Source organism: Ambystoma mexicanum, chromosome 14, assembly GCF_040938575.1.
Source record: "Ambystoma mexicanum isolate Mex_15411 chromosome 14, UKY_AmexF1_1, whole genome shotgun sequence".
NCBI classification, from domain to species: Eukaryota; Metazoa; Chordata; class Amphibia; order Caudata; family Ambystomatidae; genus Ambystoma; species Ambystoma mexicanum.
The window spans coordinates 642,402,849-642,474,937 of record NC_090940.1 but is presented as its reverse complement, the minus strand read 5'-3'; positions in this window follow the sequence as shown (position 1 = coordinate 642,474,937).

Genomic DNA, 72,089 nt, shown 5'->3' with positions numbered 1-72,089 from the left:
GGCAGCCCGTTACCCCTGGCCATGTCCCGCAGGCAGCCCACACCACTGGGGACCACGCAACACAACTGGCCATGTCCCGAAGGCAGCCCGTCACCCCTGACCATGACCCACAGGCAGCCCGTCACCCCTGGCCATTCCCCGCAGGCAGCCCAAACCACAGGGCATCACCCAACACCCCTGGCCATGACCCACAGGAGCCCACACCACAGGGGAACACCCAACCCACCTGGCCATGCCTCGCAGGCAGCTCACACCACAGGGGACCACCCAACACCCCTGGCCATGCCCTGCAGGCAGCCCGTCACCCTTGGCCATGCCCCGCAGGCAGCCCAAACCACAGGGGACCACCCAACACCCCTGGCCATGCCCCACAGACAGCCCAAACCACAGGGGACAACCCAACACACCTGGCCATGCCATGCAGGCAGCCCATCACCCCTGGCCATGCCCAGAAGGCAGCCCGTCACCCCTAGCCATGACCCGCAGGCAGCCCAAACCACAGGGGACCACCCAACACACTTGGCCATGACCCGCAGGCAGCCGTCACCCCTGGCCATGCCCCGCAGGCAGCCCCTTACCCCTGGCCATGCCTTGCAGGCAGCCCAAACCACAGGAGACCACCCAACTCCCCTGGCCATGCCCCGCAGAAAGCCTGTCACCCCTGACCATGACCCACAGGCAGCCCAAACCACAGGGGAGCACCCAACACCTCTGGCCATGCCCCACAGGCAGCCTGTCACCCCTGACCATGACCTGCAGGCAGCCCATCACCACTGACCATGCCCCGCAGGCAGCCTACACCACAGAGGACCACCCAACACCCCTAGCCATGCCCCGCTGGCAGCCCGTCACCCCTGGCCATGCCGTGCAGGCAGCCCATTGCCCCTGGCCATGCCCCACAGGCAGCCCGTCACCCCTGGCCATGACCTGCAGGCTCCCCATCACCCCTGACCCGCAGACAGCCCACACCACAAGGGATCACCCAACACCCCTGGCCATGCTCCTTAGGCAGGCCACACCACAAGGGGTTCCCCCAACAACTGTCACCACACGCACAGCCCTTTCCATCCGTTTTGTCTGTCGCGTGCGGGGTATGCGTATTCAAGGGGGTGTGCAGGGATATTTACATCCATAAGCGGGGTACGTGTATTCAAGGGGTTGCGCTGGGATATTTTCACGCGTAAGCAGGGTACCCATATTCAAGGGGTTGCGCTGGGATATTTTCACGCGTTTTGGCTGGCGCGAGCGGGATATGCGTATTCAAGCGGGTGCGCTGGGATATTTTCACGCGTTTTGGCTGGCGCGAGAGGGATATGCGTATTCAAGCGGGTGCGCTGGGATATTTTCATGTGTTTTGGCTGCTGCGAGTGGGGTATACATATTCAAGGGGGTTCGCGGGGAGATTTTCATGCGTTTTGGCTGGCGTGAGCGGGGTATGCGTATTCAAGGGGGTGCACGAGTAGATTTCCATGTTTTTTTGCTGGCGGGAGCGGGGTACGTGTATTCAAGGGGATGCGCAAGTAGATTTTAATGCGTTTTTTTCATGTAATTACGGTGTAGGGTGCTGTAAGATGGCCCAGGGTTAGCACGGCCATTTGCACCGTATTGGGGATTTCTATGGCTTTTTCTGGCGCGAAAGGGTATTCTTGGGGGCGAACTGGCGCTGCTGGATGTTCGCTGCGCCACGGCTGCAAATGGCTTGGGAAATCCATAAATACGCGGTGCGCCTAAATGCTGTTTGGCGCACTCGGCTGGCGCACACTCCCTCTCTGCACCAGCCATGTGCGCTACATCGGCGCCACATTCTATGAATTGGCGCGTATGTCTTGCACTTGCTCCTCCTCTTTCCCTGGCACTTCTCCCCTCCCCTCTCCCATACACTTGCGCGATCTCGATTTCACTGGGCCTAGTAAGATCGTTGTCTTGTTTCCCTCCCTTTCCTCGTCGCGCCTTGAAACACTTCTGCATCAGCGCGATATAAATAAAATATATCATATCAACGTGACACGCTATTTTTGCGTTGATCTTTTTGTAATAACACATTTTTCTCTCAATATTTCAACTGGATACTTTTATGGCAGCCAGAAGCCTAAATATGATTTAGAATTGTTAATTATTTGCTGAGACACAGTGCGAAAACTATTGCAGAAATTAAAGTGCCGGAACAAATCTCACTGGCGGATTTTCCGCCTTTGAAATTGCACATGGAAACTGACAGTGTTCCAGAAAGGCAGCCATGCACAGTTGCCTTATCATGAAAACAGCACACATTCCCTGCCGCCTGCTGCCTCCTCCCATATCACATATTAATTACAAAGCGCACAGCATACATCGCTTTTATTAGACTCTGCTCCGCATCTGCTTTCTGTGAAAGAGGGCTCTGGGTGCCATGAAAGCGTTTTATCATGTTCAAGGCTGATATGGGATCACAATGAAATGAAGCGGGCTGGGTACCCATAACTGCATTCTCGTTTGGGCACAAGCTGTAGTGAAAAGAAAATGAGAAAGCGGCATATCAGGGGACTTCTATTTATAATATCATTATATCCACGACCCTCCTCCTCACCCCATTACTCACCCGTGAGGCGGTGTATAAGGGTATATATATATTCAGAGAAAAAACTTTAGTTAAGAGAGATTTAAGGTGATCAGATTTCACGAGAGAAAACATAGCAACAAAACCTTTGACTTTCAGTGAAAAAACCTTGGTTAAGAGAGAGTTATGGTGATCAGATTTAACGTGAAAAAACATAGCAACAAAACCTTTGACTTTCGGGGAAAAACCTTGGTTAAGAGAGAGTTAAGGTGATCAGATTTAACACAACAACCCCCCCTGAAATTCAGCACTCGCAAACACTGGCTAAATTATAGTGGGTTTCAAAAGGCTTAACAAAAAACCTTCGCCAGAACTGTGAAAGTGCCCTGTTCTCCCTTATGCCGCTTGGCTAGACAGAGGGAAGAGAGCATGGTATTGGAGAATAATCCCAGAGGAATGCTGAGCCTGGTACATAGGTTTGAGGCCTTCTGGAACATCATGACTTGGAAGCAGGCTGAGCAGCAGTGTTCGAGGTAGCCACCGGCGAGGCATGTGGTCTTGGCATGGGGAAGGATGTGCTCGCCCGGAGAGAGTTCATTGCTCATAAAGACGACCCTGTACTAGGAACAAGGGGGGCTGGATACAGAATATCCCCACCTACTGTGCTGAAATAAAGGAATTAGATAAGGAGTCTTGAGAGGATAGCTCAGGGACAGCGTGCTCGCCTTGGAAGCAAGACGACACAGAGCAACACGGGTTTGATCCCTGGGTCCACGCTGAGAAACCTCTGGGTATTAAGCGCGTTATAAATAACCTATCATATCATAACTGTGAACATGGATGCTAAGACTGTACAGTGAGTTGTGATATCTGATAACATGGTACTGGTCGCGTAGCCGTACCTTTTATGTCAACAGGAACTGCCCTATAACTTTGATGTTCTGGGTTTCCCACGTATTTCTGTAACACTAAATTAGTTAACTCCTTCTCTTCCCTATTATCCCTCATTCATTCCCAAATTGTGAAGTGGTCCTTTCGCATTGTTCTTTATACAGCCGGTCAGATAGCACAGCGAGTAGAGTGCTCGCTTTGACATCCGCACAGAGCCGTCTCGGCCGGGCCAAACTCAGCCTTTCATCCTTCCGAGGTTGATAGATGAGCACCACACACTATGAGTAATAATAAGCAGCGCTTAGATGCCTGAGGGTTTGTAGCGCTATATAAATGGTAAACATAATAATAATTATTATTTTTATTATTATTATACGGCCCCAGACTGTCACCCCAGAGGCATGTTGAAGGTAGATGTCAGCATTTGGGCACTATCACAGAGAAAGGGCTTGTCCCTTGGTTTTGGCAGCTCCAGCTAAGTTTGTGCATTCTCGGCATCACTAAGGGTTTGGGAGCCCCATGACATGGAATGTGGGGAGCTCCTGAAGGCCACCGCCAGGGCCAGTCACTCATTGAGCAGTGTGGTCCTGTCCTGTGTGGCTGCAGTCTCCTATGCTTTACAGAGGCGCCTGATCTCTCCTGTATTTAAGGGGCAAGAGATGACTCTGTCAGTTTCACTTTGGTGGTGTTGGGCCAGTATTCTTCTTACCTCTACCCGATTGCACAGGAGGTCCCTCAGGGCGCATGCGTGACCCCTCTTCTTTTCAATTTGTACATAAAACCCCTTCGCAGTCTCCTGATTAGCAATGAGTTCAAGTTTCAAAGCTGCCAGCTGTTGTTCATGCTAGGGCCCTTAATCATATCAATAGCATCTTCAACATCATTAGCTCAGGATGGGGTCAACATTCTGACTCCACTCCTAATACGTCCGGGGGCAGGGAGGGGGATGGTGAACAGAGGCAACTTGGGTTAGGTTACTCCATCCTGGGGAGGAGGGCTGTAGGAGCTAAATGGTAGAAGAAATGTGCACCGAGGGAGACCTGGGGACAGCACTGGACACTGATAGCTTCATCAGGGCAGACTGGCATATGGCATTGCATGCTGGGATACTTTCTGGAGGCAGGGAGCGCTGTCGTGCCTTAGTCAATGTGACTACCCCAATATTCTCTGGGCATATGTAGAACATGAGGGAAGTCCAGCAGTGGTATATATTGTGGGGACAGGCCTTGTGTGATGTCATGGTCATGGGCGCTAGCATATGGAAGGCCGGCTAACCCTGGCATATATTGTTCAGACAGGCCTCAATAGTTAAGCGGAATGAATACTTTATTGACTCGGATTTCGCCATAAACAAGTACAACAATTAATAAAATCAAGAGCATCACACATTGGAGAAATTGATTTAAACACATCACCCATTTAACAATCTTAAAATAAACCAAACCCCTTGCCTGAGCAATCAAAGCACAGCCGCCTGCCCCACCCCCTGTTCATATAACAATGTCAAAACAACAAAACCAGATCTAACTAAGTTGTCAAATGTCTTGTGCAGCGAAGCAAGGCTGCTCTCACATAGTTACACAGTTTGTAATAAAATCCATGTCAGAGCAATTCATGATAAAGAGCAAAGCTGCCTCACAGCCCCGTATGTTATTTTTGATGAAAAAAAAGGGCCTTACAGGTCCTCCTGCAGGTCCAAATGCCACTTGCAGATCGGCAAGAAGTGGCACAAGTCCTCAGGCGCAGCCAGACCACAAGGGCTCTCCCTTTCCCCGGTTGGTACGAGTCGTCAGAGGGAGGACATTTCAACAAACTAAAATAGGTCTTCCACAGTCAGCGTGAAGGGATTTTACCCACACCTCCCCCAACTTCTGTGCTACCTCTCAATGAGGCAAACATACTCAGTGCACCCAGTGAGCGATCTGAGCTCCCGTCCTGCTGGTCCTCACAGAGCACTCTCCTCCTGCTGGTCCTCACAGAGCGCTCTCCTGTCCTGCTGGTCCTCACAGAGGGCTCTCCTCCTGCTGGTCCTCACAGAGCGCTCTCCTCCTGCTGGTCCTCACAGAGCACTCTCCTCTCAGCACTCTCCTCTCCTGCTGGTCCTCACAGAGCGCTCGCCTCGTATGCTGGTCCTCACAGAGCGCTCTCCTGTCCTGCTGGTCCTCACAGAGCGCTCTCCTCCTGCTGGTCCTCACAGAGCACTCTCCTCCTGCTGGTCCTCACAGAGCACTCTCCTGTCCTGCTGGTCCTCACAGAGCTCTCTCCTCCTGCTGGACCTCACAGAGCGCTCTCCTCTTGCTGGTCCTCACAGAGCGCTCTCCTGTCATGCTGGTCCTCACAGAGCGTTCTCCTCCTGCTGGTCCTCAGAGAGCGCTCTCCTGTCCTGCTGGTCCTCACAGAGCGCTCTCCTCCTGCTGGTCCTCACAGAGCACTCTCCTCTCAGCACTCTCCTCTCCTGCTGGTCCTCACAGAGCGCTCGCCTCGTATGCTGGTCCTCACAGAGCGCTCTCCTGTCCTGCTGGTCCTCACAGAGCGCTCTCCTCCTGCTGGTCCTCACAGAGCACTCTCCTCCTGCTGGTCCTCACAGAGCACTCTCCTGTCCTGCTGGTCCTCACAGAGCTCTCTCCTCCTGCTGGACCTCACAGAGCGCTCTCCTCTTGCTGGTCCTCACAGAGCGCTCTCCTGTCATGCTGGTCCTCACAGAGCGTTCTCCTCCTGCTGGTCCTCAGAGAGCGCTCTCCTGTCCTGCTGGTCCTCACAGAGGGCTCTCCTCCTGCTGGTCCTCACAGAGCGCTCTCCTCCTGCTGGTCCTCACAGAGCACTCTCCTCTCAGCACTCTCCTATCCTGCTGGTCCTCACAGAGCGCTCGCCTTGTATGCTGGTCCTCACAGAGCGCTCTCCTCTCCTGCTGGTCCTCACAGAGCGCTCTCCTCCTGCTGGTCCTCACAGAGCGCTCTCCTCCTGCTGGTCTTCACAGAGCGCTCTCCTGTCCTGCTGTTCCTCACAGAGCGCTCGCCTCCTGCTGGTCCTCACAGAGCACTCTCCTGTCCTGCTGGTCCTCACAGAGCGCTCTCATCCTGCTGATCCTCACAGAGTGCTCTCCTACTGCTGGTCCTCACAGAGCATTCTCCTCTCCTGCTAGTCCTCACAGTGCGCTCACCTCGTTTGCTGGTCCTCACAGAGCGCTCTCCTCTCCTGCTGGTCCTCACAGAATGCTCTCCTCCTACTCATCCTCACAGAGCGCTCTACTCCTGCTGGTCCTCACAAAGAGCTCTCCTGTCCTGCTGGTTCTGACAGAGCGCTCTCCTCCTGCTGGTCCTCACAGAGCGCTCTCCACCTGCTGGTCCTCACAGAGCGCTCTCCTCTCCTGCTGGTCCTCACAGAGTGCTCTCCTCCTGCTGGTCCTCACAGAGCATTCTCCTCTCCTGCTAGTCCTCACAGTGCGCTCACCTCGTATGCTGGTCCTCACAGAGCGCTCTCCTCTCCTGCTGGTCCTCACAGAGTGCTCTCCTCCTGCTCATCCTCACAGAGCGCTCTACTCCTGCTGGTCCTCAGAAAGAGCTCTCCTGTCCTGCTGGTTCTGACAGAGCGCTCTCCTCCTGCTGGTCCTCACAGAGCGCTCTCCACCTGCTGGTCCTCACAGAGCGCTCTCCTCTCCTGCTGATCCTCACAGAGCGCTCGCCTCCTGCTGGTCCTCGCAGAGCTCTCTCCTCCTGCTGGTCCTCACAGTGCACTCGCCTCGTATGCTGGTCCTCACAGAGCGCTCTCCTCTCCTGCTGGACCTCACAGAGCGCTCTCCTCCTGCTGGTCCTCACAGAGCGCTCTCCTCCTTCTGGTCCTCACAGAGCGCTCTCCTGTCCTGCTGTACCTCACAGAGCGCTCTCCTCCTGCTGGTCTTCACAGACGCTCTCCTGTCCTGTTGGTCCTCACAGAGCGCTCTCCTCCTGCTGGTCCTCACAGAGCGCTCTCCTCCTGCTGGTCCTCACAGAGCGCTCTCCTCGTATGCTGGTCCTCACAGAGCGCTCTCCTCTCCTGCTGGACCTCACAGAGCGCTCTCCTCCTGCTGGTCCTCACAGAGCGCTCTCCTCCTTTTGGTCCTCACAGAGTGCTCTCCTGTCCTGCTGGTCCTCACAGAGCGCTCTCCTCCTGCTGGTCCTCACAGACGCTCTGCTGTCCTGTTGGTCCTCAAAGAGCGCTCTCCTCCTGCTGGTCCTCACACAGCGCTCTCCTCCTGCTGATTCTCACAGAGCGCTTGCCTCGTATGCTGGTCCTCACAGAGCGCTCTCCTCTCCTGCTGGTCCTCAAAGAGCGCTCTCCTCCTGCTGGTCCTCACAGAGCGCTCTTCTCCTGCTGGTCCTCACAGAGCACTCTCCTCCTGCTGGTCCTCAAAGAGCGCTCTCCTCCTGCTGGTCCTCACAGAGCGCTCTCCTCGTAAAAACAGATTTTAAAGCTATCAAAGCTTGAATGGTCCAGTGCACCCGCTACTATATGTATGTTGGACGCACGCATAAACATGGGTTTTGCGGTGCCAGGGCTTGCATATTATTTAATGGTGCACCGTTGCTTTTTTTGGGGTACAGTCATCATGAGACTGTGGTGCAAAATGCTCAGATGCACTGGGGGGAAGTGTTTTTTTCAGGTTCCCTACCAAAAAGATTCTCAATTCTCTTGCTTTCTACCTAGTTTCTCAGAAATGTGTGAACTAAAATACACCATTCTGGCCAATTATTTACAACTTGTTCCCAGAAGGAGAAACTTTCCGAGCTCCCTAGTTGGTTCAGGTGGACTTGCGCACTAGTGTATATTGGCGAAGGAGGTGTATGTCCCACCCATTGGTTGTAACCTGCTTCATTGTGGCATTTCACTTCCTCCTTCCCTGTAAAGGAGGGGTGTGGCTGTCCAGATGTTTGGACTACAACTCCCATCATCCCTAGCCAGCATAGTCAATGGTGCGGTATCATGGGAGTCATAGTTCATCACCATCTGTTTGTGTGCCAGCGCGCAGAAGAGATGAAGCCACATCACTGCCCACTTTCTGCCTGCATGTCCCATGAGGGCCCACCTGACTCACGCCAGTTTGGGTGGGCTTGGTCTACTCCACAGTCCTGCACCCTGTCAAAGGGTCCTTCAGAGCAAAAATGGTGTAACATTGCTGTGTGCTTTACAATGTGCATGGTATTCAAGGGACGAGTGTGTGCCTCGTGCAGCGGGGTGTTCCCCCACGGCAGACGAGGCATGCACCCTCATACAGCCTATGGTGAGGCAAGAATGCTGTTTCATTCACTGTTACGTGAGGGTCTCTCCAGCTCTTTGTGTCATACAAGGGGTCTGCAAACTTTGGATCTCCAGATGTTTTGCACTACAACTCCCATCAACCAGAGTCAGCATAGATCCCTGTGACGGGTGCACTAAAGACCAGTGCATAACTTCTGCAGGGAGCTTCTACACTGCTGCCTGGTGTTCTCTCTGCAGGCATCCATTCGATTCATGGCTGTGTCCTCGTGCAACTAGTCCCATAAAATAATGCTGAAAGCCACGACTAATTAAAGGCTAGTCAATGATGCTCCAGTAAAATGCTTGGTCACATAATAATCTTCTCGTCTCGGGAAGATAGCTCAGGGGCAACGCGCTCGCCTTGGCAACGAGACAAATGGAGCAGCACAGGTTCGATCCCTGGTCCGCGCTTCGAAACCTCTGGGTACTAAGCACGTTATAAATAACCAATTACAATCTAACAGGTCCGTTGTCAGAGAAAGCAGACCATCAGTTTATCACAAGCACTATAAAGGTATCGCGCACTTCTTAGGTCCACTCATCCAGTAAACACATTGGCCGTTGTAAAAACAGCTGTGAAAGAACACGTCTTTTCGCTGCAGTGAATGGGTTACGTTTTTTACTTTTTTTAAAGTCCTAAGGTTCTGCCATTTGTGCCCTGTTCATGTGCAGTTGTCACTATGCCCTGGAAAGGTCTGCAGGATTTTATTGATTTATTGTTCGCTTGTTAGGCGCTTATACAGGAAGTAAATACTGTTTCAAAGCGCCCACAGGGCAACCAGGAGGGGACAAGGGCATGGAAACAATTAAAATACATGAAATGCATTAAATAGAGAGGGGGCTGGGGGCCTAACCTACTATACCTTGTGAGTGTTGAGAACGTGCAAGTGCAGAAGGGAGAGGGAATGGGATCGGTGCTGGGGTGCTCATGGGCGAGCAACAGGTGAAGTGCAATGGAAGGTAAGTGCGACTGCAATGCGCGACTTTCAGCCTGACTCATGACAGCTAGGTGGCACACATTATAGAGTGATCAGCAGCACTCAGCTCACACGCCATTCCTCTCCCACCCTGGCAGTGCCATGGAGCTGTGCCACTGTCTCCTGCCTGCACACAGCAGGCAGGCGATTACAGTAACCCATTTCTTTTGGGAGGCTGGCGCCTGTAATGGGACAAGCCGGATGGTGTTCAAAGGGCTTCTTTCTGCAAAGTCCCCTCCCAGAGCTGCTCTTTCAAGTCCAATCTCCAAAGCAGAAGCGATTTAGTATTGAACACATCATTTTCTTCACAGCTCCATCGAGGCGAAGGCTTTGAAAAACAAGCTGGGGTGGGTGCACGGAACGCTGCTTGCCTAAACTAAAGCCTGGAAACCAATGCTGCTACAGAAATGACTGCACACCATCTTCTTGGCAACTCATTAGTGAAAGATGTTGCTCTGTTGAGCATCTTTCCTGCCACTGAAAGGTTGCAAAGCAGGAACCCTGGGGGACCGTGATTTTACCACATGAGCCGGCATAATAACTTTTTAAATGGGTCGGCTGTACTCTACCCGGCCCTTAGTACCTGCACTTCTCAAAACCTGGAACAGAGTACCAGTACCCAACTATGCTGCGAGGTGAAAATGAAAGCTTTTCATTTCATTTAATCGCAACTGAAAGGAGAAGCTCCGGCAGCCTTTGCTGGGGGAAAACAGCGGCCTCTCGCCAAAACCGGCAGTGCCCATAATGTTAAGTTCTGCGCCCACCCTGCAGAAGAAAGGGAGAGACAAGCATGTCGCTGCTGTGCTCTCAGCACATGGGGCGCCTAACACTGTGGGCCCGATTCATGGAATTACTTGCGTGGGAAATAGGGCACGTGCCTGCCAAACTACACGCAAATCCGCCTTGATTGATTCATGGAAGCGACTGCGCAGGACATTCTTGGGACTTGCGTGGACTTTGCGCAAGGCCCCGAACGTCTGTGCGAGCCGTCGAGTGCCTTGCGCAAGAGAACATGCAGAGCGAGGTCCTAATTTACGCAGAGGGCTGGAAAGGGGGCAGAAAAGTCGGGAAGAACATGCGAAAAAGAGGGCGTTACAAGGGATGGCCCACAGGCAGTCCCTCGCACGCCCACATTTGCGGCAAACAACACGTATTCATGAAACACACGTGCAGCCTCTCAGGATAGGAATGGCCACGCAAATCCCCTGATCACTATGCCACCCGAAGGCGTAAGTACACTTGCTCATAGGATTTGCAGTGCAGAGGTGGGTTTGCATGTCAGATTCAGGGGTGTGTGTACACAACCAGGGTTCCAATCTAACTTAGGGGTGTGCGTAAACAGTGTAACAGGGTGCAGGATCGGTTTACAGGGGTTTTGCATGCAGATTTACTGAGTTTAGACCAAGTTATTATTTTTCATACACATGTTGTCGGGGGGCCGGCAACAGTTACGGGGGACCCTGCGCAGGGTCCCCGAGATGCAGGCCTGCTTGCGGCGGACCCCACTCACTGTTTGGAGGGTACGTGTATTCGCGCCCGGGGGAGCGTGTATAAGTAGCTTTTCTGGCTGCTCATGCTTTGCGTGTGGGCGTGTCAGGGGCGTTTCCTTGCAAACACGTAACTTTGCACAGTAAATTCTATGACTATGTGGGTTGTGCATTTTTTATTCTGTCCGCATGCTCGCGCAGCGTCCTTCTTGGCGTTCAGCCCTTGCAGAATTTCTGTGCACATTACCACAAATCGGGCCTTCTTTCGCTAAGTGGGCTTCACCTGTTTCTATTGGTGTCCTTTGATGGAGCAGGGCTTGATTTGGAAAGCCTGGGAAATTACTATTTTAAGTTGCTTCTTTTTTATTAGCAGTGTGTAAATGTTTTAAGTAATTGGAGTTGTGATAGAACTGTTCAACTGAAAACTCGCACGCAGCTGCAGTACCCTACCGAATTTCTTAGTAGGCAATGAAAGAGAGCACTAATAAAACTCCCTTTCTAAGGCTTAGTTGTCTGCTACTGTGAAACGCAAAAAATAAAGTTTCTCTTAATATAGATATTCAAACTTTCTTAACACAATGCATAACAGCAAACTGGAACTTTGTGTGAAAGGATCTCAGATCCACTGCTTTACCAAGATGTGTGCTCCTTGGCACATCATTTAATCTCACTGGGCATTGCCTGCAAACAACTAGGTGTGACTAAAAGGGATTGTGCCCAAGGTGACGCGCTGAAAGCGCTCCGCCAGAATGTCTGGCTTCGTAGCTCGGTGAGTACTTGTGCTTCTTTTTTTCCATTTAAGGCACTGACTTTTCCCCATCCCTGTATGGCGACTGGAAGAAAACCTATAAAGCCTTTATGGGGGGATAAGAAGGGGTTGGTGCTCTGGAAGTGGGGGGAGGACTGACTCGCAGATTTGTTACTGATAGTAGCTCTGAGTAACACTTTAGTTACATAGACAGCTTGATTGCCAAATAAGCTACTGCCAGTGCTTTAAGTGGGCCCGGGCCAGCTGGTGCCAGGCCCCGGCAGTCTCCAAAAAGTGGGGCTGAGCCGGGGCCCTGCCGGGGCCCCCCAGTCCCACAACAACATTGCCGGGACACATTATCCCACCGCAGCTGCAACGGGAGATGGGCCCGCCATTAAGTAAAGCAAGATGACAGAATTGCCAGGCAGCCACAGCGACGGTGTGCCTGGCTGGCACTTCTGTCAGTCACTGTAAATTCCTCTGGTGACTTCTCACGCGGAAGTTACTTTCCTTTTGTTTACCCACCCCCTCTTCAGGTCACCGAGGCGTCTTTAAGCATCGACAAAACTGGGAACTCCTCGACAGGGACGTCATTTATGGGTCTCCAGAGGTCGCAACCTCTGAGGTCTCCCTTGTAACCTCTGTGGTCTCCTTTGCCACCTCTAAAAAAACCAAAATCTTTTTTTCTTTTTTTTTTTGTAATGCAAGCTCCTGGGCTGTGGCCAGCACCACGTGGCTCTTTAATTCTGGGGTGGCTGGCTTTCTTGTTCAGGCCCCTTAAGAAAAAGAAGAAAAATAAGAACAGGAGTGCCAGAAGTCTAACACTTTCAGCACTGACCCTAAATAAGAAAGACTAGGAATACCAAATAATGTGTCTTTCTGGAATTCTATACAATAATTGCTAGACTCATTACACGTTTATTTCAGGCACACTTCAGGGGGTGAGTCACTGATTTAGTCTTTTCTGATTCGCCTCAACTCAGCCTTTCATCCTTCTGAGGTCGATAAATGAGTACCAACACAGGTTGGGTGATATTGGGTGTATATATTTTCTATATAAAGCGCTTAAGCCTAAGTGCTATATAATAACACATCATTATCATTTGGTCATGGACGTCTGCTTGCATTCACAGTAATACGGGCCTATACACACTGATCTTAACAATACATTTAGCGATCCATTCTTGTATGAAATGTACATCACATTATAATGATATCGTAACCATATTTTTTGTAGTGTACAATGCTATCTGATGCCACTTCCTGTTTTGTCAATGGGTGAAAGGTCGTGTTCCATCACATCCTGCGATATCACTTTTTGGTGGGGTGAAATTACATCATTTCCTGTGATGTCATCAGGGGTCAAGGGTCGTTTGATGTCATTCCACTACCACAGGCATTTGATGAAATGACGTCTCTGTTCCTCCATATATTTCGAGGTTTATAAAAGATGGTTTGAAAAGTACACAATTCAAGCCATCTTTTATAAAGCTTTGCCGACTGAAAAATACCCCTAAGGCTTTGTCCGTTGGCAAAGCTTTATAAAAGATGGATTGAATTGTGCAATTGTCAAGTCATCTTTTATGAACATAGAAATATGTTACATATTTCTATGTTTATAAAAGATGGCTTGCATAGTACACAAACCATAGCAAGGTACGCACATAAATATATAACATTTATATATATTTGTGTACATACCTTACAATTTGCATACTTATTTAGGCCACCCCCATCCCACAAGCCATGCCCCCCAAATGAAGCCCCCACCCCCTAGATTTCTTACCTCACTTAAAGCCCTGGCTACTGCAATTAACTTCAACTTACTCCAAACTTAATCCTTGAAAGAGATGAGTGAGTCAGAAGTAATGCTGGGCAAACTGGCGTGAAGGGGGCTTAGGGGCGCATTGGTGGCTTAGATGTTCTTGTGCAGCCCACCCTTTCCACAAAGTGACCGGCAACATAGAACATTTGAATCAGTGACCCGCAAATAATTGCAGGTCACTTTTTGGGGGTTCTCCCGTGCTTAGCCAGGAGTAGGAATGGGTTACTACCAGTGACTTCTCTGTGAATTGAATACGCTCTCTCTCCTGGGTGACTCCTGAGGGCAGAGTAAGTCAGAGTTACTCCTGGTAACGTCTTTGTGAGTAGGCCGGTTTGCCACCCGCTTCCTGCAGCCGGCTAGGTGGGAGGAGTTATCAGGCCAGGCTGCCTTGAGCTTGAAATGGCTTCGGCTTTCTGTCAGAAGTGTGGCTGAGCCTCATCACCGGCTACAAAGGTGTAGAAACACTTCAGCTGAGCAAATGAAGGATTCTAGGTCCCCTGTTCTATTATCACAGCATGGGGAGGGCATTAGAGAACATTAAGGGCTTGCGATCGAACTAGGGCGCGCGGTGAGGCTGCCTGCGCTACCATCAATCTTCCTCATAGATCCCTTTCCCCAACCTGCAGCTCCTGAAAGTAGACATGAGAGCCCATGGCCGCATTGATTTCTATGAAAAGCTGTTCTTGTTAACATTTCTGACAGTCATGTTAATGCCATGTTATGTGTCCGCCCCAAAGAGACCATTGTGAGGTTCGTTGGTTGTTTGCAAACCCTTTGAGACATGTCACATGTACAGGTGCTTAACAGTACAATTATTCGGAAGAAAATAAAATGCGCGTTTTCCTAAAAGGAAACAATACTTTAATACAAGGAATGGCTCCTCCCTAACAGCTAGGGCCACGCGCCCCACACTCCCCACCCTACCTGCTCCCCACTGCAGGTAGTTGGCTTCCCAACTATGGAACGCCCTCCCATCCGACGTCAGAGCTATACAAGTTTTCGACAACTTCAGGAGAAGCGTTATCTCCTGGATTCTCAGCAATGAACTAACTACTGAGTGCCTCCAGCAGTTGGCTACCTGTGTATAGCCAAATAGCAATCAGCATTTGGCTGTTTTCACAGATGTACTTTATCCTTTGCCAAAACTTACTAATCTGTATGAATGTACGTTATCCTCTGCCAACTGTTTGCTCTGTTTATGTCACTGTATGCTAAAGCGCCCAGATACCGCTGAGTCAGGCGCGCTATATAAAAAAACCAACACCGTCTTCCCCCCATGCTGCTAATTGACCACCGTCGCCTGCTACTAATTGCGTACAAAATGGTTTTGTTGGATCTGACAACATATTATATATTTGAATAAAGGAAGGCTCGCTGTATCTGCATTTCCACCTGTCCCCACAGCACGTGCATTAATAAGTAGACAACCTTTAATTATGTACAGGCCCTCATCATGTAACTCAGTAGGAAACATAGCAAACAATGGGAAATGTGTTGTTATAAACAATCCCCTTTTTTATTTTATGTACACTTAACACCCTAGAGCAGTGGTCTTCAAACTCGGGGGCTGGCCCCCGTCCGAGGTCCCAAACGGACTTTGGAGGAGGAGCAGACTCTTTAGAAAGGGGTAAAGTTGACTGTTTTTAATATCAAATGTAAGCAGATTTTCTACTGCTTATATTTTCTATTAGTACCCGGCGAGGGCGCAATTAGAATGAAAGAGCCATTCTAATTGGCCCTCGCCGAGTCGTTACCAGGCCGGGAATCCCTCCGTCGGGATTGTCCCCGGCGGGGGGAGTGGCAGGCCCTCAGCCAATGAGGAGGCTCGAAGCAGGGCCATCCCCGCTCCGTGCCTCCCCAAGGCTGAGAGGCTAACTTCGCCCCCCGCCGGGGACAGAGGTAAGGGTTTTTTTTTCCTTCCCTCCCTCCTCCCACCTCCCTGCCCTCCCCACCCCACTTACCTTCTATGCCTTGGTCCCCGGGTGGGGACAATAAAAGCTTCCAGCCGTGTGAACACTCGGAGCGGGGCCATCCCCGCTCCGAGTGTTCACACGGCTGGAGACTTCCATCGTCCCCCGCCGGGGACCCAGTTACGTGTTTTTTTGGGGGGTTTTTTTCCCTTTCCCTTCCCTTCCACCCTCCCAACTCCACTTACCTTCTCTTTTTTTGGGAGCGGATGCGCTGGAAACGCTTCTGTTTCCAGCGCGTCCGCTCCCGATGGCCGCCATGGAAAGGGAAAACGGACTCCGTTTTCCCTTTCCATGGCGGCCATTTTCTTTGACGTCTTTTTTTTTTCCCCGAAACGCTGCAGCGTTTCGAGAAAAATTAAAGCTTTTAGTGCCCCGGTCATGCAGTTTTTGCGGGCCGGGCTACTAATAGCTATGCTATGTGCCCCTCGCGGCGGAGGCATTACCGACTCTGGTAATGCCCTGGGGCAATTCATTAAAGCCCTCGCTTCGCTCGGGGCCTATAACTATGGGCCCCGGGGCATTACCTGAGTCGGTAGTGCCCCCGCCGCTCTGGGCATATTGCTTAATTAAAAGAAGTCACCTTAATCATTTTTTAAATAGCCTGGGCCCTCTGGACCTCCTCCGGGGGGCCCCAAGGGGAGTGGGGGGGGGGACCCTTAGGTGGGACAGGAGAGGGGGGGTGGGCAGACACAATATTTTTACTCAAGGGTGCTCGGTATGAAATAGTTTGACTACCACTGCCCTAGAGTAACATCACCAGGAAACAGTTTTCAGAATATTGAGTTTGCTCTTAAATCGACAGCCACTAGGTAATGCGTTTTCAACAGAATGCCTTAATTAGAAGATGTACGCAGGATTATAGTGTAAACTGCTCCATAAAATCGCACAGTCATGAGGCTGTCTTTTGCTGGAGGCTGGCCGGTATGCGTGTGTTTTTACGTGTTTTACAGTCCACATTTCTACAGTTTTTACCATCGTCCAAAGTTTGTGCAGGGCTGATGTGAACTATATGTCACTGGCAGAGAACAAATGACCACAGCTGAGCCAGAAGAGGCAGCGAATAATGCAGGGTAATTCTGATGCAGTGGGTACCTTCTGCTTTCAACATCATCCTCGTATCGGGGCGGCGGATGCAGCCCGCTTCCCGGACTCACATTAATCTTAATCCCTCCTGCACCCCCCTAGAATGCGCCCCCCAGCCGTGCTGCCTCCTGGCCCTCTAAAAGCAGCGCTCAATATCCCGGGCCCACGACACATTTATCAGTCTTGTTCTGCAATGTCACCTGTCTGGGAATATTTCAATCTTCCCATCAGATCTCCTCTGGCGTTCAGACTGCGCCTGGCTTGTGTTTCGAGAGTGCCACAAGTGTTTCATTAATTACCCCGGGGGCCATGGCTGCGGTATAAATCTGAAGGCACGGGGCCCAGGCCCGGTTGGGGCTGAGAGAGATGCCTTGCCTCTGCACACACGGTGGCACAGGGCTATTCATCACCGTGCACTCATCCCGCTCAGTCGCTCCCCGCCGGCGCCGCTCATTTCTCAAGGCGCCCGCTAAGTCGCCACAAGCAGAGGCGCCCTCCTGATCCTGACAAACATTGACAGTTTCTGCGCTGGGTTGAGCTCATCCTGTAATTTGGGTACTACCACCGGGATACCGCTGGGACTAATAGCGTTACCACCAACCCCGCAGCGCTGTTACGCCGGATCACGGGTTTGGCAGAACAGCAATTCCCCATTCGGCCCAATGGTTAATTTCTTGCACAACTACCGTCAGCGGTATTACCACACACTAATTGTTCCAAAAATGGACAAATTGCAGGCCGGTTTACCCCCAGTTCATGTTGCCAAACCTGTGATTTGGCGGACCCTTTAATTTGGCGGTAATAGCGTTGCCACCACATTTAAGGGTTACTGCCAAACTCGTGAAGAGGCAGTTTGACTTTTCAATAAGGCTCCAATACCTTCCTTTATTTGCAATTTCACATCAGGGAAGTCAATGAAAATGCAAGATAGTGCAAACTCCTAAAGCTGGCACTGGAATCGTGCAAGCGGTACCGGGAGAGTCGGAGGCCAAAGTGACACGTCAGTAGGGTGACCAGATTTTCAAAATAAAAACCCAGGACAGGACAGGCCACCGACATAGAAGTAGGACTACAATTTCGCGGGTCACTGACACAAAAGTAGGACTACATATCGTAGCACTGATAAAGACAAAAAAGGGACTACAAACATAGCACTTATGACAGTGAAGTTTGGGGGCAGCCACAGCAGATCAAATGCTGGATTAGTGTACACATACCTGTGAAGCCACTATGTGGCACGGTTTTCTGTTTTTAGAGTGAATTCTTGGGGATCCACCTGTACAGGTAGAGCACTGCAGTGGACTGGGGTTATTGTCAACCCAACAATATTTCGCTGTGAGATTAAAGCAAGCATTTTCACAATTGTACACACTTTATGAAGACTGCTGGCCCCCTTGCATCATAGAATGGCACATAAGTAATGCACCCCACATGCGTATGGCAAACTTCATTGTGGAATTATTTCACCCAAAAAGGTTTTTGGTGATGAAAAGAACTATGCCTTTATTGCAAAGAATGAAAACAGTGAAGATTGAAAAGAGTGAAGATAAAAAGCAAGAGAATTGCTGTACACGTTTTATTACTATTATGAGTACTTTGCTGATGAATGTATTCTTTGTAGCACCGATTTGTCTTTCTGTAGCCTGCTATGGAACTCAGAGCAGCTCAGGCTGAAATTAACCCTAGTAACCAATATGGATTTCAAAGTCTCAATGTCCATTCGGTTTCGTTCATCGGTCCATGTATTGTTCATAATTGAAAAGATTCTTTCCACTGGCGCATTTGTGCCGGGCAAGCACAAGACAAACTGGACCATCATGCTCATGTTTTTCATTGTTATGTTCTGCTGTGAAAAATAGGTGAAAACCTCCACCCACCGTTCATCTGCAGACTTTTTTTGCTCGTTCCACTGGGCCAGCCTGCAAGCTGTGTAATTACGCACACAGCTCAGCTCATCAAAAAGCTCTGTGTCATCGTGTTTGAGCCTTCCTGATGTAGACTGCACAAATTGTAGGGAGCCCTCTACATCTCCCCAAACAGGGACACTGTTTAGGAGGACCCAGGAAAAAACGTTCAGTTCTGTGAAGTGAGCGCCCCATTCTTCTAGGTACTTTACACAGCAGTCATAAAAAGAGTACACATATTCGTTGAATTGGGTTTCATTTAGTTGCCCTTGTTCACGGAGGTCATTTAGGAGGCCTTTTACTTTGTTACTCAGAAAACATGCATCACGCCGCCCTATCATTTTCTCCTTCAGCCTCATCAACCTTTGGCCAACATCAATAGCATTTGAGTTTTGCTTTTCAAGAACCTTAATCGTATCATTAAACAGGACTAGCTGGTTCTGCAGGAAACAGAGCTACGCCTCACCAATAGGGTTCTGCAAAAACTTGGTAATGGCTGTAGGGGTTTTTTCCTGTGAGAAAAAGTATGACTTCAGGGCTGGGTACAGTTGGAGCACCCTGTCAAGAGCTGGCAATAGGGACAGCCAGCGTGTGTTACTGGTGCCAAGAAGGCTCTGGTAGTCTATCTCCACAAATTCACAAAATTCCTTTAACTGTTCTGTTCTAACAGTATAGATGTGGAAGTATTTATACACTTTCAATATGAAGGATTCTATATCCAAGGGGAGCCCATCAGCAGCAGTTTGCACTGCATTATGCACCATGTGTGCTGCACACCCCACACCAATTAGTTTATTTTCAGGGATTGCCTCCTTCAACTTACAAAAAACATTGTTTTTCCCTGCTCTTGCTTTCCCACCAAAGTTTGTGTTTGTGTTATCCGCACAAAAGGCTATTACCTTTTCCCTTAGATTGTTTTTCTCCAGGGCTTGAAGCAGTTCCCCAAATAATATTAATGAGGTTTCCCCAGGGACCGAGCTGAACTCCAAAATCTTAACTTTCACCCCCTCAAGGTCCTGGAAATATCTGATTACAATTGGGATGAGCTTCACCTCTTTCCTGTTCGAAGCATCAACCGAAACTGATAGACAGGTAACATTACTCAAATCACGCTGGAGATCCTCCATAGCTAAAGGCGCCAGCACTTTGGATACTAATGCTTCTGCTTTTGTACGGGCACAGGTAAATTTCTCATCATACAATTTCCTTATCAATGAGGATGTGCAGTCCATTGATCTAAAGCTGTGGTTGTGCTTTGCAAGGTGATAGGCAAAAGTGCCCTCAGCAGCAGCCCTACTGAGGTCTGTGTCCCCAGGAACAGCCTTCCCAAAAAAACTGTGTGATATTGCTGCTGCTGGCTGCAGATAACCACAATTTGTGCTTTTTGGTTTGCACGTGCTCCTTAATATCTCCTTTTCCACCATGGGCAATAGAAAAAGAGCATCTGCAGTGCTTGCAAAACACTTCACTGTCACTCCTTGCAACCTTACTCAGGAAAGGGAATGACGTTTGCATCTCCTCAGTGGCGGTACATCTCCTCTTGGGCATCTTTGGTAGCTACCTAGCTAGTGTTTCTAGATAAAGCTTGAAGAAAAAAGTAATGTCAGTCATCGTGATATGGTGAACTACGTCTCACGCAACAACAACAAAAATATCTTGATGACTGAACTACGGTTGTAGTAGTATACCTGGAAAGTCAATAAATCCTCAAATGTGTTTGTGACTTATACAGGTGCAACAAAGGGCACAGCATTGGCATTTGCCAAAAAAACAAAATGAGAGTAGAGTGGTGCCTGAATTGCAGGAGGGAACTGGGCAAGCATTTACAGGCAAGCATAAAGCCTACACAGGCTCTCTTCATAAACAAAAAATGTTGAGGACAGAAGGCAGGGGGTTTGTTCTGTCCCAGAGGCAGGAGCGGCTGAGTTTAGAAATAAAAGCCACGCCACCATTGAAAACATGTCCTTGCTGGCTGCACAATGCCCTCTGCCCCCCATATAAGAACACTCAGGTTGTAGTTGCCTCCTAACACCAGTAAAATGTTACATGTCAAGGAAAGCTTGCCTTGTGGGTTGCACAAATGCAACCCATGTAAGAACATTAATCATGTTGCCTTTGACACCTGTAAACAAATGTCATATGCCCCCCTCTGAGAACACACATGTTGGCTTTACTCTTAATGCGAGCACAACATTCCATGCCATAGTACAACCCAGCCAGCCCCATTGTAGTGCCCTCCATGTAATAACACTCAGCACATTGGCTTGCATAACAATTACATCACAGGTGTGCAAGTAACAGCGCTGCAATGGCCAAGGCCTGTCTGCGCGCTGTACAAATGTAAAAATAAATCATACAAATAAATAAGTAGGGTTGGCAAGTATTCTTAAAGAACATGTACAGAGGAACTGCTCCGCTACCAGATGGATGCAAAATGAGTAACCTGCAAGTCACATTTCATTTCCTTACCTGTTGGATATTGCAGGACGATGTGGGTGTGCTGCAGCAGGGATGAGGGTCACAAACGAGCTGGATGCAAGAGGATCGACTGATGTCAAGCTGGTGGCGTGAAGGGATGCGCTGCAGGCTGGAGCAGGAAGCAGGTCCACGAGAATAATGCTCTTCGAACGCTCAGGCGATGGAATCCAGACAGCAGCAGCAGTCACGAAGGAAAAGAAAACGAATGCTGCTAGAAACTCCAAGTCCCACTCACGGAAGAAGATGGAAGAATGATGCTGCGACAGCCACGGAAGAAAAAGAATGAACCGTTCGTGCCCGTGGTCGAGGCTTTTATGTGTTGCCAGCCAGGGGTCCCATAACTTCCCCCAAACACGTCGCAAGTCGCGCTTCCTGCAACGTCACAAGATGATGTTGCAGGAAGTCTCCAGGTCCTGGAGGGCGTCTATAGGCTGTGTGGCTGTGTTTCCGGCTTGGGCGGGGGCTTGGGCGCAGAGAAAGTGAAAGTATGAGCCTGCGCACTGCAGCGCAGGCTCATAGTGCAGCGTCGGAGCGGTGTCGTCCGAAAATCGGGACACCAGACACCCGCGCAGCAAAACCCCGGACGGGGTTTGGAAAAAAAAAAAACCCCGGGACCCCGGGACAGGGGGTGATTTCCCCGGACCTGTCCCGTGATTAATCTCAAAACTCGTTATTAATTGGGTAATACTGAGCTTCCAGTTAGACACGGTAAAAAATCAGTTTAGCTTTATTTATTTATTTGTTTGTAAATCTGCAAGCGCCGAGACCAAGGGAAAACGCCAGGGGCGGGGAATGAGTGTATCATGTGAATCAAAGCTTATGCCGAAGTGATGGACTCACTGAGACCCCTAGCTAGAATGCGTCATTTCATTCCTCTTTCCTATGAATGCCAAACCTTACAACAGCAGATCCCTTTCCCACTGGGGATTAAATAGGACCATTTAGTTCAGGGAACATCAGAGACCACTGGAACAGTGCTGTGGGGGGTCAACACCCCCACCAAACTGCCGAAGCATCACAGAAGTACCCTATAGATTAGATAGAGCTTTAATAATCATTTGTTTTCTATGTTACGCACTTCCATGTTGCTTTCCAAACACTCAGAGCAATGCTGCAGACTAGATGTTGAGACCGTCGGTGATGAGATGCGGTAAAGAGACTGGTTACAGAGACTGTCACATGCGTGCGTGTGTGTTTGTGTACGTGTGTACGTATATATGTGGAACTTCCATTAACATTAGTGCTATGAACTAGACTCAACTGAGTCTTGGGCATTCTCTAAAACACCCAAGAAAATGAACCAGAACGTGAAGGTAGTGCAGTTAATGAGCCGGTGACTGGCTCATGTTAGGGTGCTGAAGTAGTGGACCCACATAGACAAACAGAGATCCCTTTCCCTTCACAGTTCCACCTGCCGCCTAACCCATGATTGACAAGTCATAGAGCTAGTGCCAGTCTGGGGGTGCCTGGAGCAGCTTCGAGAGGCTCGTGTGCAAATGCGATTCAGAAATATGTGCTCAAGGGCACCTTGGCGAGCCGAAGGACTGCTGCATTTGCTCCACTTTTAGGCTTTATGACTCGAGTGCAAGGTTGCAGGTGCAAATATGGGATGTTCACGAGCACCCCCGTTGCAAAGGTTTTGAGTCAGGACCTGTGACAGGCCAGAGAAATGAACAGAAGTCTCAAGACCAGCTCGACAGGAGGTAATGGGCCTCATTATAACTCTGGCGGTCCCCGGTACCCGTGTCTGTAAAACAGGCACAGCTGCCGCCAGAGTTGCATTTTTTCCAGCACCCGTCAATGAGGAATTGCAAGGTAATTCTGACATTGCCGGACCCGGTAATTCCTGCAATGCCGGGTGCCGGTGCCTGTCAGTCCCCATTCCCATTTAAGCCCGGGAATGGGGACGTCAGACGCACTGACGGTGAAGTTGCATACAACATGCTGCGCTCGCAGGTGCCGCTCTGCCTGCCAAGCCAGACCTGGCGGGCTGACAGATGCCCACAAACACAGCTCTGAGTATGGCGGTTCAGGACCTACGGTACTGGCATGCTTACCGGTACCGTAGTTCCCGGACCGCCATGCTTATGATGAGGCCCAATGTCTTTTTTTGGTCACAAAAAGGTGGGGTCGGAGAAAGGCCTATAGGATCCTATAGGGTTTATCTGGAGAACACGTTCCCGTGAAGTCAAAATCACAGCCTGGACTTCCTGGACTCTCCTTTCTCCTTTTTCCGGCGGGATGCTCTGCCACTGCGTGACCCGGAGCGCAAGGTCACGTGACTGTGTCACCTATCTCATGTTCTTTATCTTCATCCTTCAAGGATGTCCTTGCCCTGGGCTTTCTCATTAAAGGGAGACATTTATGGGAGAGTACCCACGGCCCATGACAGAGGACTAAGCCATGGGGCTAAACAGAAGTGTCTTTTATTTTCCAGACAGACAGGGTTCATACAGGAAACACAAACATCTCCAGCAATCACAGCTCCTGAGCCTCTGTTACAAGCTTTTATTTAATAATGATGTCACAACCTCTAACCCTTCCCCAAAAACCTAAGAGCCAGCTCTATTGGGGAGCTTGGGTACTAGCACCTATAAGTACCCCCTATGTGAGTGCTCTAACTGGTCCTTTTATGCCAGGTGGGTTTGCCTGACACTTCCCCAAAAACTATCTATTACATTGTTGCAGGGTCGCAGGACTACCATTGACCCATGTCCCATTACACACCACCCCAGGATTTGAGCGTCCTGATTGGCTGGAGTGGGTCGCCCCAGGACTGGGACCCTGGTCTGTTCACAGCGGTCAGTGTACCTTTTCAAGGTAATGTCTCGGGAGGATAGCTCAGTGGCAACGTGCTCGCCTTGTAAGCAAGATGACATGGAGCACCACAGGTTCGATCCCCGGGTCCGTGCTTAGAAACCTCTGGGTATTAAGCGCATTATAAATAACCTATCATATCATAATGCGAAAGACTGTGTGTCCCCATCGTTGCCATTGTTGCCACTGGCATAGCCACCTAGCCTGGCAGAGTGCCTGCAGGTTGCAATGTTCGTTGGACAACACATGTATCAATTCTGTCTGTGTTTGCTGGGAACTGCTTCTCTTCCCACCATGAGTAAATGGCATTGTTTGGCTTGGCCGAGTCATGTGGGTGAGTATCGCAAAACTGAGATTTTCGGTCTGAAATTATTGAGGATTTTGTTCTGTAATTTCACAGGTGGCTCCCTGCCCCGGGAGCAAGGAATGTTCCGCCCGCCCCTTGTCCTTGGCTGCGAGCACCGGCCCTGCGCTTCGTGCTGCAGAGTCTACATCACTTTTCCCTTATTCTGAGGCCTGTTGCTTCGTGCAAATTCACTACAGTCTTTCTTTGGTTCCCATATATATATGTCGGGAGGATAGCTCAGGGGCAACATGCTCGCCTTGGAAGCAAGATGACACAGAGCAACACAGGTTCGGTCCCCGGGTCTGTGCTAGAAACCTCTGGGTATTAAGCACGTTATAAATAACCTATCATATCATATATTTTGTGGTATTCTCCTTAGGGGTTAGTAGTATTTGGCTCTTCCAGGTTCCTTATCCGTCTCTGTAGCTCCATATGATTATTTGCAGTGAAGCGGTTGCACGCTTGCTCTGTGTGACTTTTGGGTTTCTTGTGTTTCTGCGTTTGGCTAGTGGAAAGAAAAGGCTTCTGACCGTATGCACATGTATCTGTCCTCCATCTACAGAGCTGTGTATGCATGTGCTTCATGTGTGCACGTGTGTGTCTGCGTAACTTTGTGCACAGGTGCGAGTTTACTTTGTGACTAACGTTGCTATGTTGTAGTGTCACTAATGATGTCAGAACGGCTGGATATTTATCATTAGTCAACCTGGTCCCGTGATGAGGCACCTGTATCCGCAAAGATATCAGCTGGATTGAGTTTGATTGGTGGTCTGAGCAAATATCTGCTCACATGTGTGGGATGTACTGGCCCTGCTAGGGGTTGATGAAACAGCGACTGGCACCTCACGTTTCTCATTCTTCGGGCTGACATGCACATAGGGGACACAAGGGCCATTCCAGGGACCCTTCCTCTGCCTGCTTGTGAATGTTTGACCACTTCTGCAACAGCTCACATGTGCCTGGACTCTGACTCCTACTTAAACTGTGTGAGGCTCGCTCTTTCCCTCATCCTGGCTCTCTGGCATCGCTGTCTCCTCCTCCCACTGGCAGGGCTCGCTAACCTTTCTGGCACCTGGATGTACATTCATTGCTGCTGTTCTTCTCTTTCCTTCTCATAATCTTCGTTTTCATGCTCTCCTTGATCCCTCTTGACCTCTGGCACAGGCTCCCCCCTGCAGCCCCTCTTGCCCGCACTTTTGACCCATCTAATCTTTCCTTACCCCCCTCTTTCTATTTCTCTTCCCTGCCGGTCTCTGTCAGACCCTGCAATGCCCACTCTGTTTGCAACAAATATCATTCTTTTTTAAATGTTCTTTTTATTTGTCCATCTCATTCCATTCTTAATATGATTCTAAAGGTTAATCTGCAGGTCCTCTGCCTTATTAAGACTTGGCTCACCCCCCATATAATACTACTGTCCCAGTCTTCTTTTCTTCATCATCTACCAACTTAACTCACACTCTCTGCTTTACTAAAAAAAGGCTGCAGAGTTGGTACTCTCTACCATTCCTCCTGCTCTCACTCCCTCCCCCCTCTCCCAATTACCATTTCTGTTTCTTTGAGTACCATTTTTCTTCTTTTTCTAAGTCCCCTTCTCTAGCATTTCTCGCTGTTTATTGTCCTCCGAGTCCACTTCACTCTCGCTAGGAAGACCTGGACGCATTACTCTCATCTCACCTCCCTCTCAATTTTCCTTTTTCTTCTCCGAGGCTTCAATCTTCGCCTTACCTACACACACTCTTCTGTGCCATTCTTTTCTCTTCTTGGCTGATATGGTCTCTCCCAGCTCTTCTCTCCAGCCTCACACGTACCTGTCTCTTGCATGGATCTCATCTTCTCTTCTTTTGCTTCTGACATTAATGTCTCTGCTTCCCCAGTCCATCCTCTTACCATCTTCCTCCTTTCTCTCACCAGCTATCTTCCATTTCCCATCAATTCACCCTCCCTGTTGGTCTTTCTGCAACGTGACTTACGTTCTCTTAATACCTACTCCGGTATCCCTTTGGCACCGTTGATCACTGCATTCTTCCCTCTACTCTTTCTTCTCTTGGTTTTTCGGGTTTTGTCCTCCAATGGTTTCATACTTATCTCTCTAAGCAATTGTATTTCGCCTCTTGGTCTGGTCATATCACCCCTTCCTTATCGCTTCAGTTTGGTGTCCCTCTGGGTTTGGTCCTTGGTCTCCTTCTTTTGTTAGTATCCAGTCATTCCACTGAAAATAAAACAGAGTGTTAAGTTTCACTGAAAGCCAAAATACTGAAATAAATGCAGAACATGTTAATTAAATATATATATGGTGGTGTGGTAAGGGGTTAAAATGGGTGGTGGAGTGGTTACAAGGGGCTCACTCTGAAATGTACCACTCTGTTTTTACCTTTGATACCCATTTGTCCCTCTTCACTGTTCCCCTTTCTGCACTCATCACTTCATTTAACCTTTCATGCCCTTTCCCCGCTGTTAGCTCAGCATCCTTGTATTTATCCATTGAGATCTTCTTTCCTTGCCGTGTACTTCCCCCTATGACATGTAAAGCGCTCTCTTGGTATGCAAAACTTAGTCCCAGCTTAATAAATATCCTAATAATAATAATAAATGGTTAAATCCTATCACCCAGAATGGAATCTCAACCCCTGCAACCCCCCACCCCTCAAACTGACTCCCGCCTTCAGATCACTTGGGTTCTGAATCAAGAGTAAATTGTCTGTGAACCATCATGTTGGTAAAAGAAAACACAATATAACCTATAGCAAATGTGGCACCCTGACCCAAAGTATTAAAGGAGGGATATATAAATGAGAAAATTAATGAAACTAGAAATTAGCAAAACACCATTAAATTCAAAAAATTACATTTTGATACAGGATTGCAATTGGGAAAGGAGAATTGTAAAAGAAATGGAAAAACACAAGTGTTTTATAATCCTCATATAAGAACAGAACCTCAACTGGAACACATGCTTAATTTAGTCAAAATGAATCTACGGAAAGTTCCCATACAGTCAAAATGCATCATGCATGCTCGAGAAGTGATTCCTTTTAAGTTCACCAAAGCCTTCACCATTGTGAATGAGAACCCTATTATAAGTAGACATTAACAGTAAGGAGTTGGCCTCTTCTCCGCTTCCGTAAGAGGTAATGACTCATTAAAGGCTGGCGACATTGACCCTCAAACCAAATATAGTGTCAAGTGAACAGACATATATATATATATACATATATGGCCTGGATAGTTTTCTCTCTGCCTAGGGGGCAAGGGCTTGTGTGAATGTTTTCCATGAAGTTGTTCCAGCTATTGAGTAACGGGGTGTAATGTGGTGGCTTATATTCTGAAGAAAAGGCAATATCAACTCAATATCAGTATTTGTACTGCATCGTTTGTCGGGACTATATCACGTAACCCTGTACGCAAGAGGTTTCTGTGAGGGGTCAGAAATGAGGGACGGACTTACAGTTGTAGTTTTCTCAACATTTGCCATATTTATTAAAGTTAAATGAGAATGGGATAAATCCCCATTTTTCCCTATCCTAACAAAAATGTTCTTACCTAGCAAACTAAAAATAAAGAAAAGTGACCTTGTGTCCAAATGTATCTGACCCTCACACTATCATATACAACCAAAGTGCAAAAGGTAAATGTATCTGTTTTCAGTTCAACCAAAATGTGCAAAAGTTCAGCCGTATGATTCCCACGAAGCAATCATTGTGACCAGAGTTTGATTCCCTTCCACAGAACCAATTCATGAAGACTTTCGAAAGAGTTTTGTTTCAGCAGTGTTCCATTCAGTTCAATGGAAAATGTCTTTTTCATCCAACACGTCTATCTCTTTCACAAATGAAACGTGTTCAAAACCAAAGCAACAGTTTTTCACACAAAGTACTCTTCACAAGTTTCTCAGGACAGCAAAGCAGATGTGTCTAGTCCGTCAGGATGATAAAGTAGATTATTTTCTTTCCACAACAAGCTCTAACGCAACCAAGTCTCCTTCTTTAAAGCAACTATTCCTTTCCTTGTTTACTCGGCTGCAAAGATTAAATTCCCCTTCACACACCTGACCTCCTTGCTTGCCAGGAAGGATTGCAACTTCACACACCTGACCTCCTTGCTTGCCAGGAAGGATTGCAACTTCACACACCTGACCTCCTTGCTTGCCAGGAAGGATTGCAACTTCATACACCTGTCTCAGTTGTCTTCTGCTTGTGGAAATGCTTGCTCTACACCGATATAGCATACGAGGAGAATTGTAAAATGTTTGCCTGATTTGATAGTCTCTTGGCTGATGGGAATGTGGGTTCCATATTTCCCCAAACTGATATCTCACAGGAGGGGAATTGTATTCTATTTGTCCCTCTGGAAAGTACCACAATGGTAGGGAACGGCACACAACTTCTGGGAAGCGTTTTGTTCTGGCTCCACCTATCTTCCTTCCAGGGCAGTTAGAAAGAAGTTACTCTGACTTACCATGGACTCTGCCGACCCCTCCTGCCCAGCTAACTATCGCCCAATCTCCATCACTCTTCCTGGGCAAGCTCCTGGAGAAACTGGCCATCTCCCAGCTTAATCTCCACACTGAATCTGTTGGTTGTCTTCATGGTCATCAGTCTGGCTTCAGAGCTGCCAGGAGCATGGAAACTGCTCTCCTGAACATCCGTGAAGACCTGCTCTCCAACCTTGACGCAAACACCCCTTGCGTCCTCATCCTGCTTGATCTCTCTTCTGCCTTTGACACTGTCAACCATGCCATCCTGCTCAACTGTCTCTGTGATAACCTGGGTATCACTGGTCAGGCTCTGGCGTGGCTGACTTCTTTCCTCCCTGACCGACCCTCCCAGGTCTAACTTGGGTCATTCCTCTCTGCTATCTTTTTCTCTACCTGTGGTGTCCCCCAGGGGTCTAACCTCTCTCCCTGGCTGTTCAACCAATACCTGGCACTCCTTGCTCATTGCATCACCGCTCTCTGCCCCAACTTTCAGTGCTATGCGGATGACACCCAGCTCATTTTCAGGCTACCCTCGATCTCCTCCTCTCCTTTCCTCATCTTCCGACTGTCTGCCTGCTATCCAGGAGTGGTGTGCCGCCAATGACCTCTGCCTTAATGCCAGTAAGACTGAGATTCTCCTCATCGGCACACCCACTCCCTCCTTCCCTGTAGCTCTCTGGCCAGCCTCTCTTGGCCCTCCTCCTGCTCCCACCTGCGAGGCTACAAACCTCAGTGTCATCTTCCACGCCACACTCTCCTTCTCCCCTCACATCTCTGACGTCACTAAGAAGTCACACTACCATCTGCACCTCCTCAGAGGTATTCTTCCTTTCCACTCCTTCCCCCAGAAGCTCACTGTCTCCAGAGCTCTGGTTCTCTCTAGGCTGGACTATTGCAACAGCCTCTTTCTAAATCTGCCTGCTTCTACTCTCCGCCCTCTGCAACTTATCCATAACAGGACTGCGAGACTTGTCCTTGGCCTCAAGCCCAGGGATCGTATCTCTCCAGGACTGAAATCTCTGCACTGGCTCCCAGTGGCTGTGAGAATTAAGTTCAAAACTCTCTGCATCGTCCACAAGGCCTTCTGGGGCCTGGGGCTTCAATACCTTCAACTCTCTCTCCCTAAATATCTTCCTTCTCGAGCTGTCCGCTCCTCCGCCTCCAACTCCCTTAGGGTCAGTAGCTTCTCCAAGCAACGAGTTGGTGGTTGATCTCTTTCTTTGGCTGGTGCCTCCATCTGGAACAGCCTCCCTGCCTCCCTTTAACTTGAGGAGAACCATCTAGGGTTCCGGAAGCACCTCAAAACCTTTCTCTTTGCTTCTGCATTTTCTCCTCCTCTCCTCTGCTGACCTCCTGGCTCTAACCGGAACTGCACTGGCCACCTGGACACCCTCTGATGGAGGGCTCAGGTCCGACGCAGGTTAGTAGCCAGCGTCACACACCTGCACTACCCACCTGGCAACCCCCGCACTTGGGGATTGTTTCTGTATCCCTACAGTCCCCCCGTACCAGCCCTTAACACCTGATGTCTGCACTTACCCTGCACTTGCCACTAGCTGGCCATTACTTACTTATTGTTATCTTTCCCATGTACTGCACTGTCCCTGTCCCCCTCCCCGCACTTGCGTGGTCCGAATGTCACCTGGCCTAGTAGGATCTTTGCCTGTCCTCCCTTTTGTTCCCCTCCCTTGCCTCATCGCGCCTTGAAACACTTGTGTATAGGCGAGTTATAAATGCCATATCATATCATATCAAACCTGGAGAGGACTATTTGGATTCAGGAGGACATTACTATGAACACCTCTTAGATCTGAAGTCAGGATTAATTCAGAGTTTATCACAGTAACTGCTTTGGGAAGATGCAATTTGCTGACATTTGTTTTGGTAGCACTTGCATCGTTTGTGTCCAGCTCCCTGAAGACACTCCAATATAGTGTGGCCTCTTTTTAAAAAACAATACAATACACAAAGAAAGAACTACAAACTCTCGGGTAGTGTGTGTTAAACAGAGAACACATTACCCCCTTACATTAGTAGTATTGAGTCGCATTTCACCTCCAGAAAAGCAATAAAAACTATGCTGTTTGTTTAAATAAGTATCTCTGGTGCCATTGTCCCATGTAGACTGCACGTACCATTCTATTTATGATGTAACTTTTATTGTAACTGTATGACAAACCAAAACTATAACCACATCTGTATGTATTCCTTGATGTCGTATCATTGTTAGGTTACGCGCTCTCTGTAACCATGAGCTAAGTAACCCTCCTGTAACTAAGACAATCTCACGCAACAGCGCCTAAATGCTCTTGGGCTGCTAGTGTGCTTTACAAATCCAAATAAATAAATAATAAATAACGTTTGAATGAGGGTTGGTGGAGTGGCGTGAGTCGAAGGCAGTGGTGGTAACTCCCTGCCTGTGTTTGTGATCAGTAATGCGCCACTTGCTACCTTAGCAGAGAGAAATGAAGTCATAGGAGTCTTAAATCACTTTTAATGAGGGTACATTGGGTGGAAACCGAGCATAATTAACTGCTCGAGCCATAAAAGAAATGGAAAGAGGACAGCTGGCATTTGGGGATTGCACTAGCATCGCTCAGTAAAGATGTGCGCGGTTTGCCCCGCCTTCACATCAGAATAATATTTGATAAGAACGCGCCGCCATAGAAGCATTGAAACACGGCTTACATTTCAATGCAGTTTTATTCTCTTCGTCATTTGTAAAGGTCTGGAGATATGAAACTGGGAGTGTTGTCAGCAAGGGTTAGCGGGGCACAATCAATAACTAGTTTCCAGGCCCTTCTAGGCCCCACCATCTGTGTTTTTCTACCCTATGTTACCCATTTTCAATAACCTTCATCCTTAATGCTCCAAAATCAGTCTTTATTTAGTCATGGCGCTGGTCTGGCATAGCTCACTACCCTAGCGATGTACACGATTTGGAATAGAGCTCTAACCAGACTTGGGATCAATCTCTACCTAGCCTTGTACACGATCTGGAACCGTTCCCTACTAAGCCATGCACACACTCTGGAATTGTTCTCTGCCCGCCATGTACACCATCTGGAATCATTCCCAATTCCGCGAAGGATGCAATCTGGGGTCAGCCGCTATACAATCCGGATCCATTCTGTACGTCATTGCCACGTATATAATCTGCAGTCGTTCGCTACCTCACCTTGTATACTTTCTGCAAACATTCACTAATCCCCCACCTCAACCCACAGGAATGGTTCACTGTTCTCCCATATATGTCTTCTGGATCCGTACCGAACCATACCCACAATCAAGAGCCTTGCTCTTCCAACCCTGTTTGTGAACTGGACTCGTTCTCTACACATTGTGACGATTCACAAGGTGTTGTCACTTCTTGCCAAAGGGGAAGCCCTTTCTCACGAGGCTAGGGAGGTGTGGCTGCCACCCAGTACTCCCACTAGGGGTGGTTTCATGCAGGAGGCCCTCATACAGAAGGACTCAGCCTCTGGGGATAAGGACGACCATCTGGGGTGCAACCCTTTCAACAATGTCACCCCCTCACATTCCTTAGCCCCCCTCCATTTCAAACCACTATATTGAAAATAGATCAATGTATTTCTGTAGTAGGTGGGGTAATTGTAATTGTAATTTTTTATTTGTAAAGCACTTATACACGAGTGAGGTGCTTCAAAGCAAGACAGCCAAGACAGAAAATACTAAGACGAAGAAGAGCAGAGAAGGCATGAGGATTACTGACGGTGCTAGAACTGAGATGAGGTGGCTCACAGGAGGCATGAGGAATACCAAGGAACCATTGACAACAGGTATTGATGATACGCAGGGGCGGTGTAAGCCCTATAAAGTGGAAACAGAAGAAGGGCTGTGCATCTTCCTTCCCTGTCGGTGAACTGCCCTCGACCCAAAGAGAGGGCTCAGCAGAGGATGCCGGCTAGTGGCTGAGGGAGTCCATGACAGGTACTGTGTCGGTTGAAAGCATGCGAAGAAGTGGACTGCACGGTCCTCTAATGGTGCTGAGACTGCAAGGAGTGACAACATGCAGAATGGCCACAGAAGCCAAAACGAAGCAGATGGATTCAGGAAGGTGAGCAACCCCAGTACTTGGAGAGATGGGCGCCATACAAGCAAATTCCATAAGATAACGAGAAGCACGGGCGAACCAGTAGGGACGTGGGGGGAGTAGAGAGTTCCATGCTTCATGCCGGGGCAAGAGTAAAGCCTATCAATGGGACATCAAGGGTCGGTGCATCCAAGGAAATCTTCCTCGTGTCAGTGGCAGAAATAAGCCCACTGACCACCAGAAAGGTTCTGGGATCCCAACATAACTGAAACATGCACCAGAGGAAACGATGCTCACAGCAGTGGCAGAGATAAGCCCACTTATGATCAGAAAAGGAACCCGGGACCCTAACCCCACTGGAAAAGGCATCAGAGGCAATCTTCCTCGTCGCAGTGGCAAAGCAAAGTCCACTGGGATCCAGAGAAGGACTTGGGACTTTGCTGATTGATTTAGTGCAGGAGTGCAAAGAGAAACCTAAGTTGGAAAATAACTCTCAAACACCAGGAGAAGGGGGTCATTCTGGGGAAATGGAACCCTTTCAAGTACATTGAAGAGACTCCAGGGGAAGGGAGTCACTCCCCCTGGTCCTTGTTGTGAACTATATTGAAGAGTGCAGACCAGTACTAGGAGAAGCGAGCCATTCTCCTGGTCCAGAAAGTTGAGTACAAGGTGTTGGGACTACAAGCCAGGAGATTTGAGTCATTCCCCTTGGCATTCATTTGCAAGAGGAGATTTTGGGAACACCACCCGAAGGGAGTCATTCGCCTGGTGACGGAACCTTCTGTTAGATTGCTATGAGCCAGGGGAAGGCAGTCATTCTTCCTGGCACCTTTTTGGCAAGAGAATATTTTGGGAACGATACCCATAACCAGTAGGAGGGAGTCGTGCTCCTGGAGAAGGAGCTTTCTGTTGGATTATGTTATTCTATAGTTGTAGTGTAAGGGATAGAAGTAGGTTGTGACACAGGACGGTGGAGTTTGATTTTGACTGACATTCTGACCAATCCTTTAGTATTTGTTTGAGGCGGGGAAACCCCTCTTAGAGATAGGGATAGTGAGGTTCCTTTTTTTCCTCAAATAAACATCTATAGCAACAATTACGCCACCCTTGTGTCAGCATCCTTCTTCTACACCCTTTCAACAGCGACCCAACCATGCACTCGATCTAGAATCATTCTCTACCCGCCATGTACGTGATCTGGAATGCATCCCTACTCTGCCATGCGCAGGATCTTGAATTGTTGTCTACACTGTCATTTGCACACCCAGGAATATTGTTCTACCCTTGGTGTACATAACTTGGAGCCATTCTGCACCCTGCAATGTACACAATCTGCAATCGTTCTCTATCTTAACATGAATATGACCTGCAATCATTCACTACCATGTTTATGGTCAGGACTCATTCATATCAATTCTATTCTGCCACACACATGATCTGGATTGCCAATTACATGATCCGGATTCATTCTCGGCCTGATCATAGATGCAGTCAGGAATCCTTTTCTACCCCGTCATGATCAAGACAAGGAATTGTTCTTTACCCAGCCATAAGCAAGACAAGCAATCGTTCTCTACCCAGCCACTACCAAGACAAGGAATCATTCTGCACCCAGCCATGAGCAAGACAAGGAATCGTTCACTACCCAGCCATGAGCAAGACAAGGAATCGTTCACTACCCACCCATGAGCAAGACAAGGAATTGTTCTCTACCCAGCCATGAGCAAGACAAGGAAGTGTTCTCTACACAGCCATGAGCGAGACAAGGAATTGTTCTCTACCCAGGCATGAGCAAGATAAGGAATCGTTCTCTGCCGAGCCATGAGCAAGACAAGGAATTGCTCTCTACCCCACCATGACCAGGACAAGGAATCACTCTCTACCCAGCCATGAGCAAGACAAGAAACGTTTTCTACTCAGCATCTTTTTTTATAATTATTTTTGTTTCTCCTGATGAAGGCCTAATCAAATTGTGGGGTGAGAGAATCAAAACCACTGCAAGAAAGGCCGAAACACACGTTTGTTGACATTGTTCTGGTTTATGTAGACATAGTGCATTGAGGTCAAGAATTTGGGTCTGAGACAAAGCATGTGACTAAAATTATGTTGTCACAGTGACGCTAGTGATATTGGGCCATAGGGAGTCACCAATTGGTAACTTATCAATTTCAAATGGCCATATGAAAAATTGAAATTAGAGGCTATTCGTCAAGATACCTGACTGTGCCATAGAAAAGTGTGCTGTATTTTATTAACACTGTTGTGTGCTTTATTTGTAGCTATGAGTCACTATTTTTTACCAACTCCCAGCACGTTCATCTGTGTGAAATCTATTCACCTAGAGTGCATGGGAGATTGCTCTGTGGTTTGAGACAATTCTCTTTTTAATTATTTTTGATACAATTAAAAACAATCTCTGAAGCATGGATTGTAGTGTTTCCTTTTTCTACAAGTCTAAGATGCATTGAGGAGAGTGAGATGATGCATGCCTGAAGGATAAATGCAGACGGTTGGAATCATTTTAATGTGAAGTGTCTCACATAGAAGCTTTTTTGTATAGACTTGTTCATCCCGGTAGAGGGAGACATTAGTCCAGTCCCCACCTGTCCTCAGTGGTCTACACAGTCATTCACACAATCTGGAATTATTTTCTCCCCCTAGGCACATACACAATCTGGAATAATTCTCTACACAGCAGTGTACACAATCGAGAATATTTCTAAGTCAGTCAGTAAAACATTATTTCGGAACAACAATAGAAGTGCACATAAAACACATTAAGACAATCAACAATGTGTAAAAGCCAAATGAATCGGAAAAATCCCAAAACTTGCAGAAGAGGGATTAACAAGCAATCATTCATAAAATGATCACGGGGTCTTCATTATATAAAAACAAACAGCAACAATTTCATGAGTTAAAAACCACTAAAAATACAAAGGAACTCACACATATAAAGCACACAATGAAAGTACCAGTATTTACCTAAACAACTAATACCAATGAATATTTGCTGCGCCAGATCATGAACTATGTGCTTTATAAAACTAACAGCACTAGACACGATAACTGTTAACCACCTACTTTAGAGTTCCTGGCAATGTTGGCCTCAGAGTCCTGTGCCGGCACTGACAGAGCCTTCGTTCTTCAAACCCAGGCCCTATGAATATATGAGGACGATGCCAAAGTGATTGCTCTGCTTGAAGGAGATTTACATAGGGTCTGGGTGCCCATGAGATTACACACTCTGTGATTACAGCAAAGTCTTAAGGAAACATGCCCTCATAGAACGGGCATAGCCGAAGGAAGTGTGCTGGATTCTCCCTGTGCAACTGACACAAGGGGCATAGGTCTGAGCTACTCCTACGCCACACCAGCAGCCGATCTTGCAATGGACGAATTCCTAAACGGAATTTAATATTAAGGGCGTGGAGATACCTAGGAGTCATGAAATCTATGTACATTTCATAGCTGATATCCATCTTAATGGACCAATAATCATCGGATCGGAAAGATTGGACCCAAGACATGCTAAAGTGGCCTTCTCCCTCAGTACAGAATCAAATCTACGGGCAAGATTATGCTTAAAGCTGGCCTCAATCTGTTGATGGTTGTGCCAGAACTCTGCAAGGTCCAACACCTGTAAAATTGCAAGCACATGAGAACTCCATTTCAGCTCTTGTCCTCTAATTTGAGACAACGCATCCTCCATCTCCTCTCTATAGTTACTCAGGTAAGGTGTGGACCATACCGAAGTCAATAACGGACAGGAGTAATTGTAGTAATATAAGAGATCGACCAATGATTACCTTCCAGCCGTAGCATTACATTAGGGGTTGAAGGTGGTAGACACACAACCCTTTCTTAAGAAATTGGCTCTCAATTACAACCAACTAGGATGAAGAAAAGTGACCAACAATTTCTGCAGCCGCTCTAGCTTGTTGGTTAACGAGCTATAACGCTGGTTTGAAAACTCCATTACCGTGATCCTCCTAAACTTCAGGATAACATTGCTCTGTTTCTCAAGAGTGTGCATGGCCCTGCCCACCTGGCTTGTCCAACTACCATTACCAGAAAACCTAACGCACAGGTACACAAAAGAGTTTGCCTGCTCAACCGAGTGGCCTTCTGTCATAACTCTTAACCCACTAAGCCCCCTCTGTCCATGCTTATGGAAGACCATGTTTCTCGGCGCAGTCGTGTACGTCATCTGCGATAATTCTCTATGCAGCCATTTATATAGTTCCTTTTGCAGCCATTTCCTATATCTGGAATCATTGTTTATGCAGCAAGGTGCACACTCGGGAATTGTCTCTCGACTCTGCCATGTCCTCGATCTAGAATTGTTTTCTGCCCACCCATGTATCTGCAATCGCTCGACCTTCAGACATGAGCATGGTCTGCAATCGTTCTCTACTCCACACTCCACACCTTCTACATGACACATGTCTTCATAGTGTGGGTACTTGGAGGGGACTGGGTGACGTCACTGCCGCCTATAGACTTCTTTCCAGAGGACATCTGGCACCAAGAGAATTGCTAAACCCAAAATGGGGGATGCTGGTCTGCCCCATATGCAAAGCACGGGAAAGCCAACTTTACTTTATAAACCAGTCGGAGGTCTGGCCAAAGTAGAAAAGGAATTTGGCAAACAACCCATTATTTGCCACCCTCTGCCTTCTTCCCAGCATCAATGGAAATCCTGCTGCTCTCTGAAATTAGAAACATAGTCAATCAGTGAAAAACTTATTTTTTTAAAATGTTATAAATGGTACCGTTTTTTCCAAGTTTCTTGTGGGGAGAAGAGCTCCATCATTCGCCTTTGTTACCCAACCTCAGTGTTGGGGCGCACTCGCTCAATGCACCCACTTAATACAGTGATTGGACGGGAAAGATCCTCCAGGGCTGTTTATAGTTCCCTGTGAAGCACTGGAATTATGAGGAACAGCTGCACCCAATGGATCGTACTGCAACCTAGCTCTCTCTCTCTCTCTCTCTCCTCTCCATCTTACCCTCTCTCTCTCCCTCTTTCTCACTCGTCTCTCTCTCACGTCTCTCTCTCACTTCTCTCTCTCGCTCTTTCTCACTCGTTTCTCTTTCACTTCTCTCTCTTTCCCTCACTCAACTCTCCCTCTCTCTCCCTCGTCTCTCTCTCTCCATCTCACCCTCTCTCTCTCCCTCTTTCTCACTCGTCTCCCTCTCACTTCTCCCTCCCTCTCTCTCCCTCTCTCCATCATTCTCACTCGTCTCTCTCTCACGTCTCTCTCTCACTCCTCTCTCTCTCTCTCTCCCTCTTTCTCACTCGTTTCTCTTTCACTTCTCTCTCTCTTTCTCTCACTCAACTCTCCCTCTCTCTCCCTCGTCTCTCTCTCCCAACTCTCTCTCTCTCCCTCTGTCTTACTCGTCGCTCTCTCACACTTGTCTCTCTCTCTCTCATGTCTCTCTCTCACTTGGCACTCTCTTTCTCACTCCATGCTCTCTTTCTCTCTCACTCGGCTCCCTTTCTCTATCACTTGTCTCCCTCTCTCTCGCCTCTCTCTCTCTCTCTCTCTCTCTCTCTCTCACTCGGCTCCCGTTCTCTCTCACTCAGCTCTCTCTCTCACTCTGCTCCCTTTATTTCTCACTCCATGCTCTCTTTCTCTCTCACTCGTCTCCCTTTCTCTCTCACTCGGCTCCCTTTCTCTCTCACTCTGCACTCTCACTCCAGGCTCTCTTTCTCTCTCTCGTCTCCCTTTCTCTCCCACTCGGCTCACCTCCTCTCACGTTGTGTCTGTTGATCTCTCTACGTATGAGAGTAGAGTGTTCAGGTTTGCTAGAGCCACCCCAGCCATTGCTGACAGCGAACTGAAGAACAATACACAGCAATCTTGATGGAGGGGGCTGCGGGGGTGGAAAGTAGAATGGGAGTAGCCGCAACAGAGGCATCCATGAAAGTGGAAAAGTGGGACTTCCTTTCCCTACATTGATGAGGTGACCTGAGAAGAGGGGGCAGCCTGGAGAAGAAGGTTGATAGCATCATTTTGCTATCAATTGAATGTTGGGGTTCGGTTGAGAGGTTCACATGCTGCTGGCGTGAATGGAAGCATAGGGGTCTCAACAGTTGGGAGGTAATGGGAAAATCAGCTGTATTTGACCACCAGGCCCCCACATAGCGTTGCCTGCTAGACCTGCAGTCCAGTGGTGCAGTGCCATGCCCCCATGGGTCAGCTGCCACACTGGGGTAATTCTCATTTGCACGACCCCCTGCCACATGCAGATGCCCAGCGTTCACACACCTACCAGTGCACTTGCTACCATCACCCGCTGACCTCCTGAGACTCAAGGAGGCTCTTTGCTGCCTTAGGCACGGTGCCAAGCGCCGCTGTGCAGCACAGCACAGAACTTGCAACACACATGGCACCAGCTCCTCCTGTACTGGCACAGCAGAGACACACCTAGCTGGTGGGATGTGCCTCTATAAAACATTGATTAAACCAGGGCGCATAATTTGCACTAGCCACTAGCCATTGGCTAGTGCGATTTGACTCTTGGCGAGTAAGAAATGGTGTGCTGTCTGTATGTATAGAACTCAGGTGGACAGTGACTTTTTTATTGCTCGCAGTAGCTTGTAACTTCCATTTTTTCACCCTGGAATAAACAATAACTGTGTGTGGGTGGGGTGCTGTGGGTGGGGTGCTGTGGGGAGAGGGGATGCTTAGCCAGATCTCCCTTCTTACCCCATTTCTATTTATAGATGTACAGTATCCTGACACCCACATACTCCTGCGTTCCGTCCCCTTTCCTCCATACTATATGGGCGTCCCCGTATGGGAACAGGACCAGAGTTTTTTGCGCTGCAAAAATTCTGCACTTCCCCTTTCATTTGTTTTATTTTATATACACATACGTGCAAGGATAGGTGTGAATGTGCACGCTAACACGGCCCCCTGGCGCCAAACCCAACTCCCTTTTTCCATGGAATGGTAATGGACGTGTGTACTATGTCAGCACATTTTTGGGTCCGCACTTCCTCTGCTTTACGCGATTGTGGCGAACAATTTAACATTTTTAAATTTTCCCTGGCCTTCGGTACCACCAGCCCCATGGCACATGTCGAGTGCATCTGGCTTCGGTCGGCATGCATCATATGGCACTCCATTCCCCCCGTCGGATGCCCATTCACTCTGCCTAGTTGGGATTTGAGTGCGGCATGCAACGCGTTAACACCAAGATCTTTGAAGAACAGGCTCGTGAGGTGGAGAGAGATTTTTTTGAGGTATCTGCCCGAACACTTGAACGACTTTGCTCAGCACAAGTTTCGTGAAACGGTAAGTGAAGTTTCGAAAGTACCCCAGAAGGGGGCTTCGTCACTGGGAGTTCTCTGATTGGGCGGGGTCAAAAGGATCTTTTTACCGGTGCTACGACGGAGGCTTGAACAGCTACCGGGGTAATTACTGAGGGATCCTTCAATCGTACCAGGCCTAGCACTGAGGGGCTTGACAGCACTTGCACCAGACAACTGTCCGAGGAGCCCGCTGGTGCTGCGTCACTCATTTGGCCAGTATGCCATTACGCAGGACTACCGCTCGCTAGCCGAGGGCTCCAAGCCTACCAGGCGTGGTTCCAAGGTACATAATAGAACCAGTGCTTTCACAGAAGTCCCAGTATGGCCTCCTCTTAAGAGTGCTACGCCGGGCACCGCTACCCCACGCACTCAAATCCTCTCACAGCAGCCTGAAGGTCACAAAATGGCAGCAAGGCGGGAGTAGGAGCTGCCCTCTTCTGTGGACTCATCTCCCTCAGAAAGGGCTTTGGATCCTACCTCACACCTAAGCTTATCGGGAAAGGCTCCATTTTTGGAGTCTGGTGAACAAGTGGTGCAGGTGGAAGGGTCTAGCGGCCAAAACCCTGATACACTTCCTAGATACACTTCCTACCCTATGCCTTCTAATGTCGTGAGGTATTCTTAGCAGTATATGAATCAGGCCAAGCAAACCCCTTGTAGCCCAGTCACATGAGGGATAGCTCAGGGACAACTCGTTTGTCTTGGAAGAAAGACAATGCAGCGCAACACAGGTTTGAATCCCGTTTCCGCGCTTAGAAACTACTCACTGTTATTAAGCACGTTATAAAAGAACAATTATATTTCTATTCAACCTGGACTCCGGCGTTGACGACTCAGCTCGCCTCAGCCCAAGCCTCAACCGCATGTAAGGACAGGTTTTTTGAGAGGTTCCTTCTCTTAGTGAAATCTCCTCAGATGTCGGACATATTCAAGGAACTTATCAAGGAGATGCTGCCTCAAGAGTTACTGCAACTGCAAGGCAGGCCGCAGGTTCCGCAACCGCCACTTGTGCTTATTCTCCAGCATTGGACCTTACGTAGATTCACATGCTCATGTATATTGCCCGTCATCAGGCTGCGAAACCTCAGTAATATTGAAGCAGGTTTGCTTTAAAGCTAAAAACTGCTTGTTGCTCATATAGCCTTTTGCCGTCACTTTGAGTCATACTGCCCAAGCCAATGACAGCTCAGCAGGGTGACATGATCCTGCCATGAGTGAGAACTCCATCAGACACAAGTACTCTGCCGTTTCTCCAAGTGGGATCACCCTCGGATCAACCTCTTTGACACAGCAACCAAGGCCAAGTGGCCCCGCTTTGCCAGCCGGTACCCTCAACCAAGGAGTCTGGGGGACACCTTCTTGTTTCTCTGGGAGGACCGGTTTCTCTACACGTTCCCTCCAATCTGCAGCTTCTGCGAGTGCTAAGGCTGCTCACAGACTTGTTTCAAAATGATCCTCATTGCTCTGTATGGCCCAGGCAGATCTAGTACTTGGACCTTCTCCACCTGTCTGTGGCCCCTGGCATCAAACTGTCGCCTCTTCCAGACCTACTCTCCAGAGTGGGAGGGTCTGTCCTTCACCACGACCCGGCATCGTTAGAACAGGTGGCTTGGCTCCTGCAGCCCTGGAGGTTGGCCATTAACCACTGCCCTCAGAATGTAAAGATATTCTGGCTAGAGGTAGACCACCGACTTCCCTTGCGTTCTGTAAGCACAAATTGAATCGTTTCTCTGTGTGATGTGATTCACAAGGGATTTCTCCTCTGTGCATGAAAGCTCCTCAAATCCTGACACACCTACTCTCCTTGGCAAAAGTACGACTTGCTCACGCATCTTTAAAAATACACCTTGCAGCTATCTCTCGATACACTCGGAAGCCTGGCAAGTCTTCCCTGTGGTCTCACAGACTTGTTAAGGAATTCCTAAAAGGTCTCCTCAGAGCGGTCCCTCCTGGGAAAGCACCATCCCCTGTATGGGAGCTCAACTTAGTTCTGTTAAAACTCATGCACGTTTCTTTTGAACCCCTTCACCATGTTCCGTTGAGGTTTCTGTCTTGGAAGACTGCTTTTCTGGTGGCTATCACTTCTGCCAGACATGTTGAGGAGATACAAGCTCTCTCTTGCAAACCTCCATATTTGTCTTTCCATCAGCCCAAGGTGGTGTTGGGAACTCTTCCGTGTTTCATGCCAAAGGTTCAGTCTGACTTTCATTTGAGCGAGCCTGTAGTTCTGCTTGTTTTCTTTGCTAATCCCACCTCTACTCCAGAACGGGCTTTCGTTGGACCTAGCGTGTGCTTTAAAGTTCTATATCGCACGCACTGGCAATGTCCGAAAATGTCAAAAACAACAGAGTGTATGGTCTTTTTATTCTAATTTCCTCTGTACTAAAATTACATTTGTCCTAAAATTTTTGAAAATGCCCGTTAGAGGCGACTGTACAGTATGCACAATTTATTTAAAAAATGGATACCATAGATGATCGAACGTGCGAACATAAAAACAACAGTTTTAGTTATGACGAGAGCTAAACTTTCGCTTCATAAATAAAGCACTTGTTTTCGTTTTCGTGCATTCGAGTACCCTCTTTGATCGTCCATATTAAGTTTATTTTTACTTACATCGCGCGCATGTTTTCTGTTGTGATGTGGTGATACGTTCATTTGTATTATGTGTTACATGCTAGGCATGCTTCTGACGATCGAAGAGCAGACGCGAACGTGTAAAATTTAAAACAAGTTTTTTAGTTGTGATGCAAACCAAACATTCTCTTCACAAATGAAGCACTTGTTTTTATTTTTGCGTTTACGATTACTCTCTTCGATTGTCTATAGTAAGCTTTGTTTACATAATTTGCATGCTTGTTTTGTACCCACTTCATGGTGTGCTGTTCTCGTGCGATTGCTTACGAGATTACAGCCATGAAAATCAATCAAAACAACGATGCAAACAAAGTAAGTTACACTTTGCATTTCATTTTTAAATGTATTTTACCATAATCATATTGAAAAATAGCTTCATTTTGCTCTATATTATGTATTCATATAATAAATGCTGCATTCCATTTACTCGAACATTTCACATAGATCACACGCACTAAGGTTTTTCGTGACATTCGGATGTGGAACAAGGAAATGCCCTATTAAATGCTTCCATTCCAGGTGGCTCTTTGGCTGTATCACGTATTGCCACCGGCTTGCAAACAGGCCGTTGCCAGGAAGACCAAGAACTTATTCCACCAGAGCCGTGCCTGCTACTACAGCCTTCCTGTCTGGTGTTCCTCTGCTGGACATTTGCAGGGCTGCTTTTTACCCAGCAAGCACCGCCGGTAGGTGGAAGCCGTCGGAGGAAGGCCAGGAGAAAGGCCCTGTTTGCCTCCTCAGCCGCAGTCACAGTTATCTGCAGCATCCGTCAGGAGGAGTGGGCTGGAGCCCCTCTCCCTTCGTCAGGAGACTCATCCCCAGGTGACTCTTCAGGCATCCAAGGACACTCACCCCCTAGGTGCTCGATCTCCGCACCACCAGATGCTCCACGAGGCAAGCGACCGCTTCGTTTCCTCTCCGCACAGCTGATCGGACGAAGAACAGCTGTTCAGGAACATCCACGAAGCGCAGGCCAATCCAAAATGGCCGGCGCGACTCGGGCCCACAACGAGGCTCGACCCGGTTGCTAAGCAACCAACCCGCTTTTTACCCAGCAAGCACCGCCGGTAGGCGGAAGCCGTCGGAGGAAGGCCAGGAGAAAGGCCCTGTTTGCCTCCTCAGCCGCAGTCACAGTTATCTGCAGCATCCGTCAGGAGGAGTGGGCTGGAGCCCCTCTCCCTTCGTCAGGAGACTCATCCCCAGGTGACTCTTCAGGCATCCAAGGACACTCACCCCCTAGGTGCTCGATCTCCGCACCACCAGATGCTCCACGAGGCAAGCGACCGCTTCGTTTCCTCTCCGCACAGCTGATCGGACGAAGAACAGCTGTTCAGGAACATCCACGAAGCGCAGGCCAATCCAAAATGGCCGGCGCGACTCGGGCCCACAACGAGGCTCGACCCGGTTGCTAAGCAACCAACCCGCTTTTTACCCAGCAAGCACCGCCGGTAGGCGGAAGCCGTCGGAGGAAGGCCAGGAGAAAGGCCCTGTTTGCCTCCTCAGCCGCAGTCACAGTTATCTGCAGCATCCGTCAGGAGGAGTGGGCTGGAGCCCCTCTCCCTTCGTCAGGAGACTCATCCCCAGGTGACTCTTCAGGCATCCAAGGACACTCACCCCCTAGGTGCTCGATCTCCGCACCACCAGATGCTCCACGAGGCAAGCGACCGCTTCGTTTCCTCTCCGCACAGCTGATCGGACGAAGAACAGCTGTTCAGGAACATCCACGAAGCGCAGGCCAATCCAAAATGGCCGGCGCGACTCGGGCCCACAACGAGGCTCGACCCGGTTGCTAAGCAACCAACCCGCTTTTTACCCAGCAAGCACCGCCGGTAGGCGGAAGCCGTCGGAGGAAGGCCAGGAGAAAGGCCCTGTTTGCCTCCTGTTCGCCGATGGGCGCTCCAAGCTGCTGATTCCTACACACCCATATTCAAGGCCGCATAACGAGAGCTAAATGAGCTTGGGCCCTAGATCTACCTTCGGATGCACACCACTGGCACCAGGAGTCTTGTTGGGGTAAGTTCCCTACCACGCCTAGCTGATCCCGTTATCCGCGCACCATGTGCTGTTGACACTTCTGAACCTGCACGCGCTCTGCAAATGACTTTCCCGGCCGTACTTACTGAAATCTTTATATTCTTCCACGCTAATCTTGTTGTACTGTCCATGTGCTGCATTTACCGCTAACAAAATTTAATATTCCTCCATGGTCATCTAGTATGTATTGCTAGGCATCCACTATGTATTGCTAGATATTTATTGCCATTATGCCATACTCGATTGTTTGATTAGTCATCACCGATCCCTCTAGCATCTGCACGTACCTAATAGGCACTTTTAGACACTGTGCCTCCTGCGTTGCTGGGCTTCAAGGTTCTGGTAACCACCTGACACTCACTGCCACGATATGCCCAAACCACCATAAACCCAACACAAAGTTACACCCAGGACCTGCTGCCTGCACTATCACGCCTTGCTGTCAGCCGCCCCACTGCGTCACCCTCTACCCACTAGCTCCCCTCATCACATTGTGCGACAATTTTATTAACTATGTATTGCACATGGATTATCTACCTACTGTACTCCTTACCTAACCTCATCACCCCTAAGCACGCCCATCTGCACTCGCATCACCCCATTACATTGTTTACCTTTCTGGCCTCAATCTCACTACAACCTGTATCCACTATGGCCTCGCACCCTAGTCCAGCTACCACAACTAGTTCAACACTATCGTGCCTACCTCCATCCTGCAACACATTTTCGCACAATCCATACCTCAATGAACCAACCTTGTGGTTACAACACTTCACCACCAAGCCCACCCCGAACCAACCATGCCCTACGCGCATCAGGAATGCCAGGCTTTGCTCTCGTTTCGATTACTACTCAAACACACATCTCTCATCACGGAACGGCATCTCTCATCACGATTATACTTCATCCTTGCCTAACACTGCCAGGTCCAAAATCACCTCAGATGAACCCTCACCACTACGCTTACTCAGTTGCAGCAAACCTTGTGCCACTCCAGTCCGGAACCAAAGACTAGCAACTAGATGCCACCACTGGTCCTACCACCTGAACACAGACTCCAGGGACAATTCGGCCAACTTAACCCACACCCCAGATACCTCACTATCGGGTGAAGCCTCCATAGCCAACACTCCCAAGACCCAACCTAAACTCAAAGGGGCTCTCATTAACGCCCGCTCTGTTTCCGCTCACGCGCTTGACATCGCTGACTTCATTGTTACTGAAAACCTTGACTTTCTGGCTGTTACAGAAACCTGGCTACATGCGGCATCTGGCCCTGCCCTGACCCTCGCCATTCCCAATAACTACTCCATCATTAGATGTGATAGGGACACCAATCAAACTAAGGGGGGGGATTAGCGTTTATATTCAAGAGCTCTCTTAATCTAAGAGTCGCTAACAGTCATCAGCTACCTTCTGCTGAACTACTCTCAATCAAACTCCCTATCTCTCCCAATCATACTGCCTTAGTACACCTCATCTATCGGCCACCTGGGCCTACGTCCACTTTCGTAGAAGATATCTCTTCTATTCTAGCATCCAGCACCAAGCCTAAATCCCAAATTATCTTACTTGGTGACCTTAATCTAGGCTATTTGGACACGAATGACACTAAAGCCGGTGACCTAGCCAATGTCCTATCTGACTTTGGCTTCACTCAGCATGTCAACGTACCTACCCATATCAAAGGACGTACACTGGATTGGGTTTCTGACATGAATTGTGCCCTTAACTTAATCTCGGTGCTACCATGTGCATGGTCCGACCATCACAAAATAACATTCTCTATCAAATCTCTCCCATCTATGGATAAACCCTGTACGGCGCCACCCACACTTACTCGTAACAAGAAGGATATCACAACTGAGAAACTACTCCCACTCATCCTACCACTATTAAATTCGGTCTCCACAACCTGTGCTGACCCTACCGCCCTGGTGGATACCTACAATCGAGCTATGTTAAAAGCCTTGGATTCCATTGCCCCACTTAAACAGCGCAAAGAAAAATCACGCAACCATCTCAACCCCTGGTTCACCCCACTTCTACGAGAACTTCGCAAAGATAAACGCAAAGCTGAGTCTCGCTGGAGAAACTCACCCACACCAGAAAATAAAATTAACCTTCTATCCATCACCCTCTCTTACAAAGAAGCCATACTAGCGGCAAAAAAAGAAGTCTATAACAACAGGATCACACAAGCTCAATCCAATACTAAGGAACTCTTTAGAATTCTGAAGGAATTAGAGTCCCCAGCCGCCCCCATTGACACCTATACCCCTGACACAGATTGGTGCGCCAACATACAAAAAGCATTACTCAACAAAATCACGACACTCCAAGCTAAAATTAACACAAAAAAAACCCATCTCCGCGACTCAGCAGGAAACCCCCAACCCTCCAACATCTCTTCCCCCATTCATCCATTCAAACCTTTTAGCTTCGCACCGCTTACCACTAGGGAAGTGGAAAATATCATCAAGAAGCTAAAACCCTCTAACTGTCATGGCGACGCCTGCCCAGCACCAATCATAAAGGAAGCAGCACCTGAGCTCGCTCCCTTCATAACATCCTTCATCAACTCTTCGTTTAAATCTGGCATAGTACCTAACAACCTCAAGGATGCTTGGGTAATCCCCTTAATCAAAAAACCTAACTTAGACCCTAACAATCCCACCAACTATAGGCCCATCACCACGGTACCTTACCTCCTAAAAATCCTGGACCGTGCTGCATATCTCCAAATTCAAGATTATCTTGACAAAAATAATCTATTAGGACTCAGGCAATCTGGTTTCCGTCCGAGACACGGCACTGAGACAGCTCTATTAGATCTAAAAACACAAATTGAGGATCTAAAAGACAAGGGCAAACAAGCGCTCCTACTCCTCTTAGATCTATCCGCCGCCTTCGATCTGGTGGACCACCAAATCCTTTGCCAGCATCTCAAAACGGCTGCCCACTTCTCCGATGCAGCCACCTCTTGGATAAGCTCATTCCTCGCCAACAGATCCATGAGAGTCTTCTCACCTCTGGCCGCGGCTGACCCAGCGTATGTCCCTTGCGGAGTCCCACAAGGCTCATGCGTATCACCTACGCTCTACAATGTATTTACTAAACCACTCTTTGATATTCTTGACCATCTGGGTGTCACCTACACAAATTATGCGGATGACACCCAGATACTCATCCCTATCACTGGTGACTATGTAACTGACGTCAAAGCTCTTAACGCAGTCTACTCCGTCATTCAGGCGTGGATGGCCCACCACGGTCTCTGCCTAAATGATGAGAAAACCGAGCTACTCATCCTCGGTTCTCAATCCAAACTTGCAAAACTTGACAGCAAATATGATACCTTCATCATTGATGGTAACACTATCAAGGTCACTAAGGTTACTAAAACACTCGGTATTTATCTAGACTCGACCCTCTCTCTCACTAGACAAACCAACTCAGTAGTCTCAGCATCTGCGTACACGTGTAAACTAATCACTGCCTGCAGACCCTTCTTATCTACGGACAATTGCTTGATCCTTGCCAGAACTCTCATCTTATCCAAAATTGATTACTGCAATGCCCTTTACTTGGGAACCAGTCAAAAAAACATTGACAAACTTCAGGTAACCCAGAATAACGCCATCAGGGCTGCTCTTAACATACCTAGGCGCACACACATCTCCTCCACTAGACGCAACTTACGATGGCTCACCATTTCACGGCGCATTGCCCTCAAAACTCTGGTTCTTAGTTACAAAGCACAGAACAACGCTGCACCAGCCTACCTGTCAGAGCGCTTCACACAACACACAGCCCACAGACCCCTAAGATCTGCACAAGCTAATACACTCACCATTCCTAGCTTCAAGCTCCAGACTGCCAGTGGCTCGAGCTTCCCAGTCCTGGCAGCCAAGCTCTGGAACTCACTTCCCAATGATCTCAGGAATGTCCCTTCCCTTCAATCCTTCAAAAATAGAGCAAAACAATGGCTTTATGAGTTAGACGAAGCTTCAGCCTCCTTTTTGTAAACACTCACTGCACGCTGTACCAATCCTATCACCTCTGTATATATTGGGTCGACTAACAACCTTGTAAATATATGTATATTTCTTTGCCTTATGTATATTTATATTTTGCAATATGTAACTGCCTTCCTGTAACTGTCTCTCTGTAACTCCTCATTGTAACCCTTCCAAACATGCGCCCTGATGCCCTTGGGCAGGCTGCGCAATATAAATAAACAAATACAAATACAAATACAAATACAAATATACGTGGAGGTCAACTCATAGCTCCACGATTAACTACTGTATCGACCGGGATTCCAGGTTTGAGTCCTGTGTCGGTCAGGCAAGCACTTCATGACCTGTTGAATTGATGTGAGTGTGTTACTTACCTGTAACTCCTGTTCTCCAGTATTGGTATTTTACATGGATTGACATGAAACCATCCCTCCTACCCCGCTATGGCTCTTCTTGGTTCCTATTTGCACTTCATGTGCGCTACCAAATCTGAAGATGGCCACCTGGGATGGGGCTGAGGAGGATGACTGTCATTGGCTTAGGTAGTATAACCCAAAGTGAGAGCAACAGGCTATGTAAGTGACAAACAGTTTTTAGCTCTAAAGCGAAACTGATTTAATATGACAGAGGATTCCCAACCTGATGACGGGGAACATTCATGAGCATGTGAATCCTTGTAAGATACCAATGCTGGTGAACAGGAGTTACAGGTAAGTAACTTGTTCCTTCCTCAGCCGCCTCCTTCTACCACCACCACCACCTCCACCGCTGGCTCCCGTGGCGAAGGTCGTGGAGGAGCAACTGGAGGTTGGTGTGGACTGTACACCTGCAGAGGCTCTGAGGACACAGGAGGAGTAGGACCATTCTGGGCCTAGTTACGCAGACAGAGATGATGGCAATGAGGATTCAGATGTTCCTGTTTCTGCCAAAGCATTTCATGGAAGATTGTAAGGCTTGGTGGAATTTGTGGGGGGTCCTATGCCTCCTCAAGAGCAGAATCTTAGATCTCCTGTTTGAGGGAATGTATCTGTTCCATTCCTCAACAGATGAGGAGCTGGCAAAAAAGAAGTGGAGCACTCAAACAGCCAAGTTATTGGCCGTGCTCACCAACCAATGGCCAAGGGTTTATCACAAAGTCAAAGGAGACAGGAGGACAGATCAAGATCTTTCAGAGGCTTTAGAGGATTTCAGGAGAGAAAAACAAGGCAGTCAGAAAGGTTGCCCACTGCTCACAGCTGTAAGCAGCAAAGATCTAATCCAAAAAGGCTTAAATCTCCCCCTATCTCAGTATCTGCCTGAGAGCAAAGGAAACGTCCAGGTCCATCTGTCTCCTATTGGAGGCAGAGCTTCTCTCTGCAAGGAGCTATACAGTCTCAATTTTTCAGTCCTCTGGTTGATTTTGGTGTTCCAGGAGGCTTTCACTCCCTGTACTCGTTCCCTCTCCCTGTCCATCCCTCCTCTCATTCAGATCCCCAGCGCTGCTCAAGGAAGTGGAGAGCTTGGTGCAATCCCAAGCAGTGGAAAGAGTATCTGTGAAGCACAGGGGCACGGGATTTTACTCCAAGATCTACTCTATCCACAAGAAGAACCAGGAGGGCATGAGGGTGGTATTCGACCCGTCGGTCTGTTAAAGCAAAAGAAAATATCGAGGCTTAGTACCCCAAAAGGAAATACACCAAACACAGGTTTATAAAGATTCTCAGATCTTTATTCAAACAACTGTACAGTTTACAAAGAAACAAAGTATCAGATAGCTACCTGGCCCTCAGTACATCACAGCGAATACCAGCCCTTTCAGTGTGAGAAGTGAGAGGTACTGGACGTCTAAACATTTGCATCTTTTATACAGTTTCCAATCATAATGTCCAACCCCTCTGCCGGTTAATAATTATCAGTCTAGGGTTCGTGCCGAGTTCACCTCTAGTTTATCCAACTATATGCATGTGGATTATGTCCAGTTTGTACAACAACAAATCACAATGGCAACAGTGTATCTTTGAATTTAACATTTAAGCCTTAGTACACATCCTATACAATGTAGTTCAACAAGTGTTCACGTTTAGTATTTAAACAACATTATGTTTGATGTATGTCCACGGATCGGGTTGTTGGCGTAGGTAATCCTCGATCTACAGGTCAAACGTAGGGCAAGGTCTCATTACATGGTCCTAACACTTGGCCTACGGGCAGTTTGGACATTAACTCTGCGCGAATGTCAGGACGGCTAGGTTACAAGCGGGAAGCACTGTCCACAATTTTAGAAAAAAGAGTGACTTTAAAACAGAAATCAAAATGGCGGGTGGACCCAAAATGGCGGCTAGGTCGATCTAAGGTCGGAACCTTGCAACGCGGATTTCTTCGCAGAGCGGCTGCGCTTAGGCCAATATATACAATAAAGGAGGTACAATATGATATCCCGTTTAACAAACCCTCCTTTTGGCCTAAGTCAAGCGCTAAACTACTTCTCGTCACTTCACGAGTAACTCCACGTCTCAATGTCCATGCATCCTGAATCACTATCGGAGATATCAATTGCCATGAGGTCAGAAACTAAAATTTCCTTGAGCACGAATTTGTTAGATATTTTCTCTGGGGCACATACCTTGTGCCCTAATGCACCCATTGCTTGTGCACAACATCCTCCTACCATCAAACACATACCAGGAAAACATTGTGTACAACAGCAGAGAAACAGCAAAATACCTAAAATAATCAGCATGACCGAGAGCAGCTTCCAACCCCAAGATCGCAAGAAGTCCCAGAACCAAGCGCTCAGATCCCAATTTCCCTTGGGAACATGCACTTCTGAACTAAGGACGTGCAGATTTTGAATTGCTCTGAAAATCGTTGGGGAGGAATCTGGCACGAAAACGCAGCAAGCAGACCCCACTAATTTACATACCCCACCACGTTCAGCCAGAATGACATCTAATGCCATCCGGTTCTGACGTGCCACTAACCTTATTGCTTTCTGTTCTAACATCATATTATAGAGTATGTCAGTGGTCCGGTTGATGGTCCTCTGCAGTACTCTCGCTAGTCTCCTGATATCTTCTGAGTTCAGTATTTGTCCTCAAAATGGCACAACGGATTTAGCTACATCGCCCAGAATTTGTGCTGAAGTATCCCCATTCTTGTCCTGCCGTGGACAAGTCTTTGAAACTTCTATAGTGCTAGCAGTGAATACCCCGGGTAACAGAATCCCTAAATAACAAGTTCCCTGCCAATCCCTGGGTAACCATGGAAATGCTACATTACCGCAAACAAAGTAGACAGGTTCGCCTACATACAAAGGTCTGTCCTCAGTAGTCAAATTCACAACGTTGGCACAACACTTAAAATCACCCATTGACTGAGTACCATTCCTCTGTATGCAGAAAGAAACTGAATCGGGGCTGTGGTTAACAGTATAAGAAGGAGGTGTGGCGTCCCTATTGCCTATTGGAGCCATCTTAAAAGAGATCAAGGATTGAAAAGGATGGGACAGTCTGTCAGAAGGCCTAACAGAAGCAACATTTGGCTTGCTCCTATTCGCAAAGAGTGAGCATCCCAGGGGGGGTTAGAACATGTTTCACAAAATCATTTAAGTTAGTTCCATCAAAATTCCCTGAGATGCTATCATTCCATCAGCCAAAGAATAGTGCTCTTAGTGAAGCATAACAAGCAGTTGTCAAAGGTAAAGGATAAATATACCAACCCAGCCCCTTATCCCCATGTTGCAGTAAATGTGAACAAACCCAACAGTAAGACCTATTAAAAATGGCATGTGTAGCATTCATAATGAGTAGCAGAGTGTAGGTCTGGTAACTCTGTCTTTGGTGAGAGTCTCTAGGAGATAGAGTGTGCAGATGCACAAATGGAGTAGAAACAGTGGGTACATTTTCAAGCAGCTGTACTTCTTCCAGATACCAGAATCCTAAGGCAATGACTATTGTAAAACCAGTTTATATTATCACTAGACAACAATATGTTTTTGGAGCCCACACATTCAATCGTTCTTTTCCGTGGGTGGTCACACTGTCTCTTATCGGTTCCATAGGAGCCGGAGCGGTTGCAGGCATTGTACTCTTCAAACGGTTTGCACCAAAGTTCATTTGCTGGCGACCTCCAGGCCGAGCGTCTTCTTAGTCCTTTCACAAACCCTAGCCAACAGAATCCCCTTATATACAAATGATCAGGCCAAAAAGGCAACCCCTTTGCTGATTTTCTCGGTGGCACAGCCGAACCGTGCAGTAGATCTATTTCCTCAGACGCAGATTGTACCTTGTGACTCCTGGTACTGAGTGATCTGTGAACAATGTGTCGCCACTTCCCGTTGGAAGTGACAAATCCAAAACAGGATCTGATGCAAGATCCGGAGCAAATTCAAAAGATGGAACTGTTGGAGAGTGTGGGGGTGAAATGGCTGTTTCCCCAGGACCCACGGGCTCAGGGAGAGTCTCTGACACACTTTCGATGCTGTTTACTGCTTCGTGATCGTTGGTTGCAGTATGGATAAGGGGTTCTGTATCTTCTGTAGCAAGTGCCACGGGGCACGGAATTCTCTTGATGTGGGACGCGTGGATCCAATTCATCTTGCTTGCTACCCGTACCGCCGTCTGTGTGACCAGGAGGACCGGGTGGGGGCCCCTCCAATGAGGTACCAGGCAGGAAGATCGCTGAAATGCTTTTGTGAGGACCCAGTCTCCCGGCCGTATGCTGTGACCGGGGCCCTCGTATCTGACAGGTAAAGCCTCTTGCACCTGGTGATAAATCAAATACAGATTTTTATTTAACTGGCCACAGTAGTCAGAAAGAAGTACATGTTTGACATCTCGTAAAGAACGGGGCTTTGGGAGATTCCAAATGTTAGCTGGCCTACCCATGACCACCTCAAAGGCAGAGAGCCCAGTCTTAGTTTGAGGGGTCGTCCTCATGGACAATAATACGATCGGTAAGGCATCCAGCCATTTTAGTTTGGTGCCGGCACACGTCGTAGCGTGCTTGTTCTTAATGATGCCGTTGTGTCTCTCTACTAGTCCAGCACTCTGTGCATGTCTGGCCGAATGGAACCGTTTATCGATCTGTAATCCCACGCATATCTGCAGAATTACAGCAGTGATAAAATGTGGACCATTATCTGACCAGATGACTCTTGGCAGACCAAATCTTGGAAAAAATTCCTTCAGCATGGTCTTTGCCGTGGTCATAACGGTGGCATCTTTGATGGGAAAAGCTTCAACCGATTTGCTAAATTCACGAATGACGACCAATACATATTTAAAATGATGACAACGCTCCATTTCAATAAAGCCAAAATTAATCACTTCAAAGGGGACAGAAGGTGGACCAAAACTACCCCTAGGAGTTGATGTGCCCTTTCCCACATTGTGCTGTAAACAAATCATATACCCCTGAATGAAGCGTTCAGCTACTTTAGGGATTTTGTCATTTACCCACACTTTTAGCAACATTTAGGTGACCTTACGAGCACAAATATGCGTGGGACCGTGAGCCATAACAACCATCATCATAATATACGCGTCGGGCAATAACCATTTCGCTTCAACTTTGTCCACCCAACACCCGTAATCATCCAATTATGCCAAACCCTCAGCCCACTTCTTAGATTCCTCCAACGTGGCATCGGCTTGAATGTTCTTTATGGATTCGATACCCTCATCCAAAGTACAGGCATTTGTGGCTTCCCTTGAATTATACATTTCTGAAGAGAGATCAATGGCAGTCTGTTTGGCTATCTGGTCAGCGAAAGCGTTCCCCTTTCCTACATTATCTACAATCCTCTGATGGGCTTGTCATTTTATAATCACTAGCTGAGTAGGGAGTGCAAGCGCTGAAAGTAACTGTACTATCAAGGGGCTGTGTTGAATTTTTGTGCCATGTGAGGTCAAGAAACCTCTTTCTGCCCAAAGTCTGCCAAAGTTGTGAACCACCTCAAAGGCATACTGACTGTCAGTATATATGTTTATGATAAGCCCTTTGGAAAGTTCACAAGCTCGGGTCAATGCTATAATCTCTGCGGCCTGCGCGGAGTTATGCGTCATTCTTTTAGTCTCCACGACCGTGCTCAATGTGGTGATTGCATAAGCAGCTGTGGATGTACTATCCGGGAGTTTGAAACAGGAGCCATCACAAAACACCTCCCCTTGCGGTTTGTTCAAAGGAATGTCTCTTAGATCGATTCTGCCTTTGGTCTCTTGTTCTGTAGTGTAAAGGCAGTCGTGTAACTCTTCGTCGCTGCAAGCAGTACCTTGCGAGAAAGGTAAAAGTTCAGCCGGATTAAGAAGACAACACCTCTTGATTTGGATGTGCGGTGCAAACATGATTAATTTGTATCTCGTTAATCGTGCAGAGGTAAGGTGTTGCGTTTGTGTTCTGTTTAATAGAACATCTACAGAGTGAGGTACCATCAACGTTAAAGCATGGCCTAGGACCATTCCCTCACTCTGTTTTACGGACGCAGCAGCAGCAGCGACAGCTCTCAAACATCTTTACAAAGCGCATGAATCAGGATCAAGGGCGGAAGAAAAGTAGCCGCAAGGCCTATTCTTCCCTCCATGTTCCTGCGTTAATACAGCCAAAGCACATCCATCACATTCATGCACAAACAACACAAAGGCCTTTTCATAGTTTGGTGTGCCCAAGACTGGTGCTGAGCACAATGCAGTCTTGAGCAGATCAAATGATTGCTCGTGTTCCACGTTCCACGGTAATGGCGAAGAAATGCCCTTCTTCGTCACAGCCAACATTGGTTTAATCACTAAGGAGAAATTTGGGATCCACTCTCTACAGTAAGAAGCCATTCCTATAAAGGCTCTGACTTCCTTCTGTGTATTTGGGACAGACATGCCAGAAATGATTTGTATCCGTTCAGGCGTCAACCTTCTTCCCTCCTTTGACAGGAGATAGCCTAAACAGGCGACCTCCTGTCGACAATATTGACATTTTTTAAGCGAAGCTTTATGTCCATGTTGTGCTAAGTGAATAAGCAACAACACAGTGCCCTCCTTACAAGCGCTCTCTGAGTCAGCAGCTAAGAGAAGATCGTCTACATACTGAAGCAATGTACAAGTAGAGGGCAACTCAAGTGTGTCAAGCTGCTCTTTCAAAGCCCTACTATAGATGCTAGGACTTTCCGTGTAACCTTGCGGTGCACGGGTAAAGGTAAACGAGCATCCTCCTAAGGTGAACGCGAACAAGTATCTAATATCCTTATGTATAGGGATACTAAAGAAAGCGTTCTTTAGATCCACAACACTAAAGTGAGTAGCTGAAGCCGGAATCATGGTCAATATTGGTGTCACATCTGGCACAATGGGAAATTGTGGAGCAACAATCTTATTAATGGCACGTAGATCAACAATAAAACTGAAGGGAATCGCATTATCGCCCTTTTTATACACGGGAAAAATCGGACTATTGCACAAACTACCTGCAATTTCCTCAATCACTCCTCGCTGCACAAAATCGGAGACGATGCGTTTCAAAGCTTGCTCACCATCAACCGAGATCTTATACCGGGGAATACGTGGCAACTTTACTCAATGTTACAGAATAATCTTAACAGGCTCAATTTGCAAAACACCAACATCATTGTCATCAATTGCCCATAAACACTCCGGAACATTAGTAAATTCCGGTGGCAAAGGTCTGGTTAAGAATTGGGAGACAGAAAGTTGCTGTGGTGAAATCGTCAAACGAACTCCATCAGAAGAACAATGAATTACCGCATTTAATTCTTTCAACAGATTCAACCACAACGAATTCTCTCCACAATTCGTGGTCAAAAGGAACGGAGTGGTCCGTGAATGGACCCAAAGTAATAGGTACCGGCGAAGAAACCGGACAGACGACTGGTGTGCCAGAAAACCCTACAGAAACATTGGCTTGCCCTGACAGTGAAATATTTAGAACCCGTGAATGATCAATGGAACACTTCTGTGCCCGTGTATCTATCAAAAATAGATGTTTCCTATTTCAAACTATCAGTTCAACGTAGGGACCTTTCTGATTAACGGGAATAGGCGTTGGTTCCAAACCTTGCTTCGGGCAATCCTAGCGAAACAGAATGTCATTGAAAGGAAGTTCTTCAGAGAGGCAAGCGGCAGAAGGATGATCAAAAATGTTTCTATTGTCCACACTTGGTGCCTGATTGTCCTGCGAAAAAGGTTGCTGTGAGTCCTGTGAAAACTGACTTCTACCAGGAACCCCTGGGCGACCTCTGGAACATCTACCCATATTCCCAAATGCGTTATTTCGACCTCTGCTGGAGGATCGGGCATTGTGCACGCCAATGACCCTCTTGTCTGCAATAAGCACACTGGTTTATGTTTACAGGACCCAATGGCACATTTCCCTGTGGAACGTACTGACCTCTAAATTGCAAAGTACCCCTCTAAGGCCTCTAACAATTTGTTGCGATAGTACTTTTGTCTTTAAAGTCACCTTTTCTCTTTTCAACTCTTTCTTTTTCATTATTGACACGATTTTCATAGTACTGAGCCATGTGCAGTACTTCTGACTGAGACTGCTTGCCAAGCGCTCTCGGAAGACATAATTTGTGACTGGATGTCAGGCAGCAATCCACACACAAATGTGTCCATGAATAGTCATTTCCCAGACTCTGTGCTTAAGTCTTGCCCACTATAATCGAAAATACTTGTTCATATCCGGTTAAAGAACTCAGTAGCACCCTCGGATTTTCCTTGGACACAGGCCGTAAGCTTGTCCCAAATAATCCTTCTTTCAGGAATTATAGTTTTCAATTTTGTAACTATTCTATCAGGCAAAGTTAGTATTACCTGTGGTGGTCTCTCGCCAGCTGGCCTTTCTCTATCAAGTCTAGCCATAGTATCCCATGAATCTCCTAACCCTGGTACATCATCCACAGTCCTAATCTCCTTCCACCAGTCAAAAGGCAGGAGTACGGGAAATAACAAACCAATATCACTTAAGGTGAATACTGATGACTGCAAGACAGACTCTATTTCTTTGTAGAACCCTGTCGGATTCTTCCTAATATCAGGAATAAATTGTTTAATGGTGTTCACTTCCTGTCTCGGGAATGGGACGTGAACAAACTGCGACACATAATGTGCAGGAATTTCTTGAGCACCAGTACCTGCTCCAGGATTAGCAGGAATCTATTCTTTTGTGACAAATGTCAGCAAGGAGGTAAGTGAGATACAGGCATTAGCAGCATCAGAGCCCTACACATCATTTCATAAAGCCAAGGTGGTGTTACGTGCCCACGCTACTATTTTGATACGGGTGTTGGAATTCCACATTTTTTCCTGATCCGCAGGCAAGATCATTGTCTCGATGCCAGAAGAGCACTAAAGTTCTATTTGGATGGATGGAAACCCTACAAAAGGTCAGAGGCTCTATTGGTTACCTTTGGTGGCGCACCTGCATCTAAGGCGTCTCTTGCCAGAAGGAAGGGTCTTGCATAGCAGAAGCTTTCAAAGTTCAGGGTAAGGTACCGTCTGAAGCCATTGGAGCTAATTTGGAAGGGCCAAAGCAACTGCCGTCTCATTTCAACGGCATGTGCCGTGGGATGTAATCAGTAAAGCAGCTACTTGGGCTACCCCCTCTTCATTGTGCCATCTCTACTGTTAAGATATCCATTTGCGGGAGGATGCAGTGTTCGGACAGGCAGTCCTCAGGAATTTGTTTGCTTATGTAAATTTCAGGTCACCTCCCTTAAAGTTATGCTGCATTGGAATTGCCCATACGGTATGGAGGAAAGGGGATGGGACGCAGAAGTAATAACAAGTTACTCAACGTGGTCACTACTGTACGTCTAGCCCATAGTTCCCTTTGCTCCAAACGCACAAACCTCCATCCCCCTCAGTTAAAATGAATGTGGTATTAGGACAGTCATTCCCGATGCGCGTCTCTGGGGACTGAGGTTTGGCGCTGGGGGGTGGGGTTGGCTTGTGCAGTCATGCATACCCTTGCGCTTATGCACGCATTCAATGAAAAAATGAATGGGGAAGTGCAGAATGTTTGCGGTGCAAAAGATTCCGGTCCCGTCCCCTTACGGGGACCCCCATACAGCATGGAGGAAAGGGGACACTGCACTAGGTCCTGGCCCCTTACGGGCACCCCTATACAGAGTGGTGGAAAAGGGACAATGGACTAGGTCCCGCCCCCTTACGGGGACACCCATACAGCGTGGCGGAAAGGGGACAGTGGACTAGGTCCCGGGCCCTTATGGGGACCCCTATACAAACGTGGAGGAAAAGGGACAGTGGACTAGGTCCAGGGCCCTTATGGGGATGCCCATACAGCGTGGAGGAAAGGGGACAGTGGACTAGGTCCCGCCCCTTATGGGGATGCCCTTACAGCGTGGAGGAAAGGGGACACTGGACTAGGTCCCGGGCACTTATGGGGACCCCCATGCAGGTTGGAGGAAAGGGGACAGTGGACTAGGTCCCGGGTCCTTACGGGGACGCCCATACAACGTGGAGGAAAAGGGACAGTGGACTAGGTCCAGGGCCCTTATGGGGATGCCCATACAGCGTGGAGGAAAGGGGTCAATGGACTAGGTCCCGCCCCTTATGGGGATGCCCTTACAGCGTGGAGGAAAGGGGACACTGGACTAGGTCCTGGCCCTTTACGGGGACTCCCTTACAGCATGGAGGAAAGGGGACTCTGGACTAGGACCCGCACCCTTACGGGAACACCCATACAGCATGGTGGAAAGGGGACAGTGGACTAGGTCCCGGGCCCTTATGGGGACCCCCATGCAGTGTGGAGGAAAGGGGACAGTGGACTAGGTCCCAGGCTCTTACAGGGACGCCCATGCAGAGTGGAGGAAAGGGGACAGTGGACTAGGTCCCGGGCCCTTACGGGACATCCATACAGCGTGAAGGAAAGGGGACAGTGGACTAGGTCCTGGGCCCTTACGGGGACGCCTATACAGCATGGAGGAAAAGGGACAGTGGACTAGGTCCCGGGCCCTTACGGGGATGCCCATACAGCGTGGAGGAAAGGGGACAGTGGACTAGGTTCCGCCCCCTTACTGGGAAGCCCATGCAGCGTGGAGGAAAGGGGATAATGGACTGGGTCCCGCCCCCTTAAGGGGACGTCCATACAGCATGGAAGAAAGGGGATAATGGACTAGGTCCCGGCCCCTTACGGGTAAGCCCATACAGCATGGAGGAAAGGGGACAGTGGACTAGGTCCCGCCCCCTTACAGGCACGCCCATGCAGCGTGGAGGAAAGAGTACAATGGACTAGGTCCCGCCCCCTTATGGGGACGCCCATACAGCGTGGAGGAAAGGGGACAGTGGACTAGGTCCCGGCCCCTTACGGGTAAGCCCATACAGCATGGAGGAAAGGGGACAGTGGACTAGGTCCCGCCCCCTTACAGGTACGCCCATACAGCATGGAGGAAAGGGGACAATGGACTAGGTCCCGGCCCCTTATGGGCACGCCCTTACAGCCTGGAGGAACTAGGTCTGCCCCCTTACGGGGACGCCCATACAGCGTGGAGGAAAGGGGACAGTGGATTAGGTCCCGCTCCCTTACAGGCACGACCATACAGCGTGGAGGAAAGTGAACAGTGGACTAGGTTCCGTCCCCTTACGGGGAGGCCTATACAGCATGGTGGAAAAGGGACAGTGGACTAGGTCCCGGCCCCTTACGGGGACGCCCATACAGCATGGAGGAAAGGGGACAGTGGACTAGGTCCCGGCCCCTTACGGGGACGCCCATACAGCATGGAGGAAAGGGGACAATGGACTAGGTCCCGGCCCCTTATGGGCACGCCCTTACAGCCTGGAGGAACTAGGTCTGCCCCCTTACGGGGACGCCCATACAGCGTGGAGGAAAGGGGACAGTGGATTAGGTCCCGCTCCCTTACAGGCACGACCATACAGCGTGGAGGAAAGTGAACAGTGGACTAGGTTCCGTCCCCTTACGGGGAGGCCTATACAGCATGGTGGAAAAGGGACAGTGGACTAGGTCCCGGCCCCTTACGGGGACGCCCATACAGCATGGAGGAAAGAGGACAATGGACTAGGTCCCGGGCCAATTACGGGCATGCCCATACAGCCTGGAGGAAAGGGGACAATGGACTAGGTCCCGGCCCCTTACGGGGACGTCCATACAGCATGGAGGAAAGGGGACAATGGACTAGGTCCCGGCCCGTTACGGGAATGCCCATAGAGCATGGAGGAAAGGGGACAGTGGACTAGGACCCGCCCCCTTATGTGGACACCCATACAACATGGCAGAAAGGGGACAGTGGACTAGGTCCTGGCCCCTTACGGGGACGCCCATACAGCATGGAGCTAAGGGGACGATGGACTAGGTCTCGGCCCCTTACGGGCATGCCCATACAGCCTGGAGGAAAGGGGACAATGGACTAGGTCCCGGCACCTTACTTGCATGCCCCATGAAGCGTGGAGGAAAGTGGACAGTGGCCTAGGTCCCGCCTCTTATGGGCACGCCCATACAGAGTGGAGGAAAGGGGACAGTGGACTAGGTCCCGCCCCCTTACGGGGACGCCCATACAGCATGGAGGAAAGGGGACAATGGACTAGGACCCACCCCCTTACGGGGACGCCCATACAGCATGGTGGAAAGGGGACAGTGGACTAGGTTGTGGCCCCTTATGGGACGCCCATACAGCATGGAGAAAGGGGACACTGGACTATGTCCCGGCCCCTTACGGGTACGCCCATACAGCATGGAGGAAAGGGGGCAGTGGTATAGGACCCGCCCCCTTACGGGGACACCCATACCGCATGGCGGAAAGGGGACAGTGGACTAGGTTGTGGCCCCTTACGGGGACGCCCATACAGCATGGAGGAAAGGGAACAATGGACTAGGTCATGGCCCCTTACGGGATGCCCATACAGCGTGGAGGAAAGGGGACAGTGGACTAGGTACCGCCCTGTTATGGGGACGCCCATACAGCATGGAGGAAAGGGGACAGTGGACAAGGACCCGCCCCCTTATGGGGACACTCATGCAGCATGGCAGAAAGGGGACAGTGGACTAGGTCCCAGCCCCTTACGGGGGCGCCCATACAGCATGGAGGAAAGGGGACAATGGACTAGGTCCAGGCCCCTTACAGGCATGCCCATACAGCCTGGAGGAAAGGGGACAATGGACTAGGTCCTGGCCCCTTACAGGGATGTCCATGCAGCGTGGAGGAAACGGGACATTGGACTAGGTCCCGGCACCTTACGGGCATGCCCCATGCAGCGTGGAGGAAAGGGGACATTGGACTAGGTCCTGCCCTTTATGGGCATGCCCATACAGAGTGGAGGAAAGGGGACAGTGGACTAGGACCCGCCCCCTTACGGGGACGCCCATGCAGCGTGGCGGAAAGGGGACAGTGGACTAGGTCCCGGGCCCTTATGGGGACCCCTATACAAACGTGGAGGAAAAGGGACAGTGGACTAGGTCCAGGGCCCTTATGGGGATGCCCATACAGCGTGGAGGAAAGGGGACAGTGGACTATGTCCCGCCCCTTATGGGGATGCCCTTACAGCGTGGAGGAAAGGGGACACTGGACTAGGTCCCGGGCACTTATGGGGACCCCCATGCAGGTTGGAGGAAAGGGGACAGTGGACTAGGTCCCGGGTCCTTACGGGGACGCCCATACAACGTGGAGGAAAAGGGACAGTGGACTAGGTCCAGGGCCCTTATGGGGATGCCCATACAGCGTGGAGGAAAGGGGACAATGGACTAGGTCCCGCCCCTTATGGGGATGCCCTTACAGCGTGGAGGAAAGGGGACACTGGACTAGGTCCTGGCCCTTTACGGGGACTCCCTTACAGCATGGAGAAAGGGGACACTGGACTATGTCCCGGCCCCTTACGGGTACGCCCATACAGCATGGAGGAAAGGGGGCAGTGGTATAGGACCCGCCCCCTTACGGGGACACCCATACCGCATGGCGGAAAGGGGACAGTGGACTAGGTTGTGGCCCCTTACGGGGACGCCCATACAGCATGGAGGAAAGGGAACAATGGACTAGGTCATGGCCCCTTACGGGATGCCCATACAGCGTGGAGGAAAGGGGACAGTGGACTAGGTACCGCCCTGTTATGGGGACGCCCATACAGCATGGAGGAAAGGGGACAGTGGACAAGGACCCGCCCCCTTATGGGGACACTCATGCAGCATGGCAGAAAGGGGACAGTGGACTAGGTCCCAGCCCCTTACGGGGGCGCCCATACAGCATGGAGGAAAGGGGACAATGGACTAGGTCCAGGCCCCTTACAGGCATGCCCATACAGCCTGGAGGAAAGGGGACAATGGACTAGGTCCTGGCCCCTTACAGGGATGTCCATGCAGCGTGGAGGAAACGGGACATTGGACTAGGTCCCGGCACCTTACGGGCATGCCCCATGCAGCGTGGAGGAAAGGGGACATTGGACTAGGTCCTGCCCTTTATGGGCATGCCCATACAGAGTGGAGGAAAGGGGACAGTGGACTAGGACCCGCCCCCTTACGGGGACGCCCATGCAGCGTGGCGGAAAGGGGACAGTGGACTAGGTCCCGCCCCCTTACGGGGACGCCCATACAGCATGGCGGAAAGGGGACAGTGGACTAGGTTGTGGCCCCTTACGGAGACGCCCATACAGCATGGAGGAAAGGGAAGAATGGACTAGGTTGTAGCCCTTTATGGAACGCCCATACAGCATGGAGGAAAGGGGACACTGGACTAGGTCCCGCCCCCTTACGGGGATGCCCACACAGCATGGAGGAAAGGGGACAGTGGACTAGGACCTGCCCCCTTACGGGGACGCCCATACAGCATGGCGGAAAGGGGACAGTGGACTAGTTCCCGGCCCCTTACGGGCATGCCCATACAGCCTGGAGGAAAGGGGACAATGGACTAGGTCCCGGCCCCTTACGGGGACGTCCATACAGCATGGAGGAAAGGGGACAATGGACTAGGTCCCGGCCCCTTACGGGAATGCCCATAGAGCATGGAGGAAAGGGGACAGTGGACTAGGACCCGCCCCCTTATGGGGACACCCATGCAGCATGGCAGAAAGGGGACAGTGGACTAGGTCCTGGCCCCTTACGGGGACGCCCATACAGCATGGAGCTAAGGGGACGATGGACTAGGTCTCGGCCCCTTACGGGCATGCCCATACAGCCTGGAGGAAAGGAGACAGTGGACTAGGACCCGCCCCCTTACGGGGACGCCCATGCAGCGTGGCGGAAAGGGGACAGTGGACTAGGTCCCGCCCCCTTATGGGGATGCCCATACAGCATGGAGGAAAGGGGACAGTGGACTAGGACCTGCCCCCTTACGAGGACGCTCATACAGCATGGAGGAAAGGGAACAATGGACTAGGTTGTGGCCCTTTATGGAACGCCCATACAGCATGGAGGAAAGGGGACACTGGACTAGGCCCCGCCCCCTTACGGGGATGCCCATACAGCATGGAGGAAAGGGGACAGTGGACTAGGACCTGCCCCCTTACGGGGACGCCCATACAGCATGGCGGAAAGGGGACAGTGGACTAGGACCCGGCCCCTTATGGGGGTGCCGATACAGCATGGAGGAAAGGGGACAATGGACTAGGTCTCGGCCCGTTACGGGCACGCCCATGCAGCCTGGAGGAAAGGTGACAATGGACTAGGTCCCGGCCCCTTACGGGGACGCCAATGCAGCGTGGAGGAAAGGGGACAGTGGACTACGTCCCGGCCCCTAACGGGCACGTCCATGCAGCGTGGAGGAAAGCGGACAGTGGACTAGGTCCCGCTCCTTACGGGGACGCCCATACAGCATGGAGGATAGGGGACAGTGGACTAGGACCCACCCCCTTACGGGGACGCCCATGCAGCATGGCGGAAAGGGGACAGTGGACTAGGTCCCGCCCCCTTACGGGGACGCCCATACAGCATGGCGGAAAGGTGACAATGGACTAAGTCCCGGCCCCTTACGGGAACGCCCATACAGCGTGGAGGAAAGGGGACAATGGACTAGATCCTGTCCCCTTACAGGGACGCCCATACAGCATGGAGGAAAGGGGACAGTGGACTAGGAGTACAGTAGTCACTACGGTGAGTTACTTGTTCTTTTTCTTGCCCATCTGATGTGGTGCAAAGTGGGGGATCGGCACAATTTAAGTAAATGGTTGTGTTGATGCAGGGCTGGTGTATTTTTCTGATTCAGTGTTTCAGATGTTGTCCTGTCCAATTATTAAATCACCTTTTAAAAGCTCTATCCTGGTAATACAGTTGGCATAGGTGACCTCCTTTAACATGCATAAAAGCATGTTTGTTGTACTTGGAACGCTACCTATATCTATTATCATCAAAGCATTATTCGGACCCGCCTTCCTACTGGTGTGTGGTTCTGTTGTGCAGGGTCACTGTTACATTTTGAATATTGTTTACTGTAGAGTAGCTCCACATTCTGTCCACTTGGCCTGGGCACTTAACATGAGCAAACGTATCTTTTTTGAAGGAGGGATGGAGCAAGAGCAGGGGAGATGTCAGGAGAGGGGACATGGAATCTGGAGCCTCATCCAGGGGACCGCATGAAAGAGCCGCTGTCTCTTTAACGCGGCGCTTTCCCCGGGTGTAGTGGCTCTGCGCATCCGCTTTGCCCGCGCGATAATGGCCTCCACACAGGCCATGAAATGACATCCGAGCAGCGCATTGTGCGCAAAGCGTGAGTGCAATTGGTAACTAGGTAATTAGTAAGAGAACATTTGTCTGGCGGGGAACATTATAGCCCTCAAAACCTCACCTTTACAATGTGCCTTTCAATGCAGACACAACAAATAGCCAGTTAAAAGGGACTGGCCGTCTAATGTGTCAGGGTTCTGGGAATTGGGAGAAGAGGCCCCTGCACGCTGGATGGCGGGTCTGCCTTTTCAGTATTGTCATGGTGCATGAACCATAAAATAAAATACTACAGTAAGTGCCCAGACCGTGAGGATACAAAGGGGGCTTAATGTTTATACAATCAAGTTAATCAGAGGTGAGTAGTTCAACTTGTCTGAAAGGCAAGTAAGGAAGTAGGCTGAGTTTTCCGCCTCTGCCCTGTTCCTTTCTTCATCCACCATAGACTGCGCTCTGGTTACAGGTAGCTGCGCCGGTCTACCACTACACTGGTGAGTGGGGTCAGGATGTAAGCTTCATAACATGCTATATGACATGTGGACACTAAAGTCCACACAGTTACATATATTTGGGCACCACCGGGCACCATTTTGCAGGGTAGAAAGCCGAAAGGACGCGGGTGATGGATTTGGACCGACTCTGACAAGATGCAATTGTTGAGTCCCCATCTGGGGCAACTTGCTCGCATTGGAAGCAAGACAACACGGAGCACCACAGGTTCGATCCCCGGGTCCGTGCTTAGAAACCTCTGGGTATTAAGCGGGTTATAAATAACATATCATATCATAACTGCAAGGGTTGTTATAGTGCCCCCTACTGGTGTAACCCTAAATTGCCATGAAGTGGGAACATGCATAGGACCATGGGGTCCCCACAAGAGTTCTCTTCTGACCACATGGATCTACCCGTTTCTCTTTATTAAGTCTAAATGCTGAAAAATATACATATTTGTATCGCCAATATTTCTTCTTTCTTGCCTCAGAATTTGGAAATCTGTGCCCCTATACCGTGGGAGGTCTGTTCAATGCACCCCCAGACAGGACACAGAACTTTAAGGTCGCGTCAGCATCAGCTGTGTGCTGTACAAAACACCTTCAGCATTCACATGTAGTCCAGTTTTAAATTGAAATGCATTAGCTGGTCTCCGTAAATTTAATAATCTAATACTCCAGAAAAAAAGGAATTTAGGAAGCAAGTCATCTGCTATAAAGGGGGGTCTTGCCAGTATTTCAGTTGTAAAGAAATTGAAACAGGCATGTGTTCATTGGGTTAAGGGTCAATGACATGTAATGGATCATACTGATGGCGAATCAAAGTTGAAATGAGAGATGGATCATGATTTTGGTCTATGTTGAAATCGACAGCCCAGCAGAACTATACGCAAGCTCAGCCAATCTCTGGGCCAGAATGGGAGTCCTATTTTTCAAATCTGTATTCTAATGGCGAGTCACAAATTATTAGAGCCATTAAGACCTCCCTCGCCTTCTAATGACTCCTCGTCTTGGGATGTTTTGGATATAGACTTACATGACATCCACTGTGCTACCACTAAGGAAAAGATGTGTAACGTGCCTGGGCCAGATGACCTTTCAAATCTTCCCATTATGGGCAAAAGCTCTGTGGGATCTGTTTGATACTATAGTGCGCCTTCGCTCTTTTCCATCCTCATGGAAGGGATGCAACATCCGTAGTAAGCTTGAAGAACGGGGATCGGCCGTACCTTGCCAAATATCGACGGATCTCCCTCTTGTATGCTCCTATAAAAGAAAGTCTACCTTTATCTTAAGGAATCTTAATACCTGGGCTAGGCAATCAGACTCATTTGATCTCAATCAATCAGGGTTTCAAAGCGGCACTAACACCTCGCTTAAATGTCTGGTGCTGCCCCTCTTGGCCAAACAAGTATTGGAGGTAAACTGATATCTTTATCTTGCTTTACTGTACATTGGTAAGGCTGCCCTACTCCCTTACTATCTATGCTGGAGACACTCCACTTAGACACTAGACTGCAGATCAGAGGCGTAGCCAGAATTGCCTATCAAGTGGGGCCTGCAGCTAATGTAATTGGGTCCACCGCAGTTACATTAACATCGGTAAATGCCCTCACAGCACTGCCAAGTGGGCATTTACACATTTTGGGTGGGCCTTGCCCGCTCCGTCCCTACCCTGTCTACGCCTCTGCTGCAGATTAAGCAAAACCGCGTGGTACACTCTCGGACAGGGTCATTAGCAAACGGGGCCTGCACCAGGGTTGAGTATTGGCCCTGTTCCTATTTAACATGTATATTTTCGATATTGGAGATTGCCTAAAGGGAGTGGATGCGAAGCCTCCTAAATTGAGAACCCTTAATATACACTACCTGCCATATGTAGACGACCTAGTCCTTTTTGATTATATGCCTGTTGGACTGCAGCGTTCGCTTGAGGCAGTTGATAAATATTTTCGGTCCCTTGACCTTGAATTGAATATCACAAAATGAAACAATTTGATTATGAGCCCTCTGATGGCAAATTTGCAGAAAAAGCCCTTTAGTTGGAACATTTAAAATGAAACACTGGAGATTTTTAAAACTTTAAAGTATTTGAGTGTTCTGATCTATGGTAGGGGATCCTGTGATGACCGCAATGTTGCATTCAAAACCACCACAGTGATCGCTGCAACACAGCTGCGCCTTCTGGACAGGAAATATGGTCACTTCTCCTTGAGTCTGGTCTTAAAATTGTACAACCAGAAAATAGTACTAAGGGTTATCCAGAGACAATGGATGAAGGATGGGAGTGGGCAAGGCTTGAATCTAGACTATGGAAAAGAGTCTTGGCCTTTCCCTCGGGTACCCCACTGCTGGCAATCAGAAATTAACTAGGGCTAATATCTCTACAGGCGCAAATAGAATGGCGACTTTTACAGCTGTTCAGATCCATTCTTGCGCCTCCAGAAGGCACCTTGTTTGTTGGGCTGAATGGGTTGTGGACAAACCACTGATGCAGGTGTTTAACTACATGGGTGAGTACTTGCCTAACATTCTTGTCAAATGTTGAATCCACAAAGTTGGACCTCGTAGATTCTCCTCTTAAAGTTAAAAGAAAAATCTTTGAAAACGATTGGATCCTCAACAGAGAAATGCTCACTGCTTATATGATTTATGATCACTTCAAATTTGATGTGAAACCGTACAAAGTTTTGCAGCCTTGCCTACAAAAACAATTGTAGGAAATGTAGAAACTTACTTTTAAGAGTAAAGTTTAACCTGCTTCCAACCAATGACATATTTGATGCAAGATCAAAAATGTCAAAGCAGGAGCGATTATGCCGCTTTTGTAAGGTGACCATTGAGACGTTAAAACATCTCATAATTGAATGCATGGCCCTGACTGCAATTCGATTACAACTACTTTTTAATGATAAGCTAAAATCTGGAACATCTTCTTGGGAATGGATGTGGGATTGCCTTCTGACAAACACAGGGGATGCATTATGTATATCGGTAATGAGATTTGTAAAGTCGATCTTTATCGAGGGAACCTATTGAGTGCTGTTATCCATTTCATTCCACATTCAATGAGTGTCTGATGCTGTTTGCACATCTTTTGCTTGCTCATTTTAAATCTGAATAATGCTATGCTAATGTTGGAAATTGCTGCTATGAGCTCCTTTTCTGTATCTTAAGTCGTTTGTTGCATTTTTATATAGATAGTTGAAATGTTTAATAATCATAACAAGATTTGTAAATCTGATCTTTGTGGAGGTTGGTTAATGAGTTCTGTGAATCATCACTTCTTAATCCCTAAGAGTGCCCCATGCTGTTTTGCACACGTTGTCATTGTCCATATTGTTTTTAGAAATTGCTGCTATAAGCTTATTTTTTTCATTTTAAGACGACTGTTGCACCTTATATACTTATAACGAAATGTGAACGCTTGTTTGTTATAAATAATAGCCCTTTATGAGCCGCAAAATCAGTTTCTGATATATTTTATAGTTTTAGATGATTATATATATGTTTCTCTTTGAATCTATTCATTTTAGTGCACAATTTAAACGGTGATACTGATATTAGAATTGAGTGATATATGTGCTCTTGAAATCTTTGGTAAAGGATCTATGTATTTTAGTAATGGTTGTGTTTTATATTGTAACTGTGTTTATGTGTTTGAAATGTAAATGTTTCTACCATTATTGTTGTATTTGTGTTTTGAAAGTTTATCACACAATAAAAAATAAACAAGTAACTGTTTTGGAAATCTCAGCCAATAGGCCAGAGGAATATGGGTAGAGCAGGCACCTAATTGTTTGGGGATATAGTACTGCATTTCGTATTTAGATCTGGCTAGAGAGTGTCTTAGTTTCTGATCACAATTATTGAGCCACTGTTGTAACTGAGCTAATTCCATTTCATCACCATTCCAGAGTAGGAAGACATTGTCTATATATGTATTCCTTCCACATTTATATATAGGAGGCAAAGGAATTATTTTGAGAAAAAATATATAGACTTTCATAATGTGCCATATATAAATTAGCCACGTGTGGGGCAAAAGTGGCACCCATACTGACTCCCTTCTGTTGGATATAAATCTGTTGTTTAAATATGAAGACTCTTTTGTCATAGCGAGTCTAGAACATTCAAGAATAAATGCAGTGGGAGGATGATGAGGATATTCCCAGTCTATCCAAGATGGAGCCAATGATCTTAAGACTCTCTTGTTGGAGTATGTAGGTATACACCACCTCCATCTCCATGGTGACTAGAATATCATTTTGATTGGTGTTGATTGCCTGAGTAATTTGATAATCTGGATGGATTCTTTTACACATAACAACATCTCTACTACAAATTGTTTAAATTAATGCTCCACATATATCATGCTCTAATTCGAATGAAGGCTGGACAATTCGAAAGATAGCACCCCTAAGGTAGGAGGATCAGTTCTTGTTTTTGTAAAAATTTGCTTTTAAACTAGAAAATAGATTAGTTCTATATATAAATATATTTGGATAGACCTTTCTTGTCACACTCCAGTTTATCCTTTACATCGCAGGGACCCAGGATCACAGGATCTTCCCACCAAAAGAACTCCTCCTTTTTTGCCCTGATGAAGGCCGTCCATAATTGGTGCACCTGAACTGCTCCATTTAGACCGAAACACAGTGGGGTCGATTTATGGAGCAAACGTGCGCCGAAAATCCCAGCGCAAGCAGGCGCAAGGTAGCGCAAGTGTGAGAAATGCAGCGCACGCGCACGCGTGCGATTCAAGGAAGACGCTGCGCGTGTTTCCCACTGTCCATGCGCCCAATCCTTCCATGGCGCACGCAGGCACACACGGCGTGCGCTACACGCACAGCAAAAGCGCACATAGCGCGATGCACACAACCAAAGTGGGCGGAACAGTGGGCGTAACACGCGGAATGGGGAATAAAGGTGAAAAAGAAGGCGTAACTGGGGAAGTACTGCAGGGAACTACACGGAACGCCCACACGCACGCCAACAACCCGTATTCATGGATTCGAATACGGGAAACCCGCGCATGGCAAAATACGCACACAGGCGTCAACGTGTCCGCCACACGAAGGCAGGCGGAAGCGTCCCCGCGCACAGTATAAAAGTGCGCGCAAACAACAAACACGCATATACAGCTACAATGAATGCCCCATTTGTCGCAGCACTGATCGTGGGACACCGCAGGAGGAGGAGAATAGCCAGGGCACGCATTTTCGCACCACGGACAAGACTTTTTGGGATGCCTGACGACCAGGTCTATGGCAGGTATAGGTTTCCACCCCATATCATCCTAGACCTGGTCAGGGAGTGGGAAGATGACCTTACATCCCCCACCCTTTGCTCCCAAGCATTGAGCCCCTTGGAGAAGGGGCTCAATGTCCTGCATTTTTTGGCCACTGGGTCATTTCAGCGGACTACTGACATAGTAGGGGGTTCTCACAGGCCACGCAGTCACGCTGCCTACACCAGGTACTGGCAATCATGACAGCGCGCCCCTCAGTCCGCAGGCACATATACATGTCCAGGACACCCGCAGAAAGGCAGGCCGTTGTCCTGGATTTTTTCAGGGTGGCACACTTCCCCAAAGTGCTAGGTGCCATAGATTGCACCCATGTGGCCCTATGTCCACCTAGGGCCACTGAGCACATCTACCGAAACTGCAAGCACTGGCATTCCATCAATGTACAGGTGGTATGCGATGCAAAGGGAATCATCACCTCTGTCTATGCAAACTACCCTGGTTCCACCCATGACAGTTTCATATACAGAATGTCCGCCCTGAGCCGGGCCCTGGAAGCTGGGCAGCATGGCGACACATGGCTCCTAGGTGAGTACAAATGCCTGTGCACATGCATGCATGTCTCACACACACACACACAAATACACAAACCCCAATAATCACAACCATTTACACCTCCCCAGGGGACAGTGCCTACCCTCTGAGCAACCACATGATGACGCCAATCCGGAACCCCACCACACCACCCCAGGTAAGATACAACGCCGCCCATATTGCAACTAGGGCCATAGTGGAGCGCACATTCGGAGTGCTCAAGTCACGTTTCCGCTCCCTTGACCGCTCTGACGGGCAGCTACT